This window comes from Silene latifolia, chromosome 5 (assembly GCF_048544455.1).
Source record: "Silene latifolia isolate original U9 population chromosome 5, ASM4854445v1, whole genome shotgun sequence".
In the NCBI taxonomy this organism is placed as follows: domain Eukaryota; kingdom Viridiplantae; phylum Streptophyta; class Magnoliopsida; order Caryophyllales; family Caryophyllaceae; genus Silene; species Silene latifolia.
In genome coordinates this window covers 49,209,414-49,281,502 of record NC_133530.1, presented here as the reverse complement: position 1 = coordinate 49,281,502, position 72,089 = coordinate 49,209,414, and positions in this window count along the sequence as shown.

Sequence of the window (72,089 nt, the reverse complement as noted above, 5' to 3'; positions counted from 1 at the left end):
GCAAGATTAACATAAACTGAGCTGATCCTATGATTATAAATAGAAGACATCCTTGAAACTCAGATATCAACCCAAAATCTTTTGAGTCTCTCAAGTATTATCTTAGAGGGTTCTTAAGAGTTAAGAGTTTGTATCATTATCTCCATAATATGATATAAAAAATAATGTGGAGGATGTTTTCTATATTATATTCAGTGATGTTTATAATTTTTATATAAAAACTATTACATTTCATGATCATTTGCAAAAGTATCGTTAAAAAAATTATGAAAATTATATAATTAGATTCGTGATAAAAAAAAATGCTATCATTAGAGTATAAATTACTTATCATTTGCACATATTTTAATTATGATAAAAAAAGCGTATGAACATAGTATAGTATTAATCGGGTTGGATGTCGAATTAGGCGCGAAAAAAAGATGGTGTACTTCTTACTTCTTAGTATGTCATTTGTCCCACGTTAATAATTTAGGTGTTGTTAATATATAATGTATAAATAGTAAAATTGTCTCGCATAGGAAAATTACCATAATATGGGGTGATCCTATAATATGGTTAAAAACAATTATGAAAATAATATAATTAGATTCATGGTAAAAAAATGTTATTATTGGAGTATAGATTTCATATTATTTGCATATATTAAAGATGATATACTTCTTAGGGGTCGTTTGGTTCGAGATGAAGGATTGGAATGGAACGGAGTATGATATCATAGATGTATGAGATTCCAACTCCATTCTATCTCAAAGTTAAGTGGTTCAATCTAAATAAGTAAGGGGAATGATTGAAGTTTATTAAAGGGGAGAAAGTGGGTGTGAGTTTCCAAGGGGTTGAGATGGAGTTAGAATTTATTGAGTATCTAACTCCTCCAAAATCACCCAACCAAACACTTGAATAGATTCAATCCATTTCATTTCATTCCAAACTAGCCAACCAGGTACCCATTAGTATGTTATATGTACCACATTGAACGTATAAATAATAGAATTATCCCATATCGAAAGATTAAAAAAAGGTGGGGTGAACCTATAATTATAAATAGAAGGTATCCTTTGAACTTAGATATCAATCCAAAATCTTTTGGGTCTCTCAAATATTATCTTAGAGAGTTCTTAAGAGTTTATATCATTATCTCCATAATATGATATTAAAAATAATGTGGAGAATGTTTTAATGATTATAACACATATTTCTTATATTATACTCAAGTGATAGTTTATAATTTTTATATAAAAACTTTTACATTTCATTTGACCAAAAAGTATTTTTAAAAAACCTATGAAAATTATATAATTAGATTCGTGGTAAAAAAAATGTTACCATTAGAGTATAAATTTCTTATCATTTGCACATATTTATACATTATATATAATCTAAGTTCCGGGATGGCTCATATTTGTAATCATAATATCACCCCACCTTATGCTAATCTTTCGACGTGGGACAATTTTATTATTTATATGTAGTATATTCATCACAATATATTATGTTTCAATGTGGGACATATAACATACTAAGAAATACACATTCTTTTATATTAACAAATTATATGAAATCTATACTCTAATGAAGCATTTGTTACCACAAATCAAATTATATTATTTTCATAACGTTTTTAGCGATATTTTTTTACCAAATGAAATGTATAAGTTTTTATATAAAAAGTAGAAACATCACTTGAATATAATATAATATAATAAATTATAATAATTAAAAGATTATACACTTTATTTTTTGCATCCAAAAATATTATTTATGATACTTTCCTGAATTAATTTTTAGAAACTCCGCCTTGATAATCATTTGATGTGGGACCATTCAACTATTTATATCTAGTATATTTACCACCTACATTATTTTTCAATGTGGGACAAATAATATACTAAGAAAAAAAACATCATATCATATCATAATTTTTTTTTTTTTTTTTTGCAAGAATGGCAAGCCGTATTATTCATCCATTAAGGGAATAAACAGGCCGGATCTTACAAAGATATAACCAATAATTAGACTACTCAATTTAGAATCCCAACTATCTCATCCTCATAAGACGGGTGAGTTACAAATAATAACCTAGTACTTACAAAGAATTGAATTCGTTTAGTAACATAATCAATCGTGCGTTCAACTTCTTTGAAAATACGTGCATTTCTTTCCTCCCATATGCAGTATACAGTAGCCCCCAAACAACTAGCAAACCAAGATGCTTTCCAATGCTTCCTTACCCTTCTACCAGCCAGCCAACGTAATTCTTTGCTCCGGTCCTCAGTTCTATTGTATAATTCCAACCAGGCCAACACATTTTTCCAAACACTAGCAGCAAAGTGACACTGAAAGAACAGGTGCTTATGTGTTTCCCAGTGAGCCTTGCAGAGTATACAGCGATTCACTAAACAAAATCCCTTCATTCTCAAGTTATCAATTGTAGCTAACTTCCTCTGCATAGCTAAAACCATAATAAAACTATGCTTTGGAAGGACAGCTCTAAGCCAAACCCCTTTCGTCCATGGTAGCCTTGCTCCCTTATCTCTGAAGTTATCATACAACAGGCGTAGTTGTTACTTTCCTGCCTTTACACAATTGTTCAGAAGGGATCTAGCTAACTCAACGCCTCCTGCCTTTGTTATCAGTTCATTCCTCACAGACAGAATGCTCCTCCAGCTTTCTGAATGGTATGGTTTAATCTGCATATCCCAGAAAGTATGTGCTTTGATATTGTAGGCTAGATTCCATTGAGTCCATGTACTATTTGATGAACTATCTATCGCCCATATCCATTTGCATAAGATACTTTTGTTCCAAGCCAGGATTTCTTTTATATTGAAACTCCCTCATGGTGTGGATAACAACAGGAGGTCCAATTCTTCATTATGAGTTTCCTAGTCCCTTCTTCAGATTGCCAAATGAATTGTCTGCAAAATTTGTTGATGAGCTTTATAACTCCTTTGGGAATCAATAAGGTAGCACACCAGTATTGCTCCAAACCAAAAATGACAGTGTTTATCAAGGTTATTCTCCCTGCATAGGAGAGCCTGTGTATAGCCCAGTAACTCATTGCTTTCTGAATTTTATTTAATAAATCAGCAAACATAGTCTTGTTCAATTTTCCTTCATTTAGTGGGACTCCCAAATATCTGAAAGGGAAAACTCCTTCAATAAACCCAGTGTTCCTCAGAATGGTCTGCTTGACATATTCTCTAATCCCTCCCATGTAGATACTTGTCTTATCAGGGTTAGCTTTCAACCCAGACATGCTAGCAAAGGTGTGCACGGAATCAGTAACAGCTTGGACAGAAGGAGTATCACCCCAAACAAATATCATTAGATCATCTGCAAAGATAAGGTGATTGAGCCCTATTTTGCCACATTTTGGATGGTAAGTAACCTGCTTCTGTCTATGTATCACCCTCAACAATCTAGACAGTATTTCCATGCTCATAAGAAATATAAATGGAGATAGAGGATCTCCCTGCCGCAGCCCACTAGCTCCCTTAAAAAACCCATTAGCAGCTCCATTGACTTTCACACTAAACCAAGTTGAAGTAATGTAACCCATTATCCATTTCTGAAACTGAATAGGGAAATTAAAGACTTGTAGCATTTGACCAATGAAGTCCCACTGCAATGAGTCAAAAGCTTTCTTGATATCAATCTTCATAAGACATCTAGGTGATATGCCTTGCTACCCATAACCTTTAATCAGTGACTGGGTGAGCATAATATTTTCATATATGCTCCTACCTTCCACAAAAGCCCCTTGTTCTTTGCCCACCACTTTAGGTAATAAGGGTTTGAGTCTGCTACATAAAATTTTGCTCACTGTTTTATAAAAAACAGAGCAACAAGCAATAGGTCTGTAGTCAGTAACAGACTGAACCACAGGTTTCTTTGGAATCAAAGCCAATAAAGTGGTATTTGCCTGCCTAGATAGAACCCCATTTTTAAAGAAAGCTAGGACTGCTGCACAAAAATCACTTTTTATGGTTTCCCAAGATTTCTTAAAAAACTGAGAGGAGAATCCATCTTGCCCAGGACTTTTCCCAGAGTCAATGGAAAACAAAGCTTTCCTGATCTCCAATTCCTCTACAGGCTTGCATAAGTGAGTCCAATTAGACTCCTCAATCTTTGGGCCTTCCAGAAGAGTGGGTAAGGCAACAGTATCCACCTTCTCTCCCAATAACCATTTGTAGTAATCAACAAAAGCTTGATTTACTTCACTAATTCCTTCCCTTGCATTTCCTTCCCTGTCAGTTATGCGTCCAATTATACTTTGGTGTTTCCTAGCTGCTATTTTATCAAAGAAATAGCTAGTAGGAGCATCATTGTATTTAATGTCTTGTACTTTGGATCTTTGCATAAGACTACTCCTCTCCATGTGTCTTAAAGTCCAGTAGTCCTCCAAAATTTCCTTTTCTTGAGCTAAATAATAAGGATCAAGAGGATTCTGTTGAAGATGCTTCTGACAGGCTTCCAAATCCTTCTTAGCAGTCCTAACTCTCATAGATATATCAGTAAAATTCCTCTTATGTAGGTCAACTAATTTCTGCCTGACAATCTTAAGTCTTGCAAACAGCCTAAACATAGCATTACCCTTTACTGGGAGCTGCCAAGCCTGAGAGACAAGAGCATTATAATCCTGGTGTTCCTCCCAACAGTTGAAGTAACTAAAGCTCTTTTTAAACTGATAAGTTCCCTTAATTTGAACCAATAAAGGGGAGTGGTCAGAGATTCCAGCAGGTAGGATTGTAACCTGTGTATGAGGGTATTGAATTAACCAATGTGGATTAGTTAAAACCCTGTCTAGTTTAGACCAAATCCTAGCATCCCCCTCCCTTTTATTAGTCCAAGTATAATCACTGCCATAACCCTGTAAATCATCCAGATTGCAATCCAGAAGACATTTATTGAAAGCCAAGATCTTAGCTAAGGATGGTGGATTTGGACCCAGTCTTTCCTCCATAACCCTAACAATATTAAAATCTCCCATAATAATCCATTCAGTAACAGTTGGTGCTAGTTGCCTGAGTTCATCCCATAAACTTTCTCTAATATCTCCATCATTACTTCCATAAATGAATGTAACATTAACCACTTTATTAGACGCATGGTGCAGAAGCTCCACATGAATCAATTGTGCATGAACTCGAGAGGAAATAACAGTCATCAGTCTTTTATTTATGAAAACCCATATTCTCCCATTAAAATGATGAGAGTAATTATTTAAGATGCAGTAAGAAGGGAAAAACCTACTAATAGCAGCAGCATTACTCATTTTTACTCTAGTCTCCAATAAACCAAACACCTCTACTTTATTTGGAAGCAAATAACCCTAACCTCCTGCTGCTTTATTGGGTCATTAACCCCCCTTATATTCCATGAGGATATTATCATTGACCAGGATCAGGGGGTTACTCAGCCTGAGTAGCTTCCAATGGGGAAAGTATCTCCATTTCCTCGTTTGTCTGCAACACAGAGTAAGTATTGTGTGTAGATATGTTATCTTCCCTAGTTCATGGCTGCAAATGTCCCTGACCTCCTGCCTCAGTGCATTCTGAGCCTCCCCTTTTATCATTAGATGGAGAGTTCACCTCCAAAACAGCAGAGTGTGAGCCTAGTCCTCCTGGACATTCTGAGCCCTTCTCAACTGTCTTAGTGAGAAACTCATCCCCTAACTTAGAGGATGCTGGGCCTAGCACAGTGCAGTCAATGGAAACCTCAGAAGTTGCCTTATCCTTGTTCAGTACTGGTCTATAAGTCTGAGTCACCTTAGTTTTCCTAATCTCATCAAGCATGTTGTTTATTTTTGTGAATTTACATTTCTCCGTCACATGACCCAATTTCCTACAGCAGTGGCAATAGTGCGGCAGCCACTCATAGATTATCCTCTGAGTTGTTTCTCCATGGTAGGGCGAGTTCAGTTGCATAGTAGTAGGCAAGTCACCTGCAACATCCACTTCTACCAGCACCCTTGCAAATGAGAGTTTGGATTTGTAAGTAGTTGGCAGGTCAGCAAAGAGAGGCTTACCAACAACACTAGCCATTTTGCTCAGCACCTTATCAGACCACATAAATGGGTCTAGGTCAGGAAATAGAATCCAAGCTGGGACTATAGAAACCGAGTCCATCTCTTTTGAAAACATTGGTGTCCATTGCTTTAACACCAAAGTACTAGTACCTATATTCCAAGGGCCTCCCTTCAGTATCTCATTCATATCGTCCTCTGATAGAAACCTGAAACTGTACCATCCTTTTTTATAGTACTGTACTATCGGCCTGGTAACATTCTTCCAATATTTCTGGACATACTCATCAACCTCTTTAATCCTTGGTTTGGCTCCCAAAAAATTTCCTATTAAAGAATTTTTCCAGAATTTTAACTCCTCAACAACATCATCTTCTTCAACCTCAATAACAGTTGATTCAGCACTTTTATCACAATAGTACAGACTCATTCCAGGTTTAGGTTTAGCAACAGAGCTCCACGTTTTGTTAATTCCTATGCCTAAATCAGTGTGTGGCGGCAAAGAATTCGAGGGAATATCGTGGTCCAATTCAGGTTGTACAGTAGACGTGACTGGTTTATCCAATAATCCTGTGAGATTAAGCAATTGTCCAACTGTAGTAGGAGGATCAATACCTGAGTTTATCGGCTGATTAGGTAACAAATCTCCAGCAGGAATCTCGGAATTTTCTGTTTCAGCGTTATCAATAACCTCCGTTTCAATGGAATCCTCTATAATCTGATCAGGAACCTCAGTGGTAGTACTAGTAGTAACAATTTTATTTCGCGCGCGTGTTTTAGCCATGGATCAAGCTGAAAAAGATGAAGAAAATCAACGTATTTTTTGGTTTTTCAGGGTTTTCTTGAGAAAGAATTCATCTCTCTAACCATGGCCCATTGTGTTGTTATTACGTCATATCATATATATATATATATATATATATATATATATATATATATATATATATATATATATATATATATATATATATATATATATATATATATATATATATATATATATATATATATATATATATATATATCATATATATAAATATAGAAAAATCGTACGAACATAGTATAGTATTTTCTCATTATTAATCAGGTTGGATGTCGAACCGGGGTGCGAAAAAGATAGTGTATTTCTGACAATGTTATTTGTTCCATATTGAGAAATAATGTAGGTGTTGTTAATATATAATGTATAAAATAGTCGAATTGTCCCACATTGGAAAATTACTATAAGGTGGGGTGAACCTATGATTATAAATATGAGTCATCTTTGGAACTTAAATACCAACTAAAAATTTTTTGAGTCTCTTAAGTATTGTCTTATTAGAGATCTCTTATTAGAGTTTCTATTATGAACTCTTATTAGAGTTTCTATTATGATCTCTTTAATAGCAAAATTTATTTATTATTTATTTTTCTCACATAATCAATAAACGGCAGACGTGTATGTATTTATCATTTATTTTCTTTGAAAGAGATATTTTAATCATATGTAAACACATGATTAGATGTAAACATTGATGTTTTATAACGTTTTTTTTCATTATAACCAAGTTAATTAACCCGTTGCAACGCACGGGCTTTCAACCTAGTATAATCATTATACAAAAGTTTTGTTAACTACATTTCGAAATTCAAGAAAAAAAAGTAGCTCACTAAGTGATGACGTTAGTGCCTAGTGGTGTATCTAGAATTTGGATAGTAGGAGCGTACAAATTCAGTAACCAAAAATCATCAACTTTGGTAATAAAATTTAAGAGTCTGACATCGTTGTTCCACTTAAACTTAAAAAAATTATAAAATGTTATAAAACGAAGGTAGATGAGGAGAAGTTTTGTTATTGATCTTGTGTGTATCTTGTACATGAGACAAGCTTACTATTTATAGGTACATTTGAAGAGTAACCAATGCAACATTTAGAGTACTTAGTCAATGTGTAACGTAGAATGTTTATGGCAAATGTGGTAACAGACATTCATAAACACTATATGTTATAACCACCAAAGACTTCCCCCACGAATGTTTGTTAGGAGTAATATTGTCACATAATGCGCATTTGAATCTGCCTCATTAAAAACCTTACCAGGAAAACCCATGGTTAAGGGAAAAAGAGTACGTCGTGCATTAACTCGCCCTCATTAATACATCACTCCAGATCTTTGAAATGACGTAAGCCAATTTGATATAACCTTCTTTTAACTGTGCAATACAAGCTGCATTGTCTTCATATAAACATTCTACGTTACACATTGAGTAAGTACTTTAAATGTTGCATATGTAACTCTTCAAATGTACCTATAAATAGTAAGCTTATCTCATGTACAAGATACAAATAATATTAATAACAAAATTTCTCCTCATCTACCTTGGTTTTATAACACGTTATCAGCACGAGACTCTAATCAACTGAGGTAATTGAGTAAACAACATAAAAATATGAGGAAATACTATCATCATAAGTTGGTTTGATAGAATCATTTGTAACACCCCTATACACAAAGTGCCTTACCAGGACCACCTAATGCACGAGAATGCTACCATCTCGGTTACCCGAGGCAATGTATATCAAAGGGGCCATAAAAGAACGTACTTTATCAAATAAGTTTAAAGCAATACATGTCCAAACCAAAACTGTCAAATGAAAATACAACTGTTCCCAAATGTTTAACCAACTAAAGTAAATAAATGTTTAAGACACAGCGGAAGACTTCTAGACATCTCGTAGTGACTCAACCCAGCAATCCCATGCAAGTCCATCTCATACCTGCTCAATAATTACTCACCATCCCCGAATGGATCACCACAGTTTTCAAAACATTTAAACGGAGTCAGTTATCGATTACACAATAATACAATATTTAAGATACATATACACATTACCCAAACTCCGTCACAACTCTACACACCTGACTACACACTAAAGTGTGTAGTCCTGCCAGAATACCCATCGCAACAGATATTCCTCGCCGCCAGTGGGGGACCGCAGCCGTTCCCACCTAAGCCCCGCTCATCTCATCCGAGTGAGATAACCCATGTTCCTTAATGTGCACATCTCCTCTGTGGCGGGTTCCAAAGAACGCGAATCAAGGGCGTGAAGCCACTCCCGCAAGTGACTCCACTCGGCCGAGGACGCGCCTCGCGAACCATAGATAAACAATCACAACCAACTACAATATCAACAATTACCAATTCAATACGATATAGACAAATGTTATTAATAAACACCACCAACAATCAATCAACCAACCAACATACATGTAACCAATAACTGAGTATGAAATCCTACCTGGAATAAGCAATCACAAGACCGTCACAAGCAGCTAATCAATAATGCTCCTCTACGAAACCTCCTCCTATAATCACATAATCATGCCATTACCATCTAATACAACAATATACTCCGAAACCTCTAATCTACCCAATTAGAGTTTTAAGCAAAATCAACGAAACAATATAAAAACTATACAAGGATCTTATCCTCGACACGACGAACTCAACGGCGAAAAGAACATGACGATCCGACAACCTTAGCCTTTGGGATTTGATAGCAACGCGACGAATGAAAGCAACGTAACTTGTTTTCTCTTTGAAAGGTTTTAGAAAAGGTGAAAAGTGATAAAGAAAGTGACAGAAGGCTTTATATATTAATCACGCGTTATTAACAAATCCCGGCTAAAACAACCCGTAAAACCAACTTACTCGATCGAGTAAGTCAGTTACTCGATCGAGTGCCACACTTACTCAATCGAGTACCCATCAGTCAGAACATTGTTTCGTAAAACAACTTACTTACTCGACAGAGTAAGCCCCACTCGATAGAGTACCCATAACATAGAAAACCGTAGTATGACAGTCTTCCCTCCTTAAAAAGAACTTCGTCCCCGAAGTTCAACCCATACTCAAAACAAAACATACTAACTGGAACACGACACAACAACGTAACTAAAACTCAAAACAAAACTCCCAACTACAACTCAAACCAACTCAAAACAACTACTAACTGTGCAAAGACTAACATAAACCGCACCAAAACTTTATGCGATCATCTTCTACCACCCTAAAAGAAACATGGTTACGTCCTCGTAACCACACATACCTGATCAAAAAGAGACGGATACCGTTCCCTCATAGCCTCTTCCGCCTCCCAAGTAGCTTCACTGTAACCCTGTTCAGCTCTATGTAGTCGATGCACAACCTCAAACTCCCATCTTTCTTTTTCTCAAACAGAACTGGTGCTCCCCACGGCGATACACTAGGTCTAATATATCCCCTATCTACCAAATCATCCAGCTGTTTCTTCATCTCCTCCAACTCCTTAGGAGCCATGCGGTACGGGGCCTTAGAGATTGGTCTTGTCCCTGGTTTCAGCTCCACACTAATATCTATCTCCCTCTTTGGTGGTAAACCTGGTATCTCCTCCGAAAAAACATCTGGAAACTCTCCCACCACTGGTATCTTCTCAACTGCCGAACTTACCTTACTATGGTCTCTCACATGGCATAGAATCAAAGGACACCCCTTCCTCATATATGACATAAATGTCACCGCTGCAATCACTTTGACTTTGGGTTTGACAACAAACCCATGATAAGACACACTAACTCCCTTAGGACCCCTCAAAGAGACTCTCTTTTGGTGACAGTCTATTCTAGATTTGTACTTACCCAACCAATCCATGCCAACTATCATCTCAAAACCATCCATTGGAAATTCTAACAAATCCACTGGAAGGTCAACCTGCCCAACTATCATAGATACACCCCGATACAACCTCCCACAAGATACAGACTCTCCCGACAGTATAAAGACCTCATCTTTTACAGACTCAAACTTTCCCAAACCCAAAAGCTTAGCATGACTCGACGATACAAAAGAATGCGACGCCCCCGAATCAAACAAAACAAAGGTAAAACCACCTTTAACAAGAAAAGTACCCGTGATCACGTGAGCATCATCCTCAGCAGCCTTCTTGTCCATCATGAATAACTTGCCACTGGACTTCTGTCCACCTCCCTGGACAGTACTAGCAAAAGTAGATGGCTTAGCAGCCGACCTCTGGTTGTTGTTAGGTGTCGGTCTCTGATACGAATTACCGCCATTGCGGTTAGATCCCCCGTGGTTGATACTCTGACCACCCTGATTGCCCCATGACCCAACTGGCCTGTTGCTAGCATAACTCTGAGACAGACCCTGAGAGAAACTCCCATGTGATGGTCTCTGAAAACCCCTTCCCACATGATTGTTGCACTCATGTCTCTTGTGGCCTATACCGCCACAATTAAAGCAAGATAAACCCCAGCTGCTGCTACTAACACCTCTACCACGCCATAGGAAGCTCCAGCACTAAAACCCGATCCCCACGAATAAGCCCTCGATTGGTTATAGTCGTCCCTCTTGTAACTGGACTGACCACCACCCTCACTCTCAGCCTTTCTCTTCTCGGGACCTCTCTCCCTATTCTCCTTGGTCATTTCGACCAATCTCTCAGCTCTTCCCGCTCTCCCATACACTTAACATCTGTAAGGACCCCAACCGGTAACTTTTCCATAATCTTATACGTCAGACCCTTCTAAAATCTCAACGTTAGGTTCTCCTTACTCGGCCTCATATCCTCTGCGTACCTAGACTTCTAATTAAACTTGTGGTAGTACTCAGCCACAGTCATCTCCAGAGTCATTTTGAAATCATCAAACTCCTCTCTCAGCTTACTATGAAAATGCTCCGGCACAAACTCTCGACACATGGCTCTCTTGAACTCACCCCAAGGTATAGCTGACTTCCCTTGTCTCACATACAGGTCTAAGGCACTCTCCCTTACCTTATCCCACCATTCTCCAGCTGTGTCTCTCAAGTAGAACGCAGCTTGTTCCACTTTGAAGTCCTCAGGGCAATGAACCACATTCAGAATATTCTCCATCTCTCTAAGCCAATTATCAAGCAAGATTGGCGCACCTGTGCCCATGTACTCCTTCGGGTTGAAACGAGCTATGTTGATGCTCATCTTAGCAAAGTCTACCCCAGCCTCTTTATCCTTCCGAAACTTCTTTAAGGCATCTGTAAGTGCGTCTTGATGCTCTAGCATCTTAGCAACCTCATCTATACTAATCAACTCAGCCCTAGCGTACAACGCAGATCTGTTTGGCAGCATCTTTCAGCTATATAAGAGAAGAGGTAAATATAAACACACATCCCACAACTTAAACACGAACATGACTTGAGCAGCTCACACTCGACCGAGAACCATAACCCACTCGATCGAGTTAAGGCCACTCGATCGAGTTGTCCACTTACTCGATCGAGTGCCTCGACTCCAGAACCTGACCAGAAAGCATTACAAAATATACTCGATCGAGCCTCCTCCACACTCGATCGAGTAGCCCAACATGCTCGATCGAGTACCCCAAAAAGCAGCTACTGCCCAGACTCCATCATATATCCCACTCGACCGAGCTCAGCCCACTCGATCGAGCCCCCTACCTACTCGATCGAGTCAGGTTGACTCGTAAGCTACCCACATGCTCAACTCAACTACATATATATATATATATATATATATATATATATATATATATATATATATATATATATATATATATATATATATATATATATAGAATTAGGATCACATGAGTCCACCCTATCTTTTTGAGTCCGTGAGTCCATGATATAATATCGCACGTTATACTACACAATATCACAGCTTACAGTTTCACACGTTATACTAAACAATATCACAACTGAAAAAAAAAAGTTTTTGAAAAAAAAATTTGAAAAAAAAATCGTGATATTGTTTTGTAATACAATATCACACGTTATACTAAACAATATCACAGCATACATTAAATAAAAAAAAAAAAAAATTCGAAAAAAAAAAATTGAAAAAAAAAATCATGATATTATTTTGTAATACAATATCACACGTTATACTAAACAATATCACAGCTTAAAAAAAAAACTTTTTCGAAAAAAAAAAATTGTGATATTATTTTGTAATACAATATCACACGTTATACTAAACAATATCACAACATAAAAAAAAAAAAAAAAAAAAAAAAAAAATTGAAAAAAAAAAATTCGAAAAAAAAAAAATTTAAAAAAAAAATTCGAAAAATAAAAATTTGAAAAAAAAAAATTCGTGATATTGTTTTGTATAGTGCGTGATATTGTTTTATGGACTCATGAACTCAAATATATAGGTGGACTCACCGGATCTTGCCTCTATATATGAATGGGATCATGTGAGGATAAACTATCTTTTTGAGGATTGAGGATTTCGTTACAATATCAGGTTGTTCAATACAATATCACAGGTTATTCAATACAATATCACAAAAAAAAAAAACACCTGTGCAAAAAAAAAAAAATTATAATTTTTTTTTTCAAAAAAAAAAATTTTTCTTTTGGCAAAGGTCAAATTTTTCGTGATATTGTATTGAAGAACATGTGATATTGTTTTCACTAATCCTCAATCCTCAAATATTTAGGAGTTCTCACCGGATCCCGACTCTATATATATATATATATATATATATATATATATATATATATATATATATATATATATATATATATATATATATATATATATAAAACAATGCAACATCATATCCTATTCACATGTTTCTAATAAGCCACATTTAGAAATCAATCATCATGCAATTCCATTATTCACATTAACATATAATCATGCAATCTACTCACCTTTCGCCACTATATTCTCCATTCTCCACATTCATATATCCACCAATCCACACAATACACTATTCAATATATATATATATATATATATATATATATATATATATATATATATATATATATATATATATATACACAACAATAACTTAAATAAACACATAGCGATCCCATGACACACCCCATAGTGACCGGTTCGAAATTGTAGGGCAAGATCGCGACTTTAGGACGTCTCCCAAGCCTTTGCATTAGCTCCTAACAACTCCTACCTGGGTTCATTTTATTTTCACTCTTTAGGTTCATTGTGTTCATTAGTTATAGGTTCCAAAATCGTCGCGCTGATACCACTTTGTAACTGCCTCATACACCAAGTGCCTTACTAAGACCACCTAATGCACGGGAATGCTACCATCTCGGTTACCCGAGGAATGTATATGAAAAGGACCATAAAAGAACTTACTTTATTAAATAAGTTTAAAGCAATACATGTCCGAACCAAAACTGTCAAATGAAAATACAACTGTTCCCAAATATTAAACCAGCTAAACTAAATAATTGTTTAAGACACAGCGGAAGACTTCTAGACATCTCGTGGTGACTCAACCCAGCTATCCCATGCGTGTCCATCTCATACCTGCTCAATAACTGCTCACCATCCCCGAATGGATCACCACAGTTTTCAAAACATTTAAACGGGGTCAGTTACCGATTACACAAAAATACAATATTTAAGATACACATACACATGCACATTACCTAAACTCCGACACAACTCCACATACCTGACTACACACTAAAGTGTGCAGTCCTGCCAAAATACCCATCACAATAGATATTCCTTGTCAGTGGGGGAACGCAGCCGTTCCCACCTAAGCCCCGCTCATCTCATCCGAGCGATAACCCATGTTCCTTAATGTGCACATCACCTCTATGGAGGGTTCCATAGAGGGTGAATCAAGGGCGTGAAGTCACTCCCGCAAGTGACTCCACTCAGCCGAGGACGCACCCCGCGAACCATAGACAAACAATTACAACCAACTAAAATATCAACAATTACCAATTCCAATACGATATAGACAAATGTTATTAATCAACAACCGTCAACAACCAATAATCCATCAACCAACCAACATACATGTAACCAATAACTGAGAAGGAAACCCTATCTGGAATAAGCAATCACAAGACCGTCACAAGCAGCAAATCAATAATGCTCCTCTAGGAAACCTCCTCCTATAATCACATAATCATGCCATTACCATCTAGTACAACAATATACTCCCAAACTCCTAATCTACCCAATTAGAGTTTTAAGCAAAATCAACGAAATAATATAAAAACTATACAAGGATCTTACCCTCGACACGACGAACTCAACTACGTAAAAAACACGATGATCTGACAACCTTAGCCTTTGGGATTTGATAGCAACGCGACGAATGAAAGCAACGTATTTTGTTTTCTCTTTGAAAGGTTTTAGAAAAGGTGAAAAGTGATAATGAAAGTGACGAAAGGCTTTATATATTAATCACGCGTTATTAACAAATCCCGGCTAAAACAACCCGTAAAACCAACTTACTCGATCGAGTAAGTCACTTACTCGATCGAGTACCCATCAGAACACTGTCTCGTAAAATAACTTACTTACTCGACAGAGTACCCATAGACATAGAAAACCGTAGTATTACATCATTACCTCTATAAATTCTTATTTTCTTTTATAATTATTAACAAATTTATTATTACGCTTTTTGTCTATTTTTATTTTTGATAAGTTTATTTATGCATAAAGTTGATTATTGCGTTAATTAGACATTGCATTGGACATACACCTAAGAGTATATCTGATATTCTAACATAAAATTTAATCTACGCTAAAATAATTTTGCTTATGAATCAATAGAGTTATCAAACTTCGCGTATATTTCTCATTTAACTTCATTAATATGATAACATTATAATGAATACGTTATGAAAATCTATTATCTAGTTTAATTGTTCTCATGCATAGAAAATTATAACTCTTAAGTAGAAAGTTGATATCTATATTTGTCCATCCAATTTAGTTTTATACGCCTTATTTTTGTATTGTCATATTTAATCAAATTTAGATGATATGATACCTAATTTATAATTTTATTATCTCACATAGTGAATTATGTCGAACATTCCACAACTTGAGTTTGAGGCACTTGATATTGCTGGAAAAAAGTATTTATCATGGATTTTAGATGCTGAAATACACCTAGATGCAAAAGGCCTAGGTGAAACGATTAAGGAAGGAAACAAGTCCACAAGTCAAGACAAAGCTAAGGCTATGATATTTCTTCGTCATCACCTCCATGATGGACTTAAAACTGAGTATTTAACAGCTAAAGATTCACAAATTCTTTGGAGCAATCTAAAGGAAAGGTACGACCACTGGAAAACTGTAATATTACCAAAAGCACGATATGATTGGAGCATTTGAGACTGCAAAATTTTAAATATGTCAGAGAATATAATTCGGCCATGTTCAGAATTAGTTCTCAACTTAGATTATGTGGAGAAAAATAATCAAGAAGTACATGTTTAATCCCACTACAATGCCTTCGGGTTGGACATTAACTAAATACTTAGTTTTAAGTCCGTCGTGGAGGTGATGGCGAAGAAATATCATAGCCTTAGTTTTGTCTTGACTTGTGGACTTGTTTTCGTCCTTAATCGTTTCGCCTAGACCTTTGCATCTAGGTGTATTTTAGCATCCCATGATAAATATTTTTATTTCAGCAATATCAAGGGCCTCAACCTCAAGTTTTGCAATGTTCGACATAATTCAGTATGCAAGATAATAAAATTATAAATTAGGTATCATATATCATCTAAAAATTGAGTAAATATGACAATACAAAAATAAGGGGTATAAAACTAAATTGGATGGACAAATATAGTGATCAAGTTTCTACTTAATTTTCTATGCATGAGAACAAATAAACTAGATAATAGATTTTCATAACTTATTTCATTATAATGTTATCTTATTAATGAACTTAAATGAGAAATTAAATACGCAAAGTTTGATAACTCTAATTAATTGTATTAATTCGTAAGCAAAATTATTTTAGCTTAGATTAAATTTTATATTAGAATATCAGATATACTCTTAGGTATATGTCCAATGCAATGTCTAATTAACGCAAATGATCAACTTCATGCATAAATTAACTTATCAAAAATAAAAATAGACAAAAGAGCTCAATAATAAATAATCAATAAGAGAAAATAAGAATTTGCAGAGATAATGATCCTATCAAACCAAACTATTGATGATAGTATTTCCTCATATTTTTCTGTTGCTTACTCAATTACCTCGGTTGATTAGAGTGTGTGTTATAAAACGAAGGTAGATGAGTAGAAGTTTTGTTATTGATATTGTGTGTATCTTGTACATGAGATAAGCTTACTACTTATAGGTACATTTGAAGAGTTAGCTATGCAACATTTAGTATACTTATTCAATGTGTAACATAGAATATTTATGACAAATGTGGTAACGGACATTCATAAATATTATATGCTATAACATACAAATTGATAAATTTTCTGAAATGTAAAAAATGACGTTCATTACGAAAAATGCTTTCAATTGAGTATAATTTTCATTATATTTATTGAAATATTTTGATATGTAGAAATGATTAAAGTGAGTGTCTTAAAATATTTTACATTTACGTAAAAAAATGTTTTGAGAAAGTTATAAATTTAGATCATTAAATCCGTTAAGAAATATATATTGGGAAAAATCATTGTATCTATTAAAAACAAAACCTAAAGAAAACTACTAAGAGATAAGTTTTTATAGTGTGGGAATGAAAACAATTATATTGCGAGAAATTGAATACATATGATATTTTGATAGGTTTAAATAGTGTGATAACGAGTATGTGTACGAGTTTGTATGTACATAGTGATCGCGAGTGCATTTGAATAGTCAAAACAAAAGTAATGAATATTAAGTGATATAATATTATAAACGACATGAAAAGGTAGAAAACACGTTTCATTTTTTTAATATTTTCAACTAAATATGTATACGTCAAGTATTAAATATTAATTATGACTAACTAAATATTACTTTTAGTGAAATATTTTATATGTTATCGTTTACATATTTTGAAGTTAAACCTCAAAAAATAATATTTGAAAAAGTTTAACCTATTTTATTTACAGGTAAACTCTTAAACACCAATATATATAGTTGTTTAAGAAAAAAAAATATAAAAATTGAGTTGTTTAAGAAAACACCATTTCTTATATATATATGTTTTGACACATAGCACATGCAAGATACAATTAAAATATATAAATAAGTTGAGTTTTGAGCATATATGTTCGATACATAAATATCACACATTATATATAAAAAAAAATTAAAATTACATAAAATTATATTCACATAATTTTGAACAAATATTAATTGATTTGGAATATAAATTATGTGAAAAGATAAAATTTGAGAACTTAATGTTGATTGTTGCATTATTTGAATAAATTTTATTTTCATTAATATGATATTTAATCAGTCACAATTTTTTTTACAAAATATTAATCATGCATAATTAATTATCATTTATTAGTTTTAATTAAAATTGTATTATTTTATTTTAATATATTAAAGTTAAACCTAAAAAAAAATTCGAGAAAATTATTTTATTTTTATTTATAAGAAAAAAATTTAAAGGTCATATACGAACTAGATTATTTTTTCTTCAATTATAATAATAAAATTTTAAACAGACCGCCGAAACGCGGGATACTACCTAGTTTTATAATATAATAAACATGAGCGACTTATTAAACAAAACAAAGAGTATATAACACAAATTTTGGAATAAATAAATGTTAAAATAAAGTATTTGGTAACTAAATTTCATTTGACTATACTTTTTGCGAATTCATGGCAACTAAGGCATGAAATATGGTATATTAATTTGCAAAAGTAAAAAAACCCAACTTAAAAATCGAACTTGTGACAATTAAAGTTGAAAACAAGATACACTTCACCAGATTTGTTTGTCTTAAGCTACACTTTTATGTACTCCGTACTTATTACTGAAAATTAAGGTTGATGCAATTGCACCTCTGCATCCCCTTTGGATACGCTTCACCATGATGCATCTAATAATGTTCGTCATTGTATTTGTCCCCCTAATACAATCAACCACATCCATGGTTGACTCTCATGGTGTTACTTGGTTTGATACTAATCCTTATCCTTATCCTTATCCGTATATCTACCTCTATCCCCCTTACTAAAATATGGGTAAGGCATTTTACTGTTCATAATGAACAAATGAGGAGCATCACTTTGCATGTTTTTGCCTCAAAAGCACTGCGTTTTGGGCACACTAACAAACCCTCTTTTGCGGCATCTGTGCTCCTACTAGCCAGACATTCATTATCTTCAATTCCAACCTATTTTTTCCCTTTGATTTGGATCCTCTTCGCCTTTCCCATTTTCTCTCATTTGAGATCAATTCCCTCTCAGTTGAAATCAATTCCTGACAACAGCTCACATCCTTTATCCCCTTTACTACATTTTCGTCACCTAATCAGCTATCAGTTCGCCGCCGTCATCATAGCCTAATCACCGCTACATTCAACTCTCTTGCTTTTATTTTATGAGTATCCATTGTGATGTGACCATAATTAACGCATATTTAGTCCCCGAATTAGCCTTGTCCCCATGCTTTTTAGTGCATATTTGGGTCATTTATTGTCTTTAGTTCTTTGTTTGGCATATTCTTTGAGGTTTTGTGTCCTTGGTAGGAAAGGAGTGCAAACCTTGCATTTTCATGGCAAAATGAGACTAAATTGATTGAATTCAATGACCAAGCATCAAGGAGAGACAAGATTAGAAGGCCTTTGTACATATTATAGTAGTTGGGCAATGATGAGGAAAGATCCTTACATCCCCGAGGAAATCCCCAAGGATTTTATGAAGAAAAGGGAAGAAAAGAAGAAGAAACAAAACTGAGCTACAATCCGTGCGGATTGCCAAGAAGACGCCCGTCCTCCACCTTACAATCCGTGCGTCTTCTACCAAAGACGCCCGGCAAAGAAGATCCGAAGACGCCCGTCTTCTCCCAAAGACGCCCGGGCAGAGACACATGAATCCGGCCGTCCCGAGCCTAAGACGCACGGATTCCAAGGCAGCGCAAATTCGTTCTTCAAGCTTCAAAGAAAGATGCCCTTCCTTCAGAAAATACCGGCGTTTCCTTAAGTAGGGACTTAATCGTCATTTAAGCCCTTAGTTAACCCTAATGCATCCACCTAATTTCCACTATAAATACCCCATTAGTCTAATTAGAAGAGCATGTTCTTCTTATCAATTCACCAAGGGGTGGAAGATCATTGACGATCTAGCTACCCACAAGGCTGAGTATGGTAATTCCAGAGGGAACCAGAGGAGAGCTGCTGAATCTTCCTCTGTTGCTGCGCTTGAAGCTCTTACTGCGAGATTTGACAAGTATGAACTAGGAGGAGCTTCAAAGGGGGTATGTACCAAGTAAATCTTTGTCGACGGTCCTTTCGTCCTGTGAAAGGTGTGGAGCTGAGGGACACGTTTCGAAGAACTGCCCTAGTCCCTTTGAGTCTTGTGCTGCCTTTCAACACTATAGGCAGACCAACACCTACTATGAGCCGAATGCCCACCCAAACTTGAGTTGGAGGAGCCAAAATGTCCTGAATCCAACTCAACCTCCGCCGCAGCAGCAACCTTATGTACCTCCTCATCAAAAGCAACAACAATATCAGAAACCTCCCTATGTGCCGCAGCAGCAACAATCGCAGAATTCTGAATTTTCCGAGCTTAAGAACTTGTTGCTAAAGGAGCCCCAAGCAAGAGAGGCCGGGATGAAGCTACTAGAGAGCCAAATTGCTCAATTGGCTAGCAAAAGTAACACTCGAGCTCCGGGACACTTACCGACCCAAACTGACCAAAAGGAGACCTTAAATGCCATCACTTTGGGGAGTGGGTCCACCCTTGAGGGTCCTGCCATGGTCGAGGACGCTGTTGAAAAAGATGAGCCGGAAACAAGTCAAAAGAAAGCTTCAACGAATAAATCAAAGAAACAGGCGTTTACTAGGTATATCAGTCGATCGACTGATATACCCGATCGATCGACTGATATGCGGGTTACAGGAGCTTCTGGAACTGTTCATCTCAGTCGATCGACTGAGGATAGTGGTCAATCGACCGAGGTCACTGCTGATGTCGAGGAATTTCGTCCTTCAATGCCCGACAATTTGAGAGACCATTTGTTCCGGGGTTCGACAGTCCCAAAGACATTAGGACAAGACTCGAATGCTGATGGGTCAGTCCCGACCCCGAATTTCGATCCGACGACGGTTAATGGCTCACATTCGAGACGGTCTGAAGAGGGGTCAAGCTTCAACAAGGAGAAGGTGACGGACTTTCAGCCTAAGTCCACGGATACCGGCACGCGCGATTTAGAGGAGAGGGCCAAGGTACTTCTTACAGCCCCATATCCGGAGAGACTAGTGCCAACAAAAGAACAGGTATCTTTCAATAAATTTGAAAAGGTTATCCGTAGTTTGAATGTGCAAGTACCCTTCCTTGAGTTGGTCAATCAAGTGCCTGCATACACTAAGTTTATGAAACAACTCCTGTCAAAGAAAAAGTCGCTTGAACATGTCCACACTGTCGCATTAACTAAAGAATCTTGCTCTTACTTGTCTCACACTGCACCCCATAAGCTAGAGGACCCGGGTAGCTTTTCTGTTCCATGCAATATAGGTACCTTCTCTATTGAGAAGGCATTATGTGACTTAGGAGCTAGTATAAGCGTCATGCCATTGAGTCTAGCTAGAAAGCTCAAATTGATTAGGTTCGCAGTGACAGACATGACAGTTCAGATGGCTGACCGATCTGCGGTCCAGCCAATAGGGGTCTTAGAGGACATCCCTGTCCAAATAGGGAAGTTCTTTTTCCCCGTTGACTTTGTCGTACTTGACATGCCTGAGGATGCTCATATACCCATTATTTTGGGTAGGCCATTTCTGCACACTGCTGGTAGTCATAGATGTCGGTCTAGGTACCTTGACTTTCAAAGTAGGCAAGCATTCTATTGTTTTTGCCCAACCTGCTAAGAAAAAGGACCCCATGTGGCCTGTAACTTATAATACGGTTTCTGAAAAGAAATCGTACTTTGTGCTTCCTGACTTACCTGTCTCTATTACTACTCCTGTGCTAACCCCTCCGCCCCAGATTGGGAGCAAAAAGGAGGAAGAATCAGTTGTTTTAGATGTTGCAGAGAGCCGGTTTGGGAAGGAAGTGCTTTGCAAGTTGTTCCAAATTTGAAAGAAGCCGATCATTCAAAGAGGAGGTCTTGGTTGCCTGAGCTATGGAATTGATGAGGTAGTTGATGACGAGCCGGTCAAAGCCAGAGAGTCTGATTTGGATTCTGACAAGCCCGAAGAGATCCTTGACTGGGGAGATGATGAGAGTGTTGATCCGTTGAGCCATACGGACGTGGAGGCTAAGAAGGGTGCAGCTGCTAAGATAAGCACCGTTGAGGCTACCTCTAGTAGCCAGAAGCCGACGAAGTGGGCCATACCGTGGTCTTTCTTGATCAACTATTAGTTGATCGAGCTCTTTATAAACTTCAATTTATTTGCTTTTGTTAAGACAATTTTTATTGCTTTTGTGTGCGCGAAAACTTCGCATTTTCATTTTGCTTGCTTAAGATTTTATATGCTTTAGACTTTACTTTGGGTTTTGCGCAATTTTGGGCGCGTATTATTGTGCATTTGCAGGTTTTTAGACCTCATTAGCTCAAGTAATTGAGCAAATACAAAGAAATAGGGAGTTCAGCAGTATTTTCAGTCGATCGACTGGCTTCATTGGTCGATCGACTGAGTTGCACTTTCCAGGAGCTTCTGTTCCTGTTCATCTGGTCGATCGACTGCCCCCTTTGGTCGATCGACCAAGGACACTGCTGTACCTATTCACGACCTTTCCCCTGCTGTGTTTGGTCGATATGCGGACTTAAGGGAGCTTTCTACTCCACTTTACTTTCCGTCAAATTATTTATTTCTTCTGATTTTCTCAATTGTGCACAATTTTACCGCTTCAAAATTGTTTTCTCGGTTTCATGCGTGGTTTTGTTTGTCTTTCAGGTACCTTTTAGTAGCACTGCTGGCTACTGAAACCTCCTAGCTCACGCTGGTTTGGGGAGGTTTTCTTTGCTGCGCTTAAAGTCTTGTAAGTTCCCGATTTCCACTTCACGTCATGTTTATTTATTTCAATTTACGCAAATTCCCATTTCTCTTTTCTTCATTATATGATTTTGCACAATGGGGACATTGTGCGATTTGGTTTGGGGAAGGGTTTTGCGTCGCATATCATTTGCTTGCATTCACGTTTACATTTTGTTTTGCATTGTTTATTTCATTTCTCTCATATTTACAGAAAACATCCAAAAAAATTGAAAAATTTCAAAAATTTCCATAAAATGCACGTTTATTTTAGCATATAGGTCGAGTCGGAACGGTAGTATTTGAAGGATGACATTGCAGTTGCATTTGTTTTGCCTAAGCCTTGCTTGATTGACATGTTATTAGTAGAATCGTTTATGCATAGTCTACGAGTTTTCGTTAATTATTTGCTGGACTTGAGACTTGACTTTGAAAATTGGCAAACTACATCATATTTCTGAGATTTAGAGCCTATAACTGGTGACATTCATGACCGGTTCATCTAGGAATGTGAGTAGTACTCCTTATGAGACATGTTTCCTTAATTTGCATAAATATGAACTTAATCTGCTTAATACCTGTACGCATTCGGTCTGTGGTTAGTTGACACATGTGGTAGAGGTTTCCCTTTATTCATTTTGCCCATAAACTCCACACTGCCAAAAATAGCCTTTTCTGTCCCATTACTACATCCTACATATAGCCTGTCCTTTGTCAAGCTAGTAATCTGTGTTCTTGGGGTTGTTACTCATTTTTTGTGGCATATGCTTTGTTGAGATGATGATTGGGAAATGAAATAAAGGAGGAAAGAAATAGAAAACAAAAGAAGAAAAATGATTCGAAAAAGAAAAAGAAAAAAAAAAAAAGAGTTCTGTACTGTTTAAGTAGTCGATCGACTGCCCCTATAGGTCGATCGACTGTGGTTCGAAAAAGAGAAAGAAGTCAATTCGCATAACTCAATCCTTTATCTTTTGGCGATTTTTGCTCCCATGTTTTATTCTTATTTCATGGGGAGTTAGTTGATTACTATTATTTTGGAGATTGTGAGTTTTGTGCTTGCTATAGCACCGTTTCATTTGATTATGAGCAAGAAGTTGGATATTGTCACTTGGTTCCGTTTTGGTACTAGCTTGATCACCTGTACCTCCACTTTTCCATAAAATGTTTTGCCTCTTCTTACCCATACCTCACATATCCCATATATACCTCGGCATGTGTCATGGTCATTTGTTGGTTGGAATGCATATGTACGGTCATAGAGGTCATTTTCATATTTTATTGCTGGCATGTCTTCATAGGTCGCAGTTAGGTGAGAGTCTTTACAAAAATAAATTCTTTCTATCCTCTATTTATTCACCTGTACTTATGCGTGAAATGAGCGGCCCGTGAGAGTCCGATTTGATAAGTCTCTACAGTTAACGGTTCAGCATGATTTTAACGACTCCATAACTCGTTTGCATGATTCATTTGCTAATTGATTGTTGGTTAATGCATTAAAATGGTTTAGGCGTTACATGTTGCATTTCGCTCTGTGATTGAACTCGTTCCATTAGGTTTTAGGATCGAGTCTAGATCTTGCTTGGGGACAAGCAAGGGTTTGGTTTGGGGAAGTTTGATGCGTGTCATTTATATGATGTTTTACATCCCATTTTACACGCATTTCAGAGCTCATTCATGTAGTTTATGCTACATTTCTCCCTATTTCCGTCTACTTCCGTATTTTTGTACGTTATTGCAGAAATGTGAAGAATCCAGCGGAAATCGAGCTAAATCCGTCCCCGAGTATCCTGCATTGCATTTGGCGTGAAGTATTCGCTTAAGGAACGACCTTGGTGCGCATTTCAAAGTCCTAAAGACAAGTCCACGAGAAATATGAAGTCAAGTAGCAGCTAAAGGAGTCGATCGACCGTTACCTTCAGTCGATCGACCAACCATCGGGGTACAGAAGCTACTGTACACTGCTAAGCAGTCGATCGACCGGCCACTTCAGTCGATCGACCAAGACGCTATTCCAGACGAGAATTAAAAGATCGAGATTTATCAAGCCCATTAGTTACTAGGTTTAGGAATTATGTTACGTATACTTTCTTTATAACGTAACCTAATTTCATTCAGTTTTGGGCATTAAGCTTTATTCAGTAGTTTTACATTAATTTTTTACATACAGTTCTTTATAATTAATTAGGGTTTGGGATTATTGTGAAGCATTGGATCTTTGGTTCTTATTCCTAATCTTTCCTCTGCAAATTCGGTATTCATCTGCCCTAATTTCAGTTTATTGCTTTATTTCATCATTAGTGTAGAATTGCTAGTTAAGTTCCCAAAAGCCAATTCATTTGTTTATGTTAACTGTTTACTTTATCGTTTCAAGCATGAATTCGGTGGTTAGTTTCATCGTTATTATTGTTGTTTTTACCCTTAGCATGAGTAGCTAGATCATTTGTGCTAGGATGTAGGCGAATTATAGCGTAGGCGGCAAAGTATTGAACACGGCCTGATTCGCGTGTCAGTCGATCGACTGACATTCTTGGTCAATCGACTGACCTCGTGGGGTTCTATTCTCGTTTTAATTGTTTTAATGTTGTATTTAACGAATCGAATGCATGCGACCAGTTAGATGCTTAATTTATGACTGACCCATTAGATCGAAAGATAGGGAAAGTTATTTGATCACCAATTAAATCGACTAAACTGTGCTGAGATCGAAAGATAGGTATAGTTTAGACCGTTAGTCACTCTTCAGGACGAGAGTCACCATTAGTGATATTAGGGACCTATAGCGAGATCGAAAGATGCTATTTGTTAAGAGTGGACCGAGAGGACCTCTTTGTTTCCCGCCTCACTTGTGTTCGATTTAGACCATTTTAGTTTGCTGCCGCCGAAGCTATAATGAACCGACCATCCTAGTACCCCTTCTTTATCTGTTTAATCCGTCTTTTAGTTTATTGTTTTTATTTACTCTCAGTTATAGACCAATCAATTCAACCCCCACAATTGTCACTTTAGACTTTTATTAGACAGCTAGAAATTACGTCTGCCTCCTTGTGGTTCGACCCTGTTACCTCTAGCCTAGGTTAGTCTTAATAGGAAATATAAATTTTATCTTTGGTACTCACAACGACGGGTATCAATTACCATAATCAAGTACTATATATACATATTCTCATTGTAGGGGGCAAGCCATAGTTTTTTGGTTGACATCAACCGACGAGCGATACTATTGATTTGTTCTTCGTATGAAATTCTGTGAACAGAGAACGCCTTAGGACTCAAGAATCCGTAGGCGTGAATTGGGACCTTCCTCTCAGCGAACTGATTATTCAAGTACCTATTACGCCACATGGAACGAAGAATGTTATTGTAATTGATAATTTAAACAAACATCATTATTCGTAAATGGAAATGACTAAATAGTTTTATTAATAAAACTTACTTCATCCAAACCAAAATGTGAACAACAAAAAAATTGTCAAGGTCGACAAATTCCATCAGTTGCTTCGGGTCTAGTACGGCTATATCAGCTGCACCCATAATTTCCTGTTCAATGTTAGTCATGACTACATCCCCTCTAGGTGACTTCTTGACAGCCAGGTTGTGCAAATCCTTCAGCGAAGTAGTTTTCATATAAGAATCATAAGCAGGCTTGACTGCAACAACTTTCGTAGCTGACTTATATTGTATGTCATGTGGTTTTGTTTTTGGTTTTGGGGAAAGACGTAGTCCTTCCGGTGACTTTGTCTGTTGACGTAGTAGTAATTGCTTTAGCTGCCGCCATGGCTTTGCTTAACTTCTGCAAATGTAAAGATTAAAGTACTTACGATATGTTAATATTCGTACCCTAATATATTTAAAGAACAACTAATAATTAACGTCTGCGTATAGGTACCTCGGGGATGACAACATTGATTAGGTTGTTAGGCCATTGCATATAAGAACTTAGGGCTTCTTTCAAATATGTGATCTCCTCATTAGGAAATGGTAATTTTACTTCCCCATACTCCTCTTTATATATTTGGGACACTTCCACTTTCCTGCATTTGTCACGAAGGGGTATACCATGAACCTTAACTTGTTGAAGCCGGTCGTAAGCGAACACGTATCCCCTGGCAACAGAAACTTTCTGTTTCCCCTATAAATAGAACAGACGACAAGCCACCTTGCAATCGCCGTTCACGACAGATTTAATCAATTAGTACACATATATTCACTACCACTAGTAGAAATAAGGCAATTGGCATCGACACAGTGGCATCGGTTCTACTAATAACCGATGCCAAATGCACTTTAAGTGGATAGTGGCATCGGTTGTTACTAAATAACGGATGGTATGATCATTTCGTAGACACTGGCATCGGTTACTTAAACAATCAATGTCAATTTAGTTAGGGTTATATACATTACTCCGTATTCATTTCTTCCCCTTCCCCTCATTTATACACGGTCCTTCCTTACCCACTCCCCTTACAATTAACCACCACCACAACCGCCACCACGCACATCTCCCTTCGCCGCCTCCCCTTACCCTTACCGACCTCCAGTACAACCATCATTTCCTTCACCGTCTCACAACCCCTCGTCTCCTTTCAGTTCCTCGACCACGCACGTTGTCTCACCCCCATCTCGCCACCTTCGCTAATGTTGTCGCCGCTTCCATTTTTATGCTCTGACCATTACCATGGCTACTACTGCGCTCCCAATCAGCTTGCGGGTAAAATACCAAACCCTAATTTTTCGTCCCCAAATTGGAATCCTAATTAATTTTGTTTTTAATCTAATTTGTTTGTTGGTAGTGTTAGTCTACATTAACCCTACTAATTTTTTTTTAATCTAATTTTGTTTTTAATCTAATTTTTTTCTTCTTTTTTTTAGATTTTTGTAATTTGAAGGTGGTTTTTAATATAAGTTCTGGTAAGTTATTATCTTTTTTTATTTCGATTGAATGCTGTATTTAGTTTATGGTGTCATTCATGAGGAAATTTGGTGTATTGATTTATGAATTACGAGTTTACTACAGATGTAAAGCGGCGGATAAGGGTGAGTTTAAGGCTATTTAACTAGAAGCTCGAACATGATTCAATTTACTCGTAATTGAAGCGAGTGTTTATATAAGATAAGTTCTGGTAAACTATTTTTTTTCTTAATATTGATTGATATAATAGTTTGCTGATACTAGTTAGCAAGCAGCTGAATTTGATAACTACGGCGTAGCATGCAGTCATTTGCAATGTTCCTTTGTTTTTCCTTTTTATATTTACCTCTGTTTTGTCAATGAAGATTAAAATTGTGGATTAAAATTGTGAAATAAAAGACGGACTGATAAATATACCATCTAAAATTCATCTAATGTGAGCATTCTGTAAAGCTGCATAATAGTATGTTCGACTAACCCTTTACCTCATAATTTGTGGGAAACCTTGAGGGATATGGCTAATGTTGTTATTTATTGTTGTTGTTGTTGTTGTTGTTGTTGTTGTTGTTGTTGTTGTTGTTGTAGGGGGAGGAGTTCGTGAGTTTGAAAGTGTTGTTGAGCTAACCAAGTTATTTGGTATCTGAGCTCTACTATAAGAGGTATACTCCTTAGTTTACAGTGTGTTATATTTACCAATGAAGTGTTGTACTAATTCCCACATTGTCAAGGGAGGGCTTCAATTTGTCATGTGATTGCTTGCTTTAGCTTAAAATTTGTCCGATAATGTCAGACTTAGTCCACTTTTATGACTCGAAAGCATGTTTCAGACTTTCAGCATAGGGCCTTGGGACGGTTTTTAAGAACATAAACCATTTGCTTAGGTAGGATACAACTCTTGACGTGTTATATGCCTAGGAAACTGTTATTCTTCTAATCCCTCACAATTTCGTCCAGAGTTTTTCAAATTGAGCAATGTCTTAGTCTGGATTATGAAGACATGCTTGTCTTCCTCGTTAATTTTGTTCTTAATTGTTTGATCTCAAATATAGACACTCTGATATAAGTTTTTTTTCTTTTATTAATTTTTTTTAACTGTTAAAACAAGCCACTCTTACAGGGGAGAAATAGTAACAATCTTAGGAACTACTTCTATGTCCTTTATATTAGAAACTACTCTATACTATCTAAGATGCATATATAAGTTTTCAGTTACAGGAGGTCGATTTAGAAACTTCTTAATCTCAATTATTATTTTTAATTTTATGTGTAGTCTACATAGGATGTTGGCTGTTAATTATCCATGGTCTGGATTGGTTCATTGCCTAGATCCAGCGGGAGTAGAAAATGAACCTCGTGAATTTTCTCAAAAGATAATCAACAAGTATGTTACATGTTTGACTTATATCTCAGTATTGCTTGAAACTCTGTGAATAGCTTTATAGTTAAGTGGAAGTATAATATTTTTCACAATCTTAATCTTTTAAATATTTTAGAGTTTGCTTTGTGTTCGATAATTAGGCCCTTGAATATGTTAGGGTTTAATAATGCAGGAAACTAGGAATCGTTATCGTGTTTGTGAGAAGATTGGATCCGTCTGTGTCTTCAGTTCAATTTAATCTCAAACATCGCACTAGCCACTATTATTTTCCTATTGTGAGGTATTTTATTCTTTTTTTAATCTCGGGTGTTTAGTTTTTAGTCTCATTGTGTTAATAATCAGATAAATCGGGCTTTCTATGTTAAATTAATTTCTAGCTTGGTTTTTGGGGGAAAATTAGGGTTTCCTGGAATCGGTCCGATACTCGTATCATTGGAATTGCTCTTCATTTTATTGATTGGATTTTAATTGATGCTTTAGTTTAAGTACTTGTAATTTGATAGGTAGACTATTACTTGTCTAGGTGAACTCATTATGTTTATGGTACTGCAGTGAAACTTTCAGCTAGTCTGGACTAGGATGCAAAAATCAATGTGATTGTGAAACTTCTAAATTGTGGTTGTTTTGGATCGTGGAGAAGCCATTTATGTTGTATATTCTATTCGATGCAAGCTTACAAGCTGGCGACTTAGTGACCATTTATATGTTGGTTTACAGGAGGCGACTCAGCTCATCCTTATGTCTTTTGCGTCATGGCTTCAATTGTGACAAGAGTGATTGGTGTGAGTTCATTCCTACTCTTTCCATTCTGGCGATTTCTTTCATATTAGTATTCGTTTTTTTATTGAAGATATTTGGTTGCAAAATGATGATCTCTATTTGTAAATGTGTTGTTGATCTGCACTTGGCAGTTTGATTATTTGCTGGTAGTGTGTGCTGATACATGTCTTTGTACTGTAGTTTCAGTGGCTATGAATCATTCTATGCTAGGACGGATGAAGTGGGCAGTTTAAGTTTGTTGTTCTCTTCGTGCGAATTGGTTAGAAATCTGAGTGAGTATGGCCTAGAATTTTGATGTGAGGCCAGCAAAAGCTCATCTGTTTGTGCGTATCCTTTGAGTAGTATTTAATCTATAAAGTGTTTCAAGTAGTTGTAGTTTATTTCTCTTTCTAAGTTGTAGTTTAGTTAATCGTTATATTGTTCTTGTTTACGGTGTGGAGGTTCAGCAATTACACCCGAAGAGATGAACGAGGTTCGGGAGCTTTGGGCTCTATCTTGTAACAAAAATATATAATATAGTGAACGATTGATTTTGATGCTTGAATAATTATGAGGTTTTATATATATGATTGTGTTGCTGGATACAATAATTTTGTTGAATGGTTGTATTGGAATCGCAGGTTATAAAATTTGGATTGCTGAATTTATATAGAGATGCTGCCAAAATTTCTATAGCTTTTATGAAAATAAAATAGAGGCTGTATAATTTATTATTCGGGGCAAAAAAAAATAATTGGCATGATTGACATCGGTTGCTATGGTACAAGCCATGCCAATTTTGTAAAATTGGCATCGGTTTCATATGTACAACCGATACAAATATATGTAAATTGCCATCCGTTTATAACCGATGCCAATTGAGAAATATAAATTGGCATCGGTTGGAACCGATGCCAATAGAATAACAACCGATGCCAATATGATTAAATTGGCATCGGTTATAAACCGATGCCAATTGAAAAAAAGGTTATTTACATCGCCTCGATTGGCATCGGTTGCGAACCGATGCCAATCACTGTTTAAAACCGATGTCAATAGCCTTAATTGTACTAGTGTACCTTTAATAAATTTCATAAGTAAAAAACGTATACTGAGATGAATAATTATAAACTAGCAGCTATTACCTTTTTCGGTGTTGAGAAGAACGTCTGATCATCAACTACCTCAATCTCATCCTGTGTCACGGCCTTCCTGGCTTTCTCTTCCTCTTCAACTGCCTGATATCGATCCTCGGCTCCCACCTCAGTCTCCTTTGCCATTTCCTTCTCCCTTGCCATGTCTTCCTCGGCTTCCTTCTGTACATTAACACTTGTCCATATAACACGTACTGATTTTTCAAATCATATAACACATTGTATATAAGACATAAATATTATTACCTCTTTTTTCTCCTCCTTCTTCTTCTTCTCCTCCTCCTCCTCCTCCTCCTCCTCCTCCTCCTCCTCCTCCTCCTCCTCCTCCTCCTCCTCCTCCTCCTCCTCCTCCTTTGCTTCCTTTATGATTTCTTGAACCATATCCAAGTCTTCTTCTGATGGCTTTTCCCCTGTTTCCAACATTCTCAGCATCAACCTGGCTATTTCTGTAGCTGTGTAGTAGAAATTAATGTCAGCATATATAGTTATAAATTACGTTGGTTCAAATACAGTATTTATACGATTACCTTCTTGGAATCATCACCACTCATCATCCTTCGAGTAGTTTTCCCAAAATACTTAGTGATACCAACATGCGTCGATACCCCTCTCACACGACCTGGATGCTCTGCTTTGCCGATTGCCCCAGCAAGAATGTCATCACGTCCTTGAGGCTTCTATTTTCCTTCCCGTACGTCCTTCTCACAGATCCTCTACATACACAAAAACCATTAAGCAACTAAATTTTATTTAAACTCACATTTATATAACTCCGACCACCAGTTTGCCGTAGGAGTGAGATATTAAGTCAAACTTACAATTTTCTCTTTAATGTCCTTATCATATTCAGTTTTCGTTCCGTTCTTAGGAGTGTGACCTTCTACCCAAGCGTCGTGACGACTGGATTTTCCAAGCTTTGCTTACAATTCATTCATCATATTGCTATCCTCTCAAAGTATGTATGATTACTATGAACATATATAACATCCGACTAAAACACCTAATAGTCTAATACTATAAGAATTATGTACTTACAACTTTCGTCTTAATCAATCTATAACCAACTTGGGAGCCGTAAAAGACGGTCTTTTTCTTTGAAATGTTCGCCTTGTTCCTCTCACTCATAGCCTTCATCAAATAAATTATATGAAGAAACGTAAGCATGACCAAACACTAAACTAAGTATACTTCATTACTTATTATTATTATTAAGTTACCTTAAACTTGTCAGACTGCCTATAAGCGATATAGCTATCCCAATGGTCTTGACTGACATACGGATACTTCTTTGTTGGTGGTTTCTTGTTCATTTCCCCGGTTTCCTTGTTGAACAAGTGGTTCTCAGCAATCTTTAACTTCCAAGAAATGAGGGCTTCCCCTGTCTTTTTTTTAGGTACTTATCATACTTTCGGGGACAACGTAAGCTAACTGCATATATGATGAGCATAGTTGGTACAAGTGTTTCGGCTAATACAAATATCAAGTAGTAACCTAATTTCAGCTAAAGCATTTATTATTGTATATACATACCTTTATTCTGTTTATTAGCATGACGTTCCGTATTTTACATAGTTCACTGATACGCGGCGTACCGAGAGACACATACTATCTTACATAACAACCAATCCAACTCGCAAAATACCCGGCATTCTCACCATATGGCAGCTCCGTATCTTTATCCCATTGTAAAGGATTAGGTATCTTTGAATTTATTGCTACTAAGGAAACCCTGTGGCGCGTTCGACCCGCAGTTTGTTGCAAATTTATCTCATCAGATGATCCATCGCCTGACGCATTTCCATCGTTTCTTCTCCTCTTTTCGACTATATCTAAAGCAGAAATTAATAAACAAAAGATAACAAAGCATACTTATAATAACAAACAAATCTCTAGAGAGGTGCGTTTATTACTTTGATGTGACTCTTAATTGCGCACATTTAGTCCCCTAATTGGACCTATTTTGCATACTAATATAGCATTTCATGGCCATTTTATCCGTCAATTCCTTCCTATTTGGCTTTCCTATTGCATTGTATATGTTTTGTAGGAAAGAAGATAATGAGGCAGAATTCCCGTCTCCCATGCATATTTGGAAGCTTGTTGATGATCTTAGATGGACTAGTATGAAGAGAAGGCAAGAATGATGACCAAGGATTTAGGAATAAAGAGTATATAGAAGGATCATAGGCTTAAAAGCAAGGATGACGAGAAGGAAGCCATTAGAAGAAGAAATTACTCGGAACTAAACCAAGAGTTGCTCCTTTGGATCTAAACGTATGCTAGATGAAACGGCGTCGAAAAATCAAGTGGTCTAGGCTTTTGAATCACTCCAATAGGAGTCCGGATGAGAAAATGACGTCCGTTTTACAATCCGAGCTCAAATAGACAAGCTGTCCGCCAATCCGCGCGTCCCGAGACCCAAGACGAGCGTCTACCCTCCAAGACGAGCGTCTTCTTTTCCTACAATCCGAGCGTCCCGCAGCCAAGATGCCCGTCTTGCAGCCAGACAATCCGAGCGTCTCCTCCACGATCCGCTCGGATCACGAGACATGACCTCCGTGCCAAGACTCCAGACGCGCGGGACGAGCATATTGTGGCGGGACTAGCAACGTGGTATGCGCATCTGCCTTAGAGACTTGCATTTCCCTACTCAACACTTAGCAATGCTATTTACTAATCTACCCTTGCTTAGCCTAATGATGTACTACTATATATACTCCATTTGTAATAATCAAGAAACCAAGCCCTCTTAGGGAGGCAAGTTTCCTTAGATTAGATTAAGTTCTCTTAGATTAGATTAAGCCTTCATTAGGAGTAGATTAGAATAGATTACTCTTTAATCTTTCCACAAATCACACATTAATCTTTCCTTAATTATTGTTCAAGTTTATTATTGGGTAATTGAAGATTATTGGGTTATTATTGGAGGATTGACAACCTTCCATCAATCATCAAGTACTTCTATTTTTCTTTGCTTTATTATTGGGAATCATCTTCATAGGTATAATTCTCTCTTAATCCTTTTAATTATTGTTAATCATTTTCATTTGTTCATCATGTTTTGCCTTGCTAGTATGATTGACAACCTTATTAGCATGTTGAACTTGATAATAAGTGAGTAGTCTTTTAGCTAGGATTAATGGGCAATTAGGGGAAACCAACATGGGGAATGATTCATGCTTAATCTAATATGTTCACATAATTTATTTGCTTGCTTGTTGTGATTTTAATTTATGCACATGTTATGTTTGATGAAATGCAAGCCTATGAATCCTTCCATTTTTTACCCATCACTTATCTCTTTAATGAGGCTTGTAAGACATAAACCAACTCGAACCTCATTAGACCATGCATAAAGTTAAATAGGAGGAGACTGAGTCGACTTGTAGGTATTGTACAATCTAATTAGATTCGGCTCCGGGACCTAAATCTTCCTAGGGATTGTAAGATATATACTAACTCGATCCCATCACAACAATAATTGCTTGCTTATAGCTTGAGAATATGTTTGTATGATCAATTCCCATGTACCCCCTATGAACCCATGATATCCTAGAACGTTTAGTCTTTTATTTACATCCCTCCTTTTATTGCTTGTTTTACTTTATTGCTTGCATTAGTTTAGACTCACCAACTACAAACCCAAATCTATTGTGACACTAGCATAAATTGAGGTTGATAGACTTAGAACCCAAAGCACACCGTCCCATGGATCGACCTCGACTTAACCACTAACTAATTGTTTGTTGAGAATATAAATGTGTTTGATTGGGAGACACGACGACACCTTCCATCAAAATAGCGCCGTTGCCGGGGACGGTGTTATGTGATTAAGTTCTTACTTGTTTGTCTATTTTTATTTGTGCTTTAACCTTGAGGAACTTGTTCCTCAAGGTTCGTTTTTATAGTTTTATTGTAGTTTCCATGTTTATAGTTGTATCTTTATCTTGGTTAAGATGATGACCCAAGACTTTATACATGGAGTATGCGGTGGATCTTTTGAGTATGACTACAATGGGTATGGGGAGTTTGAAGAGTAAGTCAACACAAATCTACCTTACTACTCATACAATGAAAATCCCATTTACTACCCCAAATTTTTCCCCAAAACCACCACATCCAATATCCACAACAACCACCCACCCAATACCCACTTCAAAATAAATTCCAAATGCCACAATACAACCATTTTCACACCCACCCACAACAAGAAAATGAGCCCATTCAAAATGTGATTCTCCAAATGATGGGAGATCAACAAAACTTCTTCAAACAAATACTAGAAGAGAGCCAAAAAAGGGACAATGTTCTTCAAGGCATTGTTACCCAAGGTGAGGAGTTGGAGATTCAAATTGCCCAAATGAAACAAGCCCAAGTAAACACTCCTCACCATCCCTTAGACATTGTCCATGAATGCGAGTTTGAAGGAGTGACCTTTGATATAGAAGATGAGAAGTGGGGAGAGCCAATCTCTTTGAGCTCTTGTGAATATGAAAGTGTGGTTTTTTATGAGGAAGATATGAGGTTGAGTAAGCCAAATACTCTTAGCCTTTGTGAGTATGAGGGTGTGTCTTTTGATGTGAATATTGAGATGGTGGAGGAAGAATTATTGAAGAAAAGTGAAGCCCCTATCTATGATTCGTATGGAGATAGCGATGATGACAAACCTATGGAAGGAGCTTATGCGGAATATGTGTCTTGCAAGGACTCATGGAATGAAGAAGAGGAATGGAGTTGTGATATTACCTCACTTGAGGACCCCATCCTCGAGAAGTTTGAGATATGCTTCCATGAGGAAGATGAATGTCTCTTTCCTATTGACCATGAAGACCTTTTCGCACCCACCATAGAACCTATAATTATTGGAGATGATATGGTGGACCTTCTCTAAAAAGTCAAAACATCATATAAAGGGTACTTGGTGGAAAAGCTCAAGAACAAACTTGCGAATGAACTTACTTGTGGAGATTTGGCACCCACAATTTCAACTCCAAAGGTACCCCGTCATCAATGCCATGAGAATTCTCCTTCTACTCTTGAAGGATTGATAAATCCAAATGCTATCATCATCACCAAAATTGAAGGAGAAGGTGGTGAGTGGAAGTCTCCGGACGAATATGAATCACACTTCATACCTTATGTTGACAAGAATCATGGGCTTGCCGGTTTGAAGCATTGCAAAGATTCAAGTGCCAAGGGCAAGGTGAATGAGAGAATAAGTGACAAGGTCCCCTGGCCAAGCTTCATATTGAATTAGAACAAACCGTATTCATGCTTATTTGAGGATTGTGCCCAAGCATTTGACCGGTTATTGAGAGCATTGAGCAACATGGACAACATAAATAACCATGGCAACAAGGAATGAGTTTGGTGGAGTCCTCCCTCAAACCACCATTTGTAAGATATCCTTTCCTTTCACTTTGCATTATATTTACACTTGCATTTAGTTATATACATATAAATTTAGCTTGCATTTGTATTATATTTCATATTGCATTTACATTACTTAGTTCATATAGTATAGTTGCATTGTAATATATCTCAAATGATTAGATTAGTTTGCATTGTAATATATCTCAAATGATTCATGTAGATAGTTGCATATAGACTAGAATTCATGCACTACAACAAAAACGCGGGATACTGACAGAAAAATTGAAGCCATACTGACGGCATTTCGGTCGGTATTTCAATTCTTCAAGGAAATTCCGTCGGAATCGTGTCACTTATTTCGTCAAGAAAATACCATCTTGACGGAATTTCCGTCAGTCTTCCAGAAAACTGACGGATCTTTGACGGAAAATCCGTCTTTATTTCTAGGTCAAAAGTGACGGAAAATCCGTCAGTTTTCTGCCTTACTGACGGAATTTCCGTCAGTGTTATCTGACACGTGGCATTCCACGTAATTTACTGAATTCACAATAAAAAGAGGGCAGTGACGGAATTTCCGTCAGTAGTTTCTCTTTACTGACGGAAATTTCGTCAGTTGTCAAGACACGTGGTAGGTCAGTGTTAATTCTGGGGAAAATGATGAAGAAAAACAATGACGGAAATTCCGTCAGTTTTTCTAAATTAATGACGGAATTTCCGTCAGATCTATTAAAAAACTGGAATGGAAACAAGACTGCTTTGCCCGACCACGATGCGTTTTTTGCATCGTTTCAAATACAGCCTGCTGCCCAGCCGCGATGCCTATTTGCATCGTTTATAATATAAACAAAACCTGCAAAACACATCCAATCGTCGACCGCCAAGCGGGAATCCATTTTCACGTCGACCGCTAATGCGGGAATCAATAGACAACAAAAGAGAAGGGGACGCAAATTGTTTTACATAAAAACATAGTCAAATTTGTACATTGTCTTACAAATTAAACACGAAAGAGAATTGTCTTACCATGTCTTTCATACTCCCTACTAGACGACAATACTAACTAAACTAAAGTTCTAACCTAAAGGCTCTAACCTAAAGGCTCTAACTTAAAGGCTCTAAGTGTTTATAGGCTCAATAAAACTACCACCAGTACCTCCAAACCCGTCATCACCACCCCCAAAGTCATCCCGTCTATGTGGAGTAAATTGTGAACACGTGTTTGGGGGTTGAGATGCTTGCATATCAGCCCAAGCCTTTCTCATTGCCGCCATTTCTTCAGCCTGTTCACGAACCTGTCTTTCAAGAGCAACTCGAGCGGCTCGCTCATCATTCATTTGGGTTGAAAGCTGTGAAATCATGATAGGAGCATAAGATAAAGACCGTCGGCCAGCTTTGTTAGGAGGAAGATCATACCATATTTGGGCCCCTGTATCTCCTGTCCCAAACATCCGGTTCTTCTCGTCAAAGCCTCCTACAGACCTTGTAGTAGGCCCGAATCTCGTCGGAGACTGTCCAGGTGGCAATGGCTGGCTCATCTCCTCTTGGAAATCACGCTGAAAAAATAGAAAATCGTCAGAAATGATATATATATATATATATATACCTATCTTTATAAGAAAGAGATTATTGTTCTTTGTAATAAAAATAAATATTAAATTAAATTCAAGAATTTACCTCAATATCAGCCGCTCGAGGGTTAACCCACTCGCCCTTCTTATTTTTCTTCGTCTTCATGAACATCTTGTGGGGGTGGCCTCTTGACCACCGAAATTATTATGGAAACAAGTAAAATCAAGTATATATTTGTCAATCATATATATTAACCACTTTTTAAAAGCAATATAAACAATACTTACCAATTCCTTGAAAGCATCGGAGCAACTCTTCCGACCAAGAGTGTGGGTGCCCAATGCTTTCCCATCTTTCCCACCCGACTTCCTATTTGCCGTGTTGATTTTCGAATGTTTGGCAAAAGTAGGATCATTTGGCCTATTACTAAGGTTCTCCAACCAAGAAGCAAGCACCCACTTTGGCGGTTTCTTGTTATATTTTAGTCCATTAATAAGAGTGGTAATCCGCCTCGTTACCCGCGCCGCCACTCGGGAATAGGATCATACTCAGGATCGATGGATCTTACATGAGTCTGTTTCAAAAACAAGTGTGAAATTAGTTATATAAAACTTTGGAAAATTCTTATAAACTTAAGAAAATTATTATAAACTTAAGAAAATTATTATTGAAAAACATAATTACCGCAAAGTAATTCCACATCTTCCGACGTTGTGCGTTACTCGCTTCACCCCACCTAGTGAAGTACTCATCTCCTGTGTTACAGGTGAACGACCAAGTAACATATTTCTTGATTGGTTCGTCATCCCACCTGAAAAACACATAAATATTTGAAATTAAAACTGTAAATGTTAAGTTTTTTAAAAATTAAAAAATTAACATAAACTTACCAAAAATGATCGGCCGAGCACGGGCCTCCGAGAGAGTCACCCGCATGTTCTCCGTCGTCTATCTGTTGGAGGTTCAGGATTTTCCTCATTCTCAACCTCGTCGTCCTCCCGATTCCGTTGAGATGCATTTGCCTTACTATTGCTCCCAATCATACGGCGAAAAATGTTCGGCATAATCACTGCATGTAAACAATTCTAATTGTTAGTTCAAAAAAAAATCGTTAGTTCAAAACAACCATTTCTGCAGGGTATATATAAACAATTGAAAAAAACACTATGGAAAACTGTGAACTAATTACCACTTGCCTCTTCTTTAATGCATTTTATTGGGTGAATTGAGAGGTTTCTTATAACCAAACCTTGAAAATTGAAACACACTATTGATGTTAAGCTAAAACGACATGTATAAAACAAAAAACCAAATAGCTTAGAACGACAAGTAATAAAAAACGAAGGGCATATTTTATTGAATGTTTAATAATTGTACAATTACAACTAGTCCTCCTCACTATCACTATCACTACAAATCAAAACAGGTTCATCTTCTGAAAAAAGCACTCCTACTTCTTCCTCTGATTCCTCATTTTCGTATCTAATAAGTTCTTCAACTTCATCTTCATCCCCTTCTTCTTCGACGTCTCTGTCATATTCCCCTTGACCTCTTTCCACTGTCACTTCGTATACATCTTCATCCTCTATATCTTCCAACAAAATCGGTGAAATTGAGTGATCATTCACAACCACATCTTCTTGAAAGACACTTTCTTCAATAGGAGCATCAACTTGTGATCTTGCCTTGGTTTTAAAAACCGCGGACCACTGAATACCTTGATTACCTTTCTTAATGGTTGGATAAGGAGCATAACAAACTTGATCGACTTGAAAAGCTGCCACAAATGGGTTATGTCCACGAAGTTTCTTTTTCTCGTTTACATCTACAAGTCCATAAACCTTATGGATACTAAGTCCTTGTGGGGAATTATCAAGCCAATCACATTTAAACAATATAACCCTATAAACCCTTTGCCCGGCATAATAAGAAAGCTCAATTACTTCATTTAGGGTTCCATAGTAGTCCAACCCTTCAGTTGAATTCACAGAAACCCCATTACTTAACGTAGACTTAGAAACATCAACTCCCTCCTTATAAGCTCGAAACTTATAGCCGTTGATGGAATACCGTCTCCAAAACTTATAGCAACGTTTTCCAATAGGGAAGTTCCCAGAATATGCTTTGTTTCCACCAACCTTCATTCTGATCTTTCAATCTTTTCAATTCTTTATCAGAAGCATCAACTATTTTAGGCAAGTCTTTTACGGATTCCCACACTTCATCACCCGTTAGTTTCGATGCGGCTATGCGATTCTCAGTTTTTCTGTTTTTAAGAAAATGCTTACAATTGTCGCGGAAAGGATGATCAGGTGTTAAGAAATCACGGTGACAATCAAACCAACAAACCTTTTTGCTATTTTTAAGCCAAAAAGATTTATGATCATTTTCTGGACAATAAGGACAGGCACGATATCCACTTGTGGACCAACCGTAAAAGCATGCCATATGCCGGAAATCGTTGATCGTCCACATTAATGCAGCCTTTAATTGAAAATTTTGTTTCTTAGAGACATCATAGGTGTCCACGCCGGTTTCCCAAAGTTGTTTCAACTCTTTGATCAACGGTTGGAGGAAAACATCTAAATTTGACTTCGGGTTCTTAGGGCCGGAACTAGTCTGAGATAAGAACATAAATTGTCTCTTCATGCATAACCAAGGAGGTAAGTTGTACGGAGTCACAATCACGGGCCAACAAAAGTATTTCGTCCCAAACTGCCCAAAAGGTTGAAATCCATCCGTACACAAACCTAGCCTAACATTCCGGGGTTCACTTGCAAAATCTGGATGCTCTCTATCGAAATGCTTCCACGCTTCTCCATCACTTGGATGTGCCATTGTCCCCCTTTCTCTTAATCGAGAGTTTTTGTAGTGCCAACTCATCTCACCTGCTATGTGCTTGGTTGCATATAGTCGTTGTAACCTTGGCGCAAGCGGGAAATAAGTTATTGGTTTACATGGAATTTGCCTCCCACTTGAATTCTTTTTACCTTTATACCGAGATGCACGACACTTTGTACATTATTTAAGATTAGAATTTTCCTCCCAGAAAAGCATGCATCCATTGATACATGCATAAATATTTTCATGGGGAAGTTGGAGTCCCTTCAGAACTTTTTTAATCTCATTAAAATTGCGCGCCATTTGATTTACCTTTGGAATTATGTCACCAACGAACGACACAAAACCATTAGCGCATCTAAGAGATATGTTGTTCTCACATTTGAGTGATAACAACCTAGCAGCTGCTTGCAACAAACTCATATCACTTCCCTCAAACACCGGTTGTTCAGCTTGCTCTAACATTTTAAAGAACGAAGAAACTTGGGGGTTCGGGGTTTCATAACGCACTTCTTCATCGTTAAGGTCATCAGGATTAAGTCGATCCTCTAAAATTTGGTCAACAGTATCACGCAATGCATTTTCCACGAACTCACGGTAAGGATTCTCACTAGCATTTGTACTAGGTAGTTTCTCACCGTGATACGTCCATACATAATAATTATCGGCGAAACCATACGACCAAAGATGAATTTGAACATCTGCTTTCCTTTTAAAACCTAGGTTTTTGTATTTCTTACACGGACACCTCATTTCACCTAAATTCTTGTACTCACTACTTCCTTCCGCGAATTTAATAAACTCTTTCACCCCCTCTGCATATGCTTTCTTGGGTTTCTTTTTTTCGTCTAATCTTTCATACATCCACTGCCGTTCTAATCTTTTCATGTTATTATATATCTACACATTTATATATGTCATTAAAAAAGATATTAACCTAACAACAATCAAAATCAAGCATAATAAACAATAATTTAACATTTTAACCAATATAAATATTGTATTTCTTGGAATTGGGTCCTTATCACTCCAACCTAAACCCATCAATGTACGTTTTAAGTCACTAGCAAACATGTACTTGTGATTTATTAATGAGAAAAAAATTAAGCAAAGCAATTCCTATCCGTTCTCCAAATACACAGTATAGAATAAATAATTACTCTACATATGCATTTAGAGAACATTAAAGGAATTGTCACCAAACTCTTTTCTCATTAACAAATCACAAGCACATGTTTACTACCTAAGTGACTTAAAACGTACAAAGACAGTCCCAAAACGGGGACTATTCAAAAATTACTCCTAGTGAGTAATTTTTGAACGGGTATTAGGTCAATATGAACAATAATTTTAACAATATTAAAAACAAAACATACAACAATGACTACTTTTTCAATTAACAAAAACTAACATGATTTACTTTTCATTTTACATATCTAGTCTAATTCATATCTATTCTAATTAACATTTAACAATAATCTAATTTTTAATAATAAAATTAGATATCTATCTTAAGTCAACATGCATACATTAAATAAAAAATTATAACTAATAGTCTAAATTAACAACATACATTAACAACATACATCCGTCACAACATTGGCTTCTATCCTAAGTCAACATGCATCAACACCAACCCTTTTTCAACAACAATTAAAATAATAACTAATAATCTAAATTAATTAAACTAATTAAAAAAAATAAAAGGAGTAATACCTAATTAACTTGACAAAAAAAAATGAAAAAGAAAGGGCAGTGGCGGCTGCTGGCGGCGGAGGCGGCGGCTGGCGGAGGCGGCGGCCTACTATTAACAAAAAAAAAAGATAAATAAGAAAAGGAGAAGGAAAAAGATGAAGGAGAAGGAAAAAGATAAAGGAAATAGAAAAAAAAGATAAAGTTAATTACCTTATAGTGATGGCGACGGCGTGGTGGTGGTGGTGGTGGTGGTGGCGCTGGAAGTGGAGGAGTGTGGTGGTGGTGTCGGGTTTTAAGGAGGTTAGGAGGGTTGACGATTTTTAATTGATTTTGGGGAAATTTGGTAAAGTGAGGGGAAAGTGTTCCCGTGTCTTAGTTTATAAGGGCATCTGACGGATTTTCCGTCGAAAAAATAGGAATCCCGACGGAAATTCCGTCGGTATTCTATTTCTTGACGGAAAATCGTCGATGCCTACTTTATACACCAATAATTCAAGTGACAGTACACGTCACAACTATTGGACCACTGACGGAATATCCGTCAGTTTTTTCAAAATCCTGACGGATATTCCGTCAGTGGGCCAATTATTGTGACAGCCTGTCATCAACACATCATTCAAATATCTTGGCCCACTGACGGACTTTCCGTCAGGATTTTGAAAAGACTGACGGATATTCCGTCAGTGGTCCAATAGTTGTTTCCAGCTGTACTCCAATTTAACGTGTGAAGCTCACTGACGGATATTCCGTCGATAAGAGATTACCGACGGAATTTCCGTCATGACTTTTTGGCACCTTTGACTTGGTCAACGCGCCAATAGATACTGACGGGATATCCGTCGAAACGCATCGACGGAATTTCCGTCACAAATCCGTCAGTAACCCGTGTTTTCTGACTGCCTCTTTTTTCCGTCGGTAGGGCCGTCACTAACCCGCGTTTTTCTTGTAGTGATGCATAGTCACTAATGAGCAATCATATTCTGTTCTACACTAGAAATAGTGTTTAAATCGGTTTGGGGAGGTTTGATCATAGGTGACCATAGTTTACTAGAAATCATGCATCATATAATATAGTTTAGATTACATTCATTTGTTATATATGTCATATAGAATTGCATTTAGTTAGAGCAAACATTCATTCATATCATTGCATTTATTCAAAAATCCAAAAAACATGTACTTTCTCTTTTCATTTCTACTCCTACATGTACATTGAGGACAATGTCCAAAATAAAGTGGGGGATGGGAATTTATATTCCAAAATGATAAAAATTGAAAAATTTTGAAAATAAAAAAACATGCCTTTTTTATTCCATAAATCATAAAAACCATAAACATTTGAAAAATTGAAAAACCCAAAAACATGTTCACTTCCTTTATAGTGTAGTCTTGTATATATATTGTGTTTGTATATATTGTGTTTGTCTACCCTTTTTCACATTGATCGACTACGCCACATCCTAGACATGAGGATATTAAAGACCGCATGGTATGATCTTTCCAATCTCCGTCTTCCTCTTTATGTTGATGACTATGTGACTTTATTTTGATTGATGCGGTATAAACAATGTGATTATAGGATTGCATTTAGATTATTTGGCATACTAGTTGGTAGAAGCATATGCATTAGGTTGTATAAATGATAGTTGCAACATGGCATATAGTTGCATTTTAGGAAAAATGTTGTGAAAGCATCTATTTGGGAAGCTTGACAAGTGTATATAAGGCCCTTGTAGATACTTTTTCTTCTTAAGACTTTGCTTGTTAGAATACTTGTAAAACACCATAGGATGTGTCATGCTAGTATCCTTTGACCCATGGATTAAGGCATAGTCAAGAGTACCTTGTGGTGTGATAACTCCTTGGCTACCGTTTATTCCAAGGTGACCTTTGAAACCATGCAACCATCTTCCATGTTCTACCACATTTTTGTCATCAAAAAAGAGAATGGGCACAAAAACTATCAATTTGAGTTCGAGAATTGAAAAGAAATGAAAAAGTTTGCAATTTACGTCAAATAAAAAGGGAGTAACAAAAATGAAAACTCATATGCTTCAAATATAGGCACCCTCGTTACTAATTGGGGTGACTTTGAAAATATTCAAAAGAAAATGCAAAAAGTTGAAATTGTCAAGTATTGAAATGCCAAACATCAAAAGAAATGGCAAAAAGAAAGTGTTCTCAAATGTCAAATGCCACAAGAAATTGGAGGGAAAAACAACAATAAAAGCAAACTCCCATATGAAACTCAAATACAAATGATCCCTTTATCCATCATATCCACTTTTATGCATGGTAGAGAGGGGACGACCTTTCTTCTTGTCTAGGCAAGAAGGGGAATTCCGCGATCCTCCAGTGTTTCTAACACCATAGGGAGTCTACTCTTTACGAAAACATTTAGCAATTCAGGACAAAGGTACCCTAACTTGACACAACTTGGAGGTGATTCATTGGTATCCTTCTAGGCTTAGTAGTTTGAAGAAACCATATCTATAATAGAGTGTGTACCCTTAGATTACTTCCCTTGTAGATAATTTCCGCCACTTAGATGAGGAAAGTGGCTATTCATTTTTGTAGATGCATCCATTACTTGTTTTGTGTGCTTTAATGCTTGGATGTATCGCCATTTTGGCAAGCCCCACCTTGCCTTGCAAGAAGGCATCTTACCTCATAGATGTCTTGTTGTGAGTTGAAGGGGCGGAGTGAGACCCGCTAATTGTCTCACATCGGTTATATTATTACTAGGATAGTTTAAATAAAGGTCTACTTCTAGTCACCTCTTTACTCGGGACGAGTAAAGGTTCGGTTTGGGGATGTTTGATGTGACTCTTAATTGCGTACATTTAGTCCCCTAATTGGACCTATTTTGCATACTAATATAGCATTTCATGGCCATTTTATCCCTCAATTCCTTCCTATTTGGCTTTCCTATTGCATTGTATATGTTTTGTAGGAAAGAAGACAATGAGGTGGAATTCCCGTCTCCCGTGCATATTTGGAAGCTTGTTGACGATCTTAGATGGACTAGTATGAAGAGAAGGCAAGAACAATGACCAAGGATGTATGAATAAAGAGCATATAGAAGGATCATAGGCTTAAAAGCAAGGATGACGAGAAGGAAGCCATTACAAGAGAAATTGCCCGGAACCAAACCAAGAGTTACTCCTTTGGCTCTGAAAGTATGCTACATGAAACGGCATTGAAAAATCAAGTGGTCTAGGCTTTTGAAGCACTCCAATAGGAGTCCGGATGAGGAAATGACGTCCGTTTTACAATCCGAGCTCAAATAGACAAGTTGTCCGCCAATCCGCGCGTCCCGAGACCCAAGACGAGCGTCTTCCTTTCCTACTATCCAAGCGTCCCGCAGCCAAGATGCCCGTCTTGCAGCCAGACAATCCGAACGTCTCCTCCACGATCCGCTCGGATCACGAGACAGGACCTCCGTGCCAAGACTCCAGACGCGCGGGACGAGCATATTGTGGCGGGACTAGCAACGTGATATGCGCATCTCCCTTCGAGACTTGCATTTCCCTACTCAACACTTAGCAATGCTATTTACTAATCTACCCTTACTTAACCTAATGATGTAATACTATATATACTCCATTTGTAATAATCAAGAAACCAAGCCCTCTTAGGGAGGCAAGTTTCCTTAGATTAGATTAAGTTCTCTTAGATTAGATTAAGCCTTTATTAGGAGTAGATTAGAATAGATTACTCTTTAATCTTTCCACAAATCACACATTAATCTTTCCTTTATTATTGTTCAAGTTTATTATTGGGTAATTGAAGATTATTGGGTTATTATTGGAGGATTGACAACCTTCCATCAATCATCAAGTACTTCTATTTTTCTTTGCTTTATTATTGGAAATCATCTTCATAGGTATACTTCTCTCTTAATCCTTTTATTTATTGTTAATCATTTTTATTTGTTCATCATGTTTTGCCTTGCTAGTATGATTGACAACCTTATTAGCATGTTGAACTTGATAATAAGTGAGTAGTCTTTTAGCTAGGATTAATGGGCAATTAGGGGAAACCAACATGGGGAATGATTCATGCTTAATCTAATATGTTCACATAATTTATTTGCTTGCTTGTTGTGATTTCAACTTATGCACATGTTATGTTTGATGAAATGCGAGCCTATGAATCCTTTCATTTTTTACCCATCACCTATATCTTCAATGAGACTTGTAAGACATAAACCAACTCGAACCTAATTAGACCATGCATAAAGTTAAATAGGAGGAGACTAAGTCGACTTGTAGGTGTTGTACAATCTAATTGATTCGGCTCCGGGACCTAAATCTTCCTGGGATTGTAAGATATACACTAATTCGATCCCATCACAACAATAATTGCTTGCTTATAGCTTGAGAATATGTTTGTATGATCAATTTCCATGAACCCCCTATGAACCCATGATATCCTAGCACTTTTAGTCATTTATTTACATCCCTCCTTTTATTGCTTGTTTTACTTTATTTCTTGCATTAGTTTAGACTCACCAACTACAAACCCAAATCAATTGTGACACTAGCATAAATTGAGGTAGATAGATTTAGAACCCAAAGCACACCATCCCATGGATCGACCTCGACTCCACTAACTAGTTGTTTGTTGAGAATATAAATGTGTTTGATTGGGAGACACGACGATAAATTTTCCCATCATACTTCTTTAAAGAGGAGAATCCGGATTGATCTGGCGGCGGCAACGGCGATGATGACGATGACTGCGACGGTGATGGGGTAGGCTGGTGGCTGAGGGGAAGCTCAGTGTTTGAGGATATTATGTGGAGGAGGGGAAGCTCAGAGTATATATGTGTGAATAATACAACACTTGCAAGACCTTGTTTAGTGGAAACTAATAAACACGGTATAAGAAAAACCGTTGTATTTTGTTTCCAAACAGACAACGGTTTTTTTTGAAACCGTAATTGATTAGTATTATCTACAACGGGTTAGAAATAACCGTTCTCTTAAATATTTTCATTTTGTTTGATTTTCCTGCCAAGAAATAAAGCATCATTTTTATATACATAACAACGGCCTGAACCGTTATAAATGTATACGTCCTGAACAACGGTTTAGGTATAACCGTTATTTTATATTTCATTTTGTTTGATTTTACCGCCAATAAATAAAACATCAGTTGGTATATGCCAGGTAAATAAAATATGTTTCTCGGAAATTCTTGCTTATTTCCATTAATTTAAAGGATTACAAGTTTACACATAAACAGTACAAACTACCACCATACATAATAAACTACGTAAATAACAATTAGAAGAAAAAAATTGACAATTAACTTAAGCCATGCCTCATTATTTTTGAGTTCTACGATATCCATGGTTAACTTCTTGCATTCTTCTTTTGCCTTAGCTTCAATATTTCAATGTCATTTCCCTGCTTCGATTCTTCAAGTTGATGTAGTATACTTCTCACTTGAGTAATCTCGATATCCATGCTCTTTTTCTCATTCACTAACCTGTTTATTACCTTCCTCTGCCACTCAGTCATTGGTTCATCAACCCACTTGAAGTAATTGCATCCACGCATTTTAGTCTCGGGATTATAGAATTTGCAAGTAAGAAACTTTCTTCCCGGATTTCGCAAAGTCCAAGAAGTCTGCAATGTTGTCGGAACTAAGCAATTACGTGTCTTTGTTGAAATAGAGGAAGAAGAAGAGTTGCCACTTGACATAATTTGAGTAATAAGAGAGAGAGAGAGAGAGAGATAGAGATAGAGAGAGAGATAGAGAGAGAGAGAGAGAGAGAGAGAGAGAGAAAGAGAATGAATGAATGAATGAATGAATGAATGAAAGAAAGAAAGAAAGAAGGTTATTTAAAATCTAGGTTATTCAACAATTGTATAATCTAACATGGTTCTTATAAGAACCGTTATAATTATATTATTAATATCTTTCAATTTCGATTTATTTTTAGAGGTGTTTATATTCTAACACGGTTATTATGCAGTACCGTTGTCATTATATTATATGTTATTTTAATTAATGTAACCTAAATCATTATTGTTGTTTCATTCATTTGTCTGTTAGCAAGTTATTTAAAATCTATGTTAATAAGCATTTGCATGTAATAAAGAGTAGAACTATATATTAAAATGAGTATATCATATAATGACAAAAAAAGAAAAAAAAAACAGTACAACAAGGGGAAAAAAAGGAAACACAATAAAAAATAAAAACCACAAAAACAAACAGCTAACTAAGCAAATTAATTAAACACCCTAACAGGAGTTTGACTAGGTGGTGGGTACTGAGGATACACTTGATTATAAATCAAGCTTACTACATCGACATCAAGACGGTGATCAAAATGAGGCACTTCTTCGTCTTCCCATGATTTCGGTACATTAATAAACCTGTACAAAATGAACCTTCTCATCAGATGAGCGTCCTCAGCGGTGGCAACCCATAAGTAAGGCCCATCATGTACATAACGATCCTTAGGGTCGTCGGCATAAAAATCACGTTTGCCTCTTTGATGGTCACGTGATGCATATAAAGAGTACATAGGTAATGAATTGATCCTCCCTAATGGTATTATGACTAAATGTCACAATTTATTTGATATAAGTTAGATCAATTATAAAGTCAAACCGAGTTTTCAAACTCAAATTGGGAATTTACGAAACCAATCGGTCCTACTACCACTTCATACTAAGACTTGTGTAGCTTATATATCGAATTAGTCTATCAAAAGCTAGATTACAAGGTCTCCAATAGATCATTTAAGGTCAACATGTGTGACACAATGCTCCCTTACCATCATAAGTACAAAATTGTTTGTGACTTATAGTGCTATCTTTCAAGAAAATAGATGTATTTTTCAAAAGATAGAGTGTGAGAAAATTAGTCACAAACATAAAACTAGTAAGGAACTAGTGAGCACTAGTGAGGAGACCAAAAGAAATTGTTCTTAATTTAAATCTTAAGACTAGTGAGGAGACCAAAAGAAATTGAATCTTAAGACTAGTGAGGAGACCAAAAGAAAGAGTTCTTGATATAATGAGATTATGACCTATTGAGTGGTTGTACTTAGAAGTCTCAATCTTGTTGCATAAAAGCCTTACGACCCAATATGGAATCTGTGCAATTAAATAAATTTATTTAGAGTTGTTTGGACCACTCCAAAATAAATAGGACTTTATGGTAAAGAGTTGCATAGATTGACATGATGATTTCCACAATGCTAAGTTAAAGTGTAACTATGCTAAGATCAAATTATCGTTGATACACCTCATTATGAGAATGGATAATTCAGATGTTAAAACCACTTTCTAAATGGGCATTTAGAAAAGGATGTGTATATGACATAAACCTAAGGTTTTGATCGACAGTTGAGGTTGTCCTGTTTGGAGTGGGAGTTGAGGTTGGCATGTTTGGACATGAAGCTTAGTGGGAGCAAATTCTTGGACATGAAGCTCAGTGAGAGTTAATTGCTTTCCACATCTTGTATGTGGAAGACACATTACACATTGAGAATGGTGTATGAAGGAGTGTTTTTCAAATTCATTTCCAATTGAAAGAATTGGAGGAAGCATAATGCATAATAATATCCTAATCTATTGAAATAGATACAAGGGGATATTGGCGTAAGAATCTTATATTGATAAAGATTCTTCATTTGTTTAACATCAACAAATTAAAGGTTATTTATATCGATGAAAGTGGAATCACTATGATTGAGTCATGGTCATTCACTGAACCTAAGAGTTGTTGATTGCATGAAATCGATTACTAATATTTCCGCCATTAGACCGATCATGTATGCCATAATGTGCACATGCCCGAATGAATCATATGCTTGGAGCCTGATGAGTCAATAATAAGTTAATCCAAATGAATGTCATTGGAAAGCCTTCAAGAACATCTATTAGATTCTCAAGGAGAACTAAAGTTTTATTCTTGTGTTTGGATGCGATACTGAGTTATGTGTTAAAGGTTATACAAACCCGAGTTTCCAAACTTGTAAGGATTTATCGAAATCCTAGGCAGATTTTATTGACTTAGAAGCAAGTGACTAGAAAACCTGTTTGAGGGTCGACCATTGCGAATTCTACAAATGGAGTCTGAGTACATTGTGATAAGGTGGTTTATAAAGGGACTATGTGTAGATCCTTCCGCCAAGTAATTTATCACAAGTTATATGATGACAGTGGGAGCATCTTTCAAGTTAAAGATCCCAAGTCTAAGAATAAGTCTAGACATGTACTTAGAGAAGTTCATGACATTAGAAATGACATTGAATAGAAGGAAAAAGCAATTCATAACGTTGGACTGTATGGATACATGGTATGTCCACTAACCAAGCTTTTATTGCACTTTGACAAGTGTAAAATGTGCACTTTAGATTATAAGATATGAAGTGGTAATATGGTATTGACTATTCATGTGTGATAATCACATTTATCATTTGAGTTTCTTAAACTCATCCATTACTTTGTTATATCCAAATAGGTAGTTGAGAAGATATTGAACCCTATTAAAGTGAACTGGATTAACATAGTAATTGCCCCTAGTTACTTATATGAGGTGACGTCTCTAAGTGACTAGAGTGTGAGTCGATTGATGGCAAGTTTAAGGGCCATAAGGTCATAAGAGATGACTAGTCGATCACATAGGCAGACTGTTAGGGACACTCTGTCGGGCAGTGACTGCTTATAGAGTTCTGGTAATTCATATAGCCTGGTCGTGGCGCGAGCTACTATTGTATTCTTTTGAGTCAATTCTTTGACTAGAGACTGTTCGCCAAAGTCGACACTGTTTCTGATTGGCCTTGATTTATGCTCTTCGACTGTCGTAAATGAAGTCAAATGGGTATCTTTTGGACCATGATGAACTGTGGCTGTACGAAGGGAATAGTGCGATAGGAATAATCCACCCCTTTGTCAGGGTTATTTAAAATCTCAGGGTCACTCAAGGAGTAGTGAACTGAAAATGTGTGGCCAAGCTCGGAAGGTATCTACGGTAGATAATTCCGGTCAGAAAGTTACTCTCCAGATCGAGGAAACCACTCTTGATATGATCACATGCAAGTACGACCTGCAAGACACATTGCATTGAGTGGGAGATTGTAATAGGACAAGAGAATTGGTGACGCACACTTGTCTCAGATAAGTGGGAGATTGTTGGAGTATGTGTCCTCAACAATAGTGCGATCATATTATTGAAACTCATGATAATAATACGTAAAGGGATGATTCATTTATGTATGTCAACTGATCAACATTAATCGGTAATGATTGGCTGACTAGAGTTTGACATTACTGTCGTTTGACGGTGGTGATCAGTTGATCCCTTAAGGTCACACCTAAAGGACGATTCCCTTAATAGATAAATTAATTAATTGTATATTGATACAAATTAATTAATTTCTTAAAATTGAACAATTTACATATGTGAGTAAGAATATATATCTTATTGTAATTCGATTAAATAAGATTCGTTTTAGTAATAAAAATGTTATATTACTAAAACTTTGTCTATGAAACAATTAAATTAAGAGTGATTGGTTAAATATAATTAGAATATATTGTAGATTATATTAACATGACCCATTTTATATACTTGTGATTATGAATTACTAGCTAATTGTTATATGTAATTAAATTAATATATATATATATATATATATATATATATATATATATATATATATATATATATATATATATATATATATATATATATAATGATATTTAATTGTTAAATATGCATTAATATGATTAATAACATGCTACATGTTACATGTTACACATTGTATGACAAAATGACAATTGACAAAATAAAATGGATTTCATATTACATGGGGGCACCCATTTTATGGGTGTTTAGGGTTTAATGGTTAATTGTTTTTTAATTGTTAAGAAACACAATGATTACCATCTAAGCCTAGACCACACCCTAACTCATTTTGATAAGAAAAATTGCAAAAGTAGAAGGGCATGCATTGGCTCATTTGCCTACTCCCTCCCATTGGTTTCTCCACCCCCAAATAAGAATAAGAATTGTTCTTATTCTTATTATTCATCCTTATCTTTTGTTTTAGCACACCTCCTCTCACATTCTCTTTTCTCTCTAAAATTAGTTTTAGACATACATTTTTTTCAAAGATCTAATATTTATTTAGATTACGAAAGTAGTAATAAGAAATAATATTAGATTAATTTTAAGGTTTCTAATAATCATATCTAGTCAATATATTATTAGATTTAAGGGATAGTTTTGGTGCAATCAAGAGGAGAATCTCTACTTTGGAATTTTTGGAAGATCATCCATAACCTTGTAGCTCAAGAACAAGTGGAGGAAGGAGTCCTCACTTGTGCCCTAATTCCGATCTCTACAATGTAAGGAACATTGTTCTTGCTCTTCTCTTTATTTTATGTTATGCATGCACTAGATCCTTATCTAAATCAATGAGTAATTTTAATCTATAATTAAATGAGTTTAATTAGAGGGTTAAGAATTCTTTCAAGCGGTATCAGAGCATAGGATGTTACATGCATAATCGATTTATAGTTTTTTCGAGTTATAGTAACTTAAATAAAACTAGTAAAAATTTGTGATTTATTAGATAATGTCACAAAATCTTTTTGCATGTTGAATATTCTGGTCCTAAAATATATTTAGTCATTTTGATGATTTATGGTATTTTATTGCTCATTTTAATGATTTTTAGTGATTTTATTACATTTTAATGAGTAAAATGGTATTTAAAATGCTAAATATAGTTTGACTTAGTTTCTGACCTTGAAATTTTTATATGATCTCACATGCATATTTTACTAATTGTATGTAAAATGTCGTATAAATTTGATTTATTTTGCATGATTTATGATTTTTATATGATAAAAATGGAATAAATGGAGGTAAAATGGTTAAAAATAGTCAAACTTCGAAACCGGCCATGAAATTTTAATATGTTGTCACATGAACATTTTACTCACTGCGTGTAAAATTTGAGATAAACACGATTCATTTTGCATGATTTATGAATTTTTAGTTTAAAGATGACATAAATAGTGACTATTTTAGCAAAAATAGCTAAAACGAATTACATGGCATGAGAAAATTATTTTAGGCTGAATTTATATCCCACTTATCAGATATAAAGTTGGAACATTGATTAGATTAATTTTCATATGCTTTAGATGTTTTATTTGATAAAACCGATAAATCGCAAATATATTTTTCTCGAAATAAATTCGAAAATTTTAACCTTGATTTTGGACATTATGAGTATCATGGAAATATTCCAGAATGTTCAAAAATTTAAAATTCAAATTTTGAAATTATTGTAATTTAATTTGGATTTATTTCATAAAAGTTATGATTTTAAGGTCAATTATGAGCATAAATGTTAAATCAAGTTGAATTATTGTCAAAAATTGAGTGATAACTAATTTTTGAGTCCTAAAAGGTTAGGGTAATTAACTTGGACTAAAATTTGATTTTAGTATTATTTTGTGAATTTAATAAGTTAAAGATCGCGAATATCCATAAAACCGGATTATATTTACGATATAAGTTTAAATAGGGCGATTTGGCACATATTTTGGCATGTTAGTTACATATTATAATGTTGTATTTTTCTTTAATGAATGTCATATTTCATTTATATAATTTTGAATTATGTAATTTTATCTTAGTATGGCCTTAGTTTTAATCGATATTTCCCGTAATGTAAGGGAATATTGATTCGGTTGTAATTTAATGTGATCTCGTATCACTTTTATTTTATTTTTGTTTACTAGATTTTATTTTACAAATGAATAATAGGAAATGTAATGTACATTTTATTATTATTATTTGTAATTCCGGAGTTTCCAAAAGACGGTGCCATTCGGAAAGGAGTTCCGATCAAGACGGTGGTTATCATTGGGAGGCGTGTCACATGAAGATTCAAGGAACCAAAGGAGTTGGTTTCCGAATTTGTAATAGAATATAAGTTTTTCTATTTTAGGAAAGGCCATACTAGGAAATTTACTTTTATTTATTTGCTTGCTTTATATGTTTGCATGCATTGCCAAATCGCCATAACTTCACATGCATATTTTATCGTCTTATCGACTATTGTCAATTATAATTATCAAGTATTCATCGACTTAGTTCACTTAAAGATGATAGATAATAAAACGACAAGACCTTTCACATATTTAAAAATTGAGATTAGCCTTACCAAATAATAGGACTCACGAATCCCTTTGACATTTGGGGTAGATTCAGTTTCCCGGGGTACTTTCATTTTTCATTGGGTAAGTGGGGTAATAAAACGTTATTACACGCGAAATTTTGTTGGACTCAACGGGATATAAAGACTAGTCTTATGTTCCGGGGCTAGAGATGAAATTTATGAAGTTCATCGACCGAGAGTTCTATAGTAGAATCAATTGAAGAGTTAATTCACCAAATTTGCATAAGTATGGGATGTATCGGTTTCCCCGTGCTCATATTTGTGTGAAGATGGATCTCGGAATCATTTATATAATTTTGGTGCGAGGTCATTATATAAATGCATAATTTTAAACCTTGTTAAAAATGTTTACAAGTGAAATGATAAATGTTAATTATTTCCTTCATTTCCTTTTTGTAGTCAATTTTAATTAATCGCAATGACAAGTTCTGGCACTCCCGCAACTCCTATTTCATCCGCACCACCTCTCTCAAACGTTTCTTGGCTCCGATCCTTCATGGATCGATGCAAACTTGAAAAGAATGGTTCTAACTTCACCGATTGGGATGCGCAACTTCACTTGGCCGCGGAAGGTGATGATTAGATCAAATATCTTACCATGGGTCCTCCCGCTACACCTAATGCTAGGTCATCCGCCGCGATTAGGGAGGCCTATGAGGCTTACCAAAAGGAATCGGCCGCGATCAAGAATGTCTTGATCTTCTCTATGGAAGCCGATCTCCAAAGGACTGCTATAAAGATAGGCACCGCCTATGAGATCTACACCAAGCTTGTGACCATGTTTTCACAAGCTCCTAGGATCATCCAATATGAGGCGGCCTCCGCATTCTTTGAGCTCAACATCAAAGAGGGACAAAAGGTTAGCCCTCATGTGCTCAAGTTGATTGAGCATGTTGAGACCCTCAAATTGCAAGGGGTTGAAATTCCCGAGCAACTCGTTATTGACCGAGTGCTCCATTACTTGAACCGCATCAAAGCATATGTTCAGTTTAGGGTAAACTACAATATGCAAAATATGAAAACCTCTCTCCATGAATTGCACAACTTGCTTGCGCAAGCCGAGAGAGACATGGGTCTAAATGTGAGTACGGCCAAGGATGTGCTCAATGTTAATAATAAGAGCAAAGGGAAATTCAAGAAGAGCGCTATCAAGGGTAAGAAACCTACTCCCAACAAGGGCAAAGGGAAAGCTATTGGGAATAGCTTATCCAAGCCCAAAAAGGGTGCTTCTTTCGAGTATAAGTGCCACTATTGTTATGGTACGGGCCATTAAAAGCGTAATTGCCCGAAGTATCTAGGAGATGTCAAAGCTGGACCTGTGACTCCAGTAGGTAATAAATTCTCAAATCAATTATGTTATTGATATAAATCTCAACTTTGGTATTTAGATACAAGTTATGATTCTCACCCCCTTTAATGTAATTTAGGGCATGTGAGCAAAAACAAAGGCAAGGACAAGCAAGCTTGAGGAAGATCTTCAACAAGGGATGCTAAGGTAGCCACCCATAGTAGAAGACCTATGGAAGCTTGGCTTTTATTTTGTATTGTCTTCATGGTATTATTGTGTTTTGACTTGTTGTTTTAGAACTCCTTTTGATTTCCGTGTTGGACATGGAAGTTTGTTTTATTTCCATTTTGCAAACAATGGTTGTATGGATTTTAATGACATGGCTTTCAACCCAAGTCATTCGGTTTATGGAATTTATGGTTCTAAAACTTATCATTATACATTACTTTGTCAATAACGTAAAATAGATAGACTCTAATTATCCTATAAGGATATAATGATTGGATCATTATAAAGAGTACATAGCTAATGAATTGATTCTCCCTAATGGTATTATGACTAAATGTCACAACTTATTTGATATAAGTTAGATCAATTATAAAGTCAAACCGAGTTTCCAAACTCAAATTGGGAATTTACGAAACCAATCGGTCCTACCACTTCATACTAAGACTTGTGTAGCTTATATATTGAATTAGTCTATCAAAAGCTAGATTACAAGGTCTTCAATAGATCATTTAAGGTCAACATGTATGACACAATGCTCCCTTACCATCATAAGTACAAAATTGTTTGTGACTTATAGAGCTATCTTTCAAGAAAATAGATGTATTTTTCAAAAGATAGAGTGGGAGAAAATTTGTCAAAAACATAAAACTAGTAAGGAACTAGTGAGCACTAGTGAGGAGACCAAAAGAAATTGTTCTTAGGTTAAATCTTAAGACTAGTGAGGAGACCAAAAGAAATTGAATATTAAGACTAGTGAGGAGACCAAAAGAAACTGTTCCTGATATAATGAGATTATGATCTATTGAGTGGTTGTACTTAGAAATTTCAATCTTGTTGCATAAAAGCCTTACGACCCAATATGGAATCTCTGCAATTAAATAAATTTATTTAGAGTTGTTTGGACCATTCCAAAGTAAATAGGACTTTATGGTAAAGAGTTTCATAGATTGTAACACCCCCTCATACCAAGGTACCTTACCAGGACTACCCCAGCATGAAAGGCTGTTACCATCTCGGTTGCCCGAGGTTAGTACATATCAAAAGCAACAGTCCCAAACATATTTATTAAGGTACGGTAAAGTATTAAAAGTTACAATGTTCCAAAATCCAATAATGTAAATCCAAATGCTATCAATTACAAAACAAATGCTAAGACTCATGATGGTTATACTAAATCCGGCATGACGACTCTCCCATGACCGCCCCAAACTCACCAAATGCATTACCTGTCAGAGCCTGCTCACCATCCCCGAATGGATCACCGCAGATTTTACAAAACAACAACGGGGTCAGTACTACTCAATCAAAATAAGACAAGGCACAAGTAACCAGCTGATCATCCTCCATCCCCAGTCTCCCGATCTCACACAATAACCGACTACACACCGAAGTGTGTAGCCCTGCCAGACTACCCATCGCAACAGGTAGTCTACGCCGCCAGTGGGGGACCGCAGCAAATCCCCACCAAAATCCCGCTCATCAACGAGCGATAACCCTGTCCCTTAATGTGCACATCCCCTCCCTTGACGGGTTCCACGGAGGGCGAACTAGGGCGTGAAGCCACTCCCGCAAGTGACTCCACCACAACCAACACAACAACATCACCACCACCACCACAACACCAACACTCCGATGATTAGCAGATAACGGTAACCACAATACAATCACATCTTAATTCAATTAACAGAAACTGAGTAGGGAAACCCTACCTTAGCAACAACAGCAGTGAAGAGAATCAAGCAACTAGAACGGCTCCTCTACGAAGTCTTCGCCTAAACAATAATCACTTAACACAATTACTAATTGCAAAACCCCATTTCCCCCAATTCATGATTAAAGACAAACCCTAGAATAATCACCAACAAACATGGGGATAAAGACTTACCGACGGAAGAATGAAAGATTGAATATGATTGCTATGATGGTCCACACACACAGAGGAGAGATTCGGAGTGATTAGAGCGTCGTACGTTGATTAGGTTTTGTAAATAGTGTTTAGAAACTGATTATCGAAATTATATAACGCCCTAATTACTCCTGTATCAAACCGCTGAAATATTTCTCACCAGACCGGATACTCGGTCGAGTATAGAGTATACTCGGCCGAGTATCCTCTACTCGGTCGAGTATTCATTATACTCGGCCGAGTGTTCCTCGGCAGTAGCCAAACAGACTACACAACCCACACTACTCGACCGAGTAGGCTATACTCGGTCGAGTACCAGCCTATAAAATCCGTAGTATTACATTGATTAACATGATGATGTCCACAAAGCTAAGTTAAAGTGTAACTATGCTAAGATCCAAATTATCGTTGATACACTTCATTATGAGAATGGATAATTCAGATGTTAAAACCACTTTCTAAATGGGCATTTAGAAAAGGATGTGTATATGACATAAACCTAAGGTTTTGATCGACAGTTGAGGTTGTCATGTTTAGAGTGGGAGTTGAGGTTGTTGAGGTTGTCATGTTTGGACATGAATCTTAGTGGGAGAAAATGCTTGGACATGAAGCTCAGTGGGAGTTAATTGCTTGCCACATCTTGTATGTGGATGACACATTACACATTGAGAATGGTGTATGAAGGAGTGTTTTGCAAATTCAGTTCCAATTGAAAGAATTGGAGGAGGCGTAATGCATAATAATATCCTAATCTATGGAAATAGATACGAGGGGATATTGGCGTAAGAATCTTATATTGATAAAGATTCTTCATTTGTTTAAATCAACAAATGAAAGGTTATTTATATCGATGAAAGTGGAATCACTATGATTGAGTCATGGTCATTCACTGAACCTAAGAGTTGTTGATTGCATGAAATCTATTACTAATGTTTCCGCCATTAGACCGATGATGTATGCCATAATGTGCACATGCCCGAATGAATCATATGCTTGGAACCTGATGAGTCAATAATAAGTTAATCCAAATGAATGTCATTGGAAAGCCTTCAAGAACATCTATTAGATTCTCAAGGAGAACTAAAGTTTTATTCTTGTGTTTGGATGCGATACTGAGTTATGTGTTAAAGGTTATACAAACCCGAGTTTCAAAACTTATAATGATTTATCGAAATCCTAGGCAGATTTTATTGACTTAGGAGCAAGTGACTAGAAAACATGTTTGAGGGTCAACCATTGCGAATTCTACAAATGGAGTCTGAGTACATTGTGATAAGGTGGTTTATAAAGGGACTATGGGTAGATCCTTCCGCCAAGTATTTTATCGCAAGTTATATGATGACAGTGGGAGCATCTTTCAAGTTAAAGAGCCCAAGTCTAAGAAGAAGTCTAGACATGTACTTAGAGAAGTTCATGACATTAGAAATGACATTGAATAGAAGGAAAAAGCAATTCATAAAGTTGGACTGTATGGATACATGGTATGTCCACTAACCAAGCTTTTATTGCACTTTGACAAGTGTAAAATGTGCACTTTAGATTATAAGATATGAAGTAGTAATATGGTATTGACTATTCATGTGTGATAATCACATTTATCGTTTGAGTTTCTTAAACTCATCCATTACTTTGTTATATCCAAATAGGTAGTTGAGAAGATATTGAACCCTATTAAAATGAACTGGATTAACATAGTAATTGCCCCTAGTTACTTATATGAGGTCACGTCTCTATGTGCCTAGAGTGTGAGTCGATTGATGGCAAGTTCAAGGGCCATAAGGCCATAAGAGATGACTAGTCGATCACATAGGCAGACTGTTAGGGACACTCTGTCGGGCAATGACCGCTTATAGAGTTCTGGTAATTCATATAGCCTGGTCGTGGCGAGAGGTACTATAGTATTCTTTTGAGTCAATTCTTTGACTAGAGACTGTTCGCCCAAGTCGGCGCAGTTTCTGATTGGCCTTGATTTATGTTATTCGACTGTCGTAAATGAAGTCAAATGGGTATCTTTTGGACCATGATGAACTGTGGCTGTACGAAGGGAATTGTGCGATAGGAATTGTCCACCCCCTTGTCAGGGTTATTTAAAATCTCAGGGCCACTGAAGGAGTAGTAAACTGAAAATGCGTGGCCACGCTCGGAAAGTATCTACGGTAGATAATTCCGGTCAGACAGTTACTCTCCAAATCAAGGAAACCACTCTTGATATGATCACATGCAAGTACGACCTACAAGACACCTTGCATTGAGTGGGAGATTGTAATAGGACAAGAGAATTGGTGACGCACACTTGTCTCGGACAAGTGGGAGATTGTTGGAGTATGTGTCCTCAACAATAGTGCGATCACATTATTAAAACTCATGATAAGAATACGTAAAGGGATGATTCATTTATATATGTCAAATGATCAACATTAATCGGTAAGGATTGGTTGACTAGAGTTTGACATTACCGTCGTTTGACGATGGTGATCAGTTGATCTCTTAAGGTCACACCTAAAGGACAATTCCCTTAATAGATAAATTGTGAACCCCCGCGATAAGACCACATAACGTTAATAAATAAACGGCGGAAAATACGGGTTTTCAAAAACTTTTTAAGTTCAAAGTACGGGATTCACTTGCCATAAATAAAATAAAGTGCGATAAGTGTAAATTTAAGTTTTACAATCCAAAGAAATGTCTTGGGGAAAAGATATCCCACGAAAACGCACAAATAAAAGGGTGAGTCTAATAGATAAGTAGAGAAGGTCCAGGGTAAGAACTCGCTAGCTCACACGGTCTCCCCCAATTAAGCTTCATCACAAACCTGTCAATCATATAAATATGAAAGCCACAGTCAGTGGGGAGTAACTTAGGGTTCTCCCAGCCACAATATGTGAAAATACAAGTAAACAAGCACTTAAGTAAACACGATGATAATACAACATATTTGAACGATAAGGAATGAGAGGATATAGATGAAAATCATGATGGGATAGCCATAATACATTCATAATGGAATAGGGATGATACCTTAGGATAAATATGCATACAAGAAAATGGAACAACTAAGTCAACCAACTCATATTGACACGACTCAACAAGTGTAAGACATATACTTAGTATGAACTCACAAGACAACCTCCTAGACTCCAACCTCTTGGTAGGACGACGATAATAATACGGTCGTAGTCTAAACCTGGATCCAGACTCTCGGGATGGACGTCACCCGATTCGACAAACGATATACCAATCGTATCCAAGACTCGAAACATGGCACACATATCCGTAACCAAAAGTTGAGTAACCTCAAATCGGAAACATGGCACACATAGCCATAACCAAAGGTCCGAAGAAAGGCGGATGGATAACCCAATCCGGAAACATGGCACACATATGCGTAACCAAAGGTCCGAAGGGGTAAATAAGGAATGTCAAGTAGTCCCACAATGTAAAACGTCACACTTGAGTCACTAATACGAGTGAAAGTGATTATATAAACATAATGTAAACAATTCATTTGAAGCATGTGTGAGTATGAGAATGAAATAAGAATCAAGTACACCTCGCCGGTGTGGGCACCGGCTGCCGGCCCACCGGCACATGATACATGCCAAGGTGAAACAAGGTCAAAATAGATGAAAGTGTATTCTCTGCCGGTGCACCGGCTGCCGGCCCACCGGCAGGGGATACATGTCAAGGTAAACAAGGTCAAAATTGTTCAATGTGTGTTCTCTGCCGGTGCACCGGCTGCTGGCCCACCGGCAAGGAATACACCTTACTTTATGAACTTAGAAAAATCACAAGGAACTCTCTGTCGGTTGGTGGACCGGCTGCCGGCCCACCGGCAGGGACATACAAGGCTTAAATTTCCAATTTTTCCAACTCAGAAATAAAATGACGCGCTATCGGTTGGGTAGGCCGGCTGCCGGCCCACCGGCAGGGACTCACTGTACACGAAAAATCCATCAAACAACCATCTAAAGTCTTCCAAATTCAACCATCTTAATTTCAATCATCTTATACTTCTCTAATATGATGAATACATAAAAAATTACCACATTCGAGATGTCATTAACATATGGGGCTGGTCATAAATCGTTAAAGTAAGGCTTAACCATGTAATTATGAGGGAATTCCTTTAAGGCAAATTTCATATTTCACCATCTTATCACAAGGCATGAAAATTACTCATTAAACATGTGAAAAACATCATACAAGTATTCTACTCAACACCAAATTACTATAATTCATGAAAGACACCAACTTTAACATTCATATGAGTCTAATACTACACAATTCACACAATTTTAACATAAAAGTCGAGTAACCCATCACCGTTACCTTTTTCCACTTCAATCTTCTATTGAGTCGTCAATGATGTAGCTATCTTCCTCCGGGTCGTCTAAGCTTTCCCCTAAACACAAAAATGAAAGGGTTAAGTCAAGAATCCGCATCCTTGTAAAATGAGAATTTCAAAATAGGAGGAAAGATGGTGACTTTCTTACTTAGAAAGAAGGGGAACGAGAAAAGGAAGAGAATGGCGCGAAAAGGAACGAGATTGGTGAAGAATTGAGTGAGATATGGTGATTTTAGGTTTGAGAGGAGATGGTTTAACAATGGTGATGTGTTTGTATGGGAATTTCAGAAATTAGAAGTGAAGGGGATGAAGTTGTGAGGGTTTAGGTGGGGTTTATGTAGAGAAAAGAGAAGGAAAAAGGCCTATGAGTCAAAATAAGCCCAATAACTCAAAATGAGTCGGTTTCCACTAGGATTTTCATCTCAAGCTTACTATAACTCAAGACGGAGAATATAATTATTAAAATCTACACTATTACTACCGTTATACGACTACGACGATATTTTATAAAAATAAGTTAAATTATAATTATTGGATAAAATTACTTAAAAATTTATTTAAAATATAACGAAAAGCGCGGGTGTTACAACCACCCCTCCTTTAAAAAGTTTCGCCCTCGAAACTTGAAGCGAAAGGCATTAACTTACGAAAACAAACTAGGGTAATTGACACGAATGGAAGCCTCCGACTCCCAAGTCTCTTCTTCTACAACACCGCACCTCCACAAAACTTTTACCAAGGGCACCACTTTGCTCTGTTTCTTCTCCTTCCTATCCAAGATACGGATAGGTCTCTCCTCGAAAGAAAGACTAGGCTCAAGCTCGGGAATCTTATTTTGCAACACATGACTAGGGTCGCTAATGTATTTCCTAAGTTGAGACACATGGAAAACATCATGAACTTTACCCAAACTCGGGGGCAAATCCAATTTGTAAACCACGACACCAATCCGTTTCACAACATCGTACGGTCCAATGTACTTTGGACTCAACTTCCCTTTAACTCCAAACCTCTTAACTCCTTTCTTCGGGGATACTTTTAAGAACACCTTATCTCCGACTTCAAACTCCAAGGGTCTACGACGAACATCGGCATACGACTTCTGACGATCCTGGGCGGCTTTCATTCTTTCACGGATGAGCTTCACTTAATCAATCGTCTCGGCTAGCTTATCGGGTCCTAGATCGCGAACATTACTTGCTTGATCCCAGCAAATCGGACTAAGACATTTTCTTCCATAAAGGGCTTCATAAGGGGTCATCTTGATAGAAGCATGATAACTAATGTTGTAAGAAAATTCCACCAAAGGTAAGCTCTTCTCCCAACTAGAATGAAAATCAAGGGCACAAGCATGCAACAAGTCTTCTAGAGTTTGAATCGTCCTCTCGGATTGTCCATCGGTAGCGGCATGAAAAGCGGTACTCATCAACAACTTACTACCCATAGCATCTTGCAAAGCTTTCCAAAATCTCGAACAAAAACGCGGGTCACGATCCGATACGAAGGGACTCCATGGTAACAAACGATCTCCTCAACATAAGCACTAGCAAGTCGGTCTAAACTCCAAGTCTCTTTGATAGGGATGAACCTAGCACACTTGGTCAACCTATCCACAATCACCCATACGGCATCCTTTCCACCAACGGTCTTAGGCAAAGCCATCACAAAATCCATGGAAATGGACTCCCACTTCCATAAAGGAACATCCAACGGTTATAGCAAACCACCGGGTCTCTTATGCTCAATCTTCACTTGTTGACAAGTAAGACATCTTCCAACATATGACACAATGTCATTCTTCATATTAGGCCACCAAAACTGAAGCTTCAAATCTTTATACATCTTGTCTCCTCCGAGGTAAATCAAATAAAGGGATAGATGAGCTTCATCTAGAATTCTCTTTCTCAACTCAACGGCATCGGGTACATACATGCGTCCACAGTAACGAAGAAAACCTCTAGCATCAATCTCGCAATCTCTAGCTTTTCCTTCAAGAAGCTTGGCTTGGAAACCTTTGAAAGTAGCATCATCCACTAAGCTATCAAGAATCTCGCGGTGAAGAACGGGCTCGGCAACCATGGCACCAAGGTAATCAAAACCACTTTCCACAAATTGCAAACTCAACTTACGAAACTCGGCACAAAGGTCATCGGGAAGCACACGAATGGCACTCAAAGAATGAGTAGACTTTCTACTAAGGGCATCGGCAACCACATTTGCCTTTCCTTCATGATACAACAACTCTACATCGTAATCATTCACCAATTCCAACCATCGTCGTTGTCTCATATTTAAATCCTTTTGGGTGAATATATACTTCAAACTCTTATGATCGGTGTAGATACGACATTGAACTCCAAAGAGGTAATGTCTCCACATCTTTAAGTCATGAACAATGGCGGCTAACTCCAAATCATGAGTGGGATAGTTCACCTCATGAACTCTCAATTGTCGCGAAGCATAGGCAACAACTCTCCTATTTTGCATCAGAACACAACCCAAACCCATCTTAGAAGCATCACAAAACACGTCAAAATCAACTCCATCCTCGGGCAAGGTCAACACGAGAGCGGTAGTCAACCACTTCTTTAACTCTTGGAATGCACCCTCACACGCTTCGGTCCACACAAACTTGGTCTCTTTCTTCAAAAGTTGAGTCATCGGTCTAGCAAGCTTGGAAAAATCTTTCACAAAGCGACGATAATAACCCGCCAATCCCAAGAAACTACGAACCTCACCAACATCGGTTGGACTCTTCCACTCAATTACGGCTTCAATCTTAGAAGGATCCACCATAACACCATCCTTAGATATTACATGGCCAAGAAAAGACACCTTAGACAACCAAAATGCGAAGATGAAGAATCTCTAAAACAATGCGAAGATGATCGGCATGCTCCTCTTCGGACTTGGAATAAATGAGAATATCGTCGATGAAGACCACAACACACTTGTCCAAGAACTCACTAAAGGTTCGGTTCATTTGGTCCATGAAGATAGAAGGGGCATTGGTTAAACCAAAGGGCATCACTTTAAACTCGAAATGTCCATATCTCGTACTAAAGGCGGTCTTAGAGATATCGGACTCACGAACGGGAATTTGATGGTAAACCGGATCTCAAATCAATCTTGGAGAAGGTAGAATCACCTTTGAGTTGATCGAACAAATATTCAATCCTTGGTAGAGGATACTTGTTCTTGACGGTGACACGGTTAAGCTCATGATAGTCGATACAAAGTCTCATGGATCCATATTTCTTCTTCACAAAGAGAACGGGAGAACCCCAATGTGAGGCACTAGGTCGAATGAATCCTTTCTCAATCATCTCATCAAGTTGCGATCTCAACTCTTTCAACTCGGTCGGCGCCATACGGTAGGGAGCTTTAGCAATCGGTCCGGTTCCGGGTACAAGGTCGATAGAAAATTCTACATCACGCTCGGGAGGTCTTCCGGGTAACACCTCGGGAAACACATCGGCAAACTCGCAAACAACGGGTACTTCTTCAAGCTTGGGCAACGAAACTTCGGTAGAAGTCACCACACAAAGAAAGGCTTGGCAACCTTTCCGCAACAAATTCACCGTCTTCAAGGCGGAAATCAACTTCACGCTTACTTGGGAACGAACTCCCTTGTAAGATACTCGGGTGCCTAACGGGCTTTTGAGGCGAATCTTTTGATCTCTACACTCGAATCTTGCATCATACTTGGACAACCAATCCTTACCCAAAATTACATCGAATTCCTCAAGGGGAAAACGAAGTAGGTTAGCGGGGAAAATAGCTCCCGAAATTCAGATAGGAATGTCGGAGAAAGACAGGGAACAAGAGAACATTTCTCCGGAAGGTAAGGATATAGATGTTTCCTCACTAGGTATAGGCTCAAGAGCTAACTTTTCTGAAAACTTGGAAGATATAAAAGATAGAGATTCGCCGGTATCGAATAAAATAAGGCAAGGTTGATCAAAAATTGAGAACATACCCGTAATGATATCGGGATGAGCGGCGGCTTCGGCACGACTCATGACAAAGATGGTTCCTCTTGGCTTGGCATTTGGAGTAGTAGCATTCTTCTTCTCGGGGCATTCAATGGCACGATGTCCGGGCTTCTTGCAATTAAAACAAACCATTAGCCTATTGTAGCATCCAACTCCGGGGTGTAGAGCTTGTCTACAATGGAAGCACTTGCGGTCCTTCTCAAGCCTATTAGTAGAAGTAGGGACTTGTCCTCTTGGCTCTTGAACTCTTGGCTCTTGTCCTCCATGGTCTTGTACTCTTGGTCCTTTCACTCCTTGCCCTTGCACTCTCGGCACATACCTCCTCTTGTTGGAATAATTTTGAGTAGAAGGCACAAAGGGTCTCTTGCCATGAAAGTTGGGACGATAAGAAGTAGAGGAAGAGCGGGATCTAGCATCTTCTTCAATGGCCTTCAAGGAACTTTCCGCCCAAAGAGCATCATCATACACCGCCACAAAGGATGTGGAGTCTCTCCTCACCATGCTTTCCAACTTAGGGTTCAACTTGCTCTTGTAAAAGTAGACACGTTCATCTTCATTTCTCACAATCTTTGAAGCATAATGAGCTAGGTCATTAAACTTATCGGTATAAGCTTGCACGGATAGGCCTCCTTGCTTGAAGTCGATGAATTCCTTGAGCTTTTGTTGCTTGAGTTCCTTAGGGTAAAACGGGGTCTCCACAAGCACCTTGAAACGGTTCCAATCAAAGGTAGGATCTTGGACAACGAATGGTCCGGTCATGGTCCACCACCGATCAGCTTCCTTCACCAAGAAATGAGAGGAAAGCTTCACCTTGTCTTGCTCTTGAACATCATAAAGAGAGAAATTCTTTTTTCCATGTAACGGAACCACTCGGAGAGCTCAATAGGGTCCACTTCACCACCATAGGTCCTTGCCTTGTTCCTTGCTAGTTGACTTGCAATCCAAGCAAAACTTCCTTGACGATCTCCCATTGGTGGAGCGGGATTGGCTTGAGCATTGACACCTTGTTGATTTTGAACGATTTGAGTAAGGTCTTGCAAGATAGTATTCTCCACATTGTTTGGTCGCACCATCTTCTCAAAACGACAAGATTCCATCATGTTAGAACTTAACATAGAGCATACACAAGAAGACTACCAATTATAAATCCTTAAATTTACCCCTCTCTCATTTGTCATTCAAGGTCAAGTTCAACATTTAATTTGGGGTACACGTGTGTGCGTCGGGAGCACAAATGCTCTGATACCAACTGTGAACCCCCGCGATAAGACCGCATAACGTTAATAAATAAACGGCGGAAAATACGGGTTTTCAAAAACTTTTTAAGTTCAAAGTACGGGATTCACTTGCCATAAATAAAATAAAGTGCGATAAGTGTAAATTTAAGTTTTAGAATCCAAAGAAATGTCTTGGGGAAAAGATATCCCACGAATACGCACAAATAAAAGGGTGAGTCTAATAGATAAGTAGATAAGGTCCAGGGTAAGAACTCGCTAGCTCACACGGTCTCCCCCAATTAAGCTTCATCACAAACCTGTCAATCATATAAATATGAAAGCCACGGTCGGGGGAGTAACTCGAGGTTCTCCTACCACAATATGTCAAAATACAAGTAAACAAGCACTTAAGTAAACACATTGATAATACAACATATTTGAACGATAAGGAATGAGAGGATATAGATGAAAATCATGATGGGATAGGCATAATACATTCATAATGGAATAGGCATGATACCTTAGGATAAATATGCATACAAGAAAATGGAACAACTAAGTCAACCAACTCATATTGACACGACTCAACAAGTGTAAGACATTTACTTAGTATGAACTCACAAGACAACCTCCTAGACTCCAACCTCTTGGTAGGACGACGATAATAATACGGTCCTAGTCTAAACCTGGATCCAGGCTCTCGGGATGGACGTCACCCGATTCGACAAACGATATACCAATCGTATCCAAGACTCGAAACATGGCACACATATCCGTAACCAAAGGTCGAGTAACTTCAAATCGGAAACATGGCACACATAGCCGTAACCAAAGGTCCGAAGAAAGGCGGAAGGATAACCCAATCCGGAAACATGGCACACATTGTTAGGATTCATTAATCTCATTAGTATACATATTCATATATGAAGAGTCTATCGATCCAAAATACTCAAGAAGGGGGGGGGGGGGTGAATTGAGGATTTAAAACTTTTGAAAGCTTTTTCGATTATGCATGTATAATTAATTATTTAAAGTTTATTGATTAAACTTTAACTAATTAACGAATTAAAAGCAAAGCAAATAAACGAAAGAAAGAGAGACACACGGATTTTTGAAGTGGTTCAGTTTCACAAGTCGAAACCTACGTCCACTATTCTCGATTAATAAATTTAGTACCTTTCTCCGGATTACAAATTTACTAACCCAACTCGTACAACTAACTCTAGCTGTAACTCAATGAGTACCGCTAAATACTCGAGTGACTAACTTACACTAATAAGAAAGCACTAATGATTCTACTAAAAGTTCACGTTAATGAACGAGTAAGAAATCAAATAAGCACTATTATCTTATAACGATAACTATAAGAACGAATGCACAAGTTTATAATTCACACGACCTTTTTTCGAAAATAAACAAAACAGTTTTCTTGTTTTAAAACACGGTTTTTGTTTTGTGAAAATATATGAAAGTTATGCTCAAAGGTTTTAACTTTAATGATGTAAAGTATGGAGTATTTATAGTAAAAGTGGAGCAAGGGTTTCGGTTTAGCAAAAACCCTAAGTGCCGTGGAAGTCTTGTAAAGCAAGAAAGAATTAGGTTAAATCTTTCCTTAATTCTTTTTCGAGACTTGCCTTAATAAATAATATTTTCCTATCTTAACAACTCACCAATATCTTGGAGATTAGGAAAGATAATATAAAGAGATAAAGAAATCTCTAACAAATATTATTCTAATACCTTAACCCTTATCCAAGCAAAGACTAATTGTGCAAGAAGGAAATTACTATTCACGTTTTACTATTCACAGCACAATTCACGCGGCACTATTCACGCAGCACTATTCATCCCTAATATTTTTATAAGATAGAAAGGAATAAATCAAATAATAAAGAGATAATAAATCTCTAATCAAATATTATTTTAAAGATTTACTCAATCTTTTCCTTCTATCTTTGCAAAAATAATATCTTATAAGTTAGGAAAGAATAAATCAAAATAATATGAAAGAGATATTAAATCTCTAATCAAATATTATAAAGATTAACACAAAACCCTAACTTGTACAAAGAGTAACCGTGTATGAGAAAGAAACGACTCATAAGCCCATTCCTCTTTCACGAAAACCCTAGGTAAGATAAATTAGGTTTAGGGTTTTTAGAGTATGTAGAAACTAGAAACCCTAATTAGCAAGATGCCTCAACTCATAAGTTGATTCAATCATAATTACTAATTATAAGCTAATAGTAAAACCATACTCAATATAAAAATAATCTCCCTTGTAAAATAAATACTTTTACTAAAACATTCAAAACGGTTTTCCAAAAACAATTTAAAAACTATTTTGTCGTGTGTTTTATAAACTTCACGTCTCAATGTTATAGTAGAAGAGCTATAACATTGAGCTCTTATATAAGTAAGGTTATAGCTGTGAGGCCATAACTTTACCAATGTAAGAAGTCCATTCTTACGTTACCATAACGAGATAATCACCTACGCTATTCTAATCTTCGTTAGGAGATCTTCGAGTGTAGGCTACTTCATTATCCAAGCTTGATCAATCTTTAATTGAGCTTCATCTTCTCATGAATGCTTGAATAATTCTTCCATTTATCTTACAATACCTTGATCCGTGATTGAGGGCTTGATCATGATATAAACGCATCATACTTCCATCACAATTCCTTAATGCTTGCGATTAATAAGTCCAATCTAAAAGACTAAACAACCAATTACGCGCAACGAGTATATAGAAAATAAAGCACTCTTGACATCATCAAAACATAAACATATATCCTATATGGTTCAACAATATATGAATTAATTTATTTGGTCATAAAAATAAATACATGATCTTATGCATGCAAACTTAATAAAAAGAGATGGAAAAATTGATTTCTCACCATCTTATTTTCGGCCATTTTGGGCACAAGTAAGGTCTCCTACCTTCACTTGTTCTTGAGCTATGATGACTATTAGGATGATCCTCCAAAGACTCCAAGTATAGAAGTCACTCCTCTTGATTGCACCCAAGATTATCCCTTATCTCTACTAAATAATATGTTCTAGATATTTGTTTAGTAGTTTACCTTAAAATTGATTACTAATACTCATATATTACACTAATAATATTAGTAATTTTTGATTGAACAATTTAGATTGAATCTTCTTATATTTTAGATGAAGATTAAAGAGTAGAGAGAATAATGCATAACATTTGCATGTATTTTGAATGGACAAGAATATAGAGAATGAGTAGAGAACAAAAGTCCCCTAAGGTGGAGGAGGTCTCACGGTTTTAGGAGGTGTAGAGGACCAATATATGGTCCTTCACTTTTGCTTTTGTTCTTATCAAAACCTTAGGCATGTAAGGCTAGGTAAGTAGTGTCATGATGATGTTATTTTTAGCTTATTAAAATAAATCACCACTATCCACTAAACCCTCTACATTTCGGTCCACTTCATAAAATGGACTACCATTTTATTTTGTCAATTTGTCATTTGTCACATGTAGTATGTTACATGTTATTAATTAATTTAATGCATATTTATCACATAAATATCATTTTATAAATTAATTAAATTACATCCAACAAATTGACTATTGATACTTGATCACATAAATAAAATGGGTCATATAATTATAATTCACAACATCTTGTAATTATAATTAACCATTCATTCTTATCTCTATTGTTTCTCAAACAATAAACAATTTTAGTAATAAAGCATTTTTATTACTAAAATAAATCTTATTTAATCTCATTACAATAAGAAATAATATTCTCTCTTACAATTGAATTGTTCAATTTTAAGGAATTGATCAACTTGTATCGTCATACAATTAATCAACTTTACAGATAAGGGCATCATCCTTTAGGTGTGACCTTAAGGGATCAACTGACCACCACCGTCCCACGACAGTAACGTCAAACTCTAGAAATCATGGTTATTTCTTCCCCCTCTTGACATCATCGAAAAGACGAGAACAAACATAAAACGACCAGAATGATATCAACCGAGGCAAGAAATATATATTAATCAAAGCACATATTATAAGAACGATTTCAACATAAGCAAGCTCTAAATATAGAGTGTGCAATACAAACCAAGATGAATAGAGATTTTGTAGGAGAGAAGAAAATTAGTCACTCACCTAACTACGACCTACAAAAGCATGCATGCAATCTAACATGATAGATATCTCTAGCTACCGTACATATACACTCCA